This window comes from Copadichromis virginalis, linkage group LG2 (assembly GCF_057382275.1).
Source record: "Copadichromis virginalis isolate Kocher_CV1m ecotype Utaka linkage group LG2, C_Virginalis_male_GT1.1, whole genome shotgun sequence".
Classification (NCBI taxonomy): domain Eukaryota; kingdom Metazoa; phylum Chordata; class Actinopteri; order Cichliformes; family Cichlidae; genus Copadichromis; species Copadichromis virginalis.
The window spans coordinates 29824139-29895837 of NC_140619.1; the positions used below are offsets into that span (position 1 = coordinate 29824139).

General features: G+C 37.4%; 5 protein-coding genes and 2 long non-coding RNA genes across 7 annotated transcripts; 1 reads left to right on the forward strand and 6 right to left on the reverse strand.

Annotated features, from left to right (window-relative positions):
- Positions 1-3345: 3345 nt before the first annotated feature.
- LOC146717584 (uncharacterized) lies at positions 3346-6203 on the reverse strand. Its single transcript, XM_085467208.1, has 5 exons — positions 5933-6203; positions 5322-5636; positions 4912-5169; positions 4363-4485; positions 3346-4078 (listed from the first exon to the last, which is right to left on the reverse strand). Exons 1-5 carry the CDS (start codon positions 6201-6203, stop codon positions 3999-4001), a joined length of 1047 nt encoding a protein of 348 aa, XP_085323334.1. The 3' UTR covers positions 3346-3998.
- An 8469-nt stretch (positions 6204-14672) lies between these two features.
- Positions 14673-18401, reverse strand: LOC146717585 (pregnancy-specific glycoprotein 22-like). Its single transcript, XM_085478164.1, has 6 exons — positions 18241-18401; positions 17528-17848; positions 17171-17221; positions 16441-16710; positions 15591-15911; positions 14673-15407 (listed from the first exon to the last, which is right to left on the reverse strand). Exons 1-6 carry the CDS (start codon positions 18287-18289, stop codon positions 15142-15144), a joined length of 1278 nt encoding a protein of 425 aa, XP_085334290.1. The 5' UTR covers positions 18290-18401; the 3' UTR covers positions 14673-15141.
- A 2837-nt stretch (positions 18402-21238) lies between these two features.
- LOC146717586 (uncharacterized) lies at positions 21239-24773 on the forward strand. The gene is made up of 3 exons (XR_014923658.1): positions 21239-21299; positions 21402-21496; positions 24502-24773. It is a non-coding gene; the product is annotated as an uncharacterized LOC146717586 (long non-coding RNA).
- On the reverse strand, positions 23328-24472 carry LOC146717587 (uncharacterized). Its single transcript, XR_014923660.1, has 3 exons — positions 24385-24472; positions 23790-23909; positions 23328-23371 (listed from the first exon to the last, which is right to left on the reverse strand). It is a non-coding gene; the product is annotated as an uncharacterized LOC146717587 (long non-coding RNA).
- A 6785-nt stretch (positions 24774-31558) lies between the features above and the next one.
- LOC146717588 (uncharacterized) lies at positions 31559-41072 on the reverse strand. The gene is made up of 7 exons (XM_085467215.1): positions 40980-41072; positions 40531-40893; positions 39039-39401; positions 38292-38578; positions 32336-32633; positions 32132-32257; positions 31559-31912 (listed from the first exon to the last, which is right to left on the reverse strand). Exons 1-7 carry the CDS (start codon positions 41032-41034, stop codon positions 31731-31733), a joined length of 1674 nt encoding a protein of 557 aa, XP_085323341.1. The 5' UTR covers positions 41035-41072; the 3' UTR covers positions 31559-31730.
- A 2574-nt stretch (positions 41073-43646) lies between these two features.
- LOC146717589 (uncharacterized) lies at positions 43647-46095 on the reverse strand. The gene is made up of 4 exons (XM_085478352.1): positions 45783-46095; positions 45411-45668; positions 45064-45186; positions 43647-44874 (listed from the first exon to the last, which is right to left on the reverse strand). The coding sequence occupies exons 1-4, from the start codon at positions 46021-46023 to the stop codon at positions 44636-44638; spliced, it is 861 nt and encodes a 286-aa protein (XP_085334478.1). The 5' UTR covers positions 46024-46095; the 3' UTR covers positions 43647-44635.
- Positions 46096-60287: 14192 nt separating this feature from the next.
- On the reverse strand, positions 60288-62888 carry LOC146717590 (uncharacterized). Its single transcript, XM_085478404.1, has 4 exons — positions 62647-62888; positions 62458-62562; positions 62179-62292; positions 60288-61860 (listed from the first exon to the last, which is right to left on the reverse strand). Exons 1-4 carry the CDS (start codon positions 62852-62854, stop codon positions 61682-61684), a joined length of 606 nt encoding a protein of 201 aa, XP_085334530.1. The 5' UTR covers positions 62855-62888; the 3' UTR covers positions 60288-61681.
- Positions 62889-71699: the final 8811 nt, after the last annotated feature.

The window sequence follows — 71699 nt, forward strand, 5'->3', positions numbered from 1 at the left end:
TCTGACTTTATGTCTTCACTGAGGCGACACGGTTACGCAACTTATTTATAACTGACTGCATTCATGTTATATTTTCGCTTTCTGTTCATGATGTTGAAAATACTTGTTTAAAACCAAAAGTATTTTATGTTCAATATCAGAAGTACTGTACTGTATATTAGTGTGAAATGTGGGGCACATCTTAGGGGCTCATGTAAGGCAGCCCACACTTAGGCCATGTCCACACTAATACGTTGTCATTTGAAAACACATCTTTTCTTTCTCCATTTTGGCGTTTCAGACAAAAGCACCATTTTCAAATTTATCGGGGCTAGTGTGGACGTAGCCTTAGAGCAGGGGTCACTAACAGGCGGACCGGTGTCCGAGTCCGGACCCAGACGCCATCCTATGTGGACCCGGACCTATAGTTAACAAAATATTAAATTATATTTAATTTTGATGGGGCGATTCAATTTTAAGCGGTAACATTACATTGTATTAGACCAGGGAACATACAAACCAAGCGAGTGCGAGTTAAGCCACCCACGTGACACTACTTAGCCAATCAAATCTGTGCATTCAAGGCGATCGCAACGCTGAATGCAGACACAGACAGACAGAGGAAAGAGACGGTGAGAGGCGAATGACAAGCGAGGCGATAAACGATACAGGGAGACAAGACGTGAGGTGGAGTCACAAGAGGTAAAACAACTATGGCGCTTTCAAAAAAGAGAAAATAGAACTTTCAAGACTGAATGGACCGACGCATATATGTTCATTCCTCCAGCCGCAAGCAGCAAACCAGTGTGTCTCATATGTTCAGAAACCATGGCACTGATTAAAAGTGGCAATGTCAAACGCCACTATGAGGCAAAGCACAAAGCCTTTGAACAATCATACCCACCCGTCTGAACTCAGGTCCCAGAAAATTAGCAGTCTCAGAGCCCAATATGATCAATCCACAAGGATCTTAACCAGTTCTTTCACCGCCCAACAACGTGCTCCTGACACGGAGGACGTGTCCCGGACCTCTGCTTGAGAAGATTTTCTCCAACTGGACCTCCTCAAATTTTAGTTTAATACCCCTGCCTTAGAGTGTGGAAATACTACTATATGTACAATTGGCCCCACTGTGGAACCCTCTCTGCTTATTATGGGCAGCCCACACTACGTGCTGCCCAACTGGGGCCCATATTTCTTCATAATTCAGGAAAAAAATGGAGGACCCGGCCCATGACTGCGAAGGCCGGGTCCTCTGGTGGACGCAGCTTCAGAATTTGGACACCCCCGGCCTGTTTCCGGCCGGACAATAATAACAGTGACATTTAACTTATTTTATTTGATAAATAAACACTGTAAGATTCAAGTTTTTTGTGTATATGTATACCACTCCCACCCCCCAACCCCCAACAGCCCTTTTGAATGTCTCCCTAATTCTGAGGTCTCAAAGTTGGTAAGTATGTGCTAGGCTTGGCCCACATCAGTCTAAAATTGTATGTAACCATGAATAACCTGTCCACCAGGAGAGACTGGACAGTATAGATGTAAAACAAATATGCCAGAAGTTTATCTCAGCTAACGAAAGGAGAAGGCATGTGTTTGGCTGCTTCACATAGTGGACATTGAGTTGTTGTGTGGGGCACCAGTAGTCCATGTCTGTTGCTGTAACAGTAGTTCATGTTTAGAATAAAAAATCCCAGCTCACAGATTTGATAGGGGCAGTAGTTTACCTAAAATGTTGCATAATTTTTCTGAGAGATCTTTTACTTTGTGGTAATCTTATATGAGTAGTTTTGTATAAGAGATGTTGGTGTACTATAATATGAAGTAATGTTGTTAAGTCCTTAAAGTCATATTCTTTTATTGTCATGATTGTATTTGAAACTATTTTTATTTTTGAATACCTGATTTATATGGAATATGGCCGAGGTAAACTAAAGTCTAAAATACTTAGTCATTTGTTTAATAGTAATTTAACATTATATAATTCACATATAAAACTATGAATTGTGATTTTAAATGGTTTAAAAGCATGTAGAATAGCATATGTAGGCAAGTATATTTCTCCTCTTTGTATTAAGAAGCAAAGACAAAAAAAAAAAAAAGAAACATGGCAGGGTTCGGTGGCTGAATCATCTGTCCCCACCAATGCCAAAACCAAATCTTCGACCTTGCGCTGATATATAACATGTAAATATATATTAATGATATGCCACATGTAAAAAGCTGAAAAAACTGCATGAATGAGGAAAGGAGAATGATAAAGAGCGCAGTGGACACTGATTAGCCCAAAGAAGGTGAGTAAGAAGATGATTGGACTAGAGTAAAGATGACGGTATTGAGACTGACAGCGTGGGAAAGTGGCAGTGAGGTAGAGAACAGAGAAGCAGGCAAATGAGTGACTACAGATCTTCCCTAGTGAACTCACACATAACGTTCATTACAATCTATTTAGTGACTGTCTTTAATATCACGGTTGCTACAGGTTTCAAATAATTAAACCCAGTTCACCACAAAGGACAACTAATAGTATCACCTACACAAACACAGTTTCTGTGTTTCTTCACTATTCAGCCTCTTGTGACTGAGCAGGCAGCTTTTAAGTAAACCTTGTACTTTACTAAGATACAAATAGGCAAAACCTCTGACCATGTTTCCTGTTTTAGTGATCAGCTTCTAAATAAGAATGTGTGAACTCAGACCAGGCAGGATGTGACTACAATACAACTGCAGAGACTGAGAAGACAGACTGCAGTCATTAATTTAGTAATACTAAAACTCTAAAACTCCTAAACCAATTTTGTAATTTTATTCAAGATTCAATTCAGGATTTTTCACGTACATAGTTATACAAGTATAACACGAAGTGAAATGTGACCTGATACGCTCCTCGACTGTGCAAAATATATAGAGAAAAACATTATATACAGTAAGTAAATAGATATATACAAAGATGACATTATGTGCAATATTGTCCAACTTATTATGCTTTTTCATCGACACTTGATATTTACAGCTAAATTAAATTAACAAGTTAAAGGGGGTTTTTAAGCACTTTGAAGTACACAAAAATTACCAAAAAAGTGTGTAATTAAGCCACAATTGTTTTTAATTTAAGAAATATAAATAACAGATTCCGTCAAACCTTGAAACACCTTCACAGACATTATTTCTTGTTGTTTTGCTCAGTTTTGAAGTGTTGTCTGAAGTTCTGTTCGTTGATGTTATATGTCAGGTAAAACCGTCATTGTGCACAGAAGGAAACACAGTGAAGCAATAGTAAGTGCTACTACACAAACCACAAGCACACATGCAGGTTTTAAAATGAAAAGCCTCATTTTTATTCTTTTATTTATTTTTGTTATATTCTACTGTGTCACTACATTTAAATCTGGACTGATGAACACAGACTGCAGCACATATTTTAATGAATTCATTTTTTAATAAAAGCAGTTTGTACAATGTTTATAACCTGTGTTCATGATTACATTTATATACAATGCAGTATATGGAGAAAATGAGATATTAAAATAAGAGGACAGAAACAGAAGATGAGGTTTACCCTTTTATTATAAACTGTCTGGACAGGTCAGGAATACCTCTTCTTCTTCCATCTGATACTTTTAGGGGCCATCCCAGCAGTCCGTCTTCCTATCCCTAGTATCCTCTCCTATCATATCAGCTCTCTGCATGTCCAACATGACAACCATGTTGTCTCCAAACTGCTCAACCTGAGCTGTGCCTCTAATATACTAATTTCTACTCTTGTCCATCCTGGTTACTCCCAATGAAAATGAACTAAAAATATAGATCTATAGATGACACTCAAAGGTAAACAGAAGGTAGAATGTGAACAGAAGATTAATGAGCTTGAACACCAAACTCACCATTACCCACAATGAACCTAAAGCCCCATTGAACAAAATTAATTTGAAAAATGAGTAAAACCCCAAAACATCATAAAACTCACAACCCTGGGTAAATCACATGGGTGACTTGGGATTACTCTGTCTCCACCTCTATCTCCCCTCTTTGACAACTTGCTTTCCTTGCTGTTGTGTGAGACTGACATCAGTAAACATTATTACCTGGTCATCTTCTTCCTCGGCAGAGAAGCAAGAAGAATAAAGTAACATAAGTGAGTCATTAAAATAATCGTTTGAGGTCTAAACAGAAGTTTACCATCATTTCTTCAGCAGACTGAAAATTGTGAAAACTGATTCTGACCAAAATGCACACAAAACATGACTTTTAATTTTGCTCAGTTCTGGCTTTTTTGATGTATCAACAAACTTTTGGCAAAGAATAAAAATTGTTTATTTAAAAAACAGCAAACAGAAAAATTGTTATATGTAATTATTAAAAGAACAAAGTTTTTTTTACCTTCCTGTTTTGTAGGTTTGTTTTTTTGTTTCTTTCTCCGAGAACAGATGACTGCTACACCCACAACTAAGAAAATTATCAGTGCTAAGAGAACACCACCCATCAGTGTTAAAATTCCTGCTCCTAAAATAAATGAAATTTAAAAAAAAAAACAAGTCAACATGTGTTTTTATGGCAAAACACAAGGAGAAAATAAAGACAATTACATCAATAAATTCATTGCATTAAAGTTTTAATTTATTAATGTGCCATCAGTGATTATTATTGTCCAACTGATTAATATGCAATCAATGAAAATGAAGCTTATAGCCCATAAATAAATGATTTATGAAAGGTGTACAAATTGACCATTTTGGTCACTAACTTCCCAAGGGCAAGTCAGAGCAGAGACATATTCACACTACAGTAGCAGTACAAATATCTAAAAAAGACCAGTTTCTGTCTTTTCTCAAGCTCTCGAGACTACTACCATGAGCTGGATGACTGGGAACCTACACTGACTGAATTGCTGATTCAGTATTAGATATTATTTACAAAGACCTCACTCACCACAGGTAGATATCCTCTCTTCTTTGGAGACATTACTGACGTTGTTCTTGACTGAGCAGACCAGATGTCCTGAGACGTGCTGTTTCAAAGTGATGATGTTATTCTCATTATTTCCAGAAAGGAGCTCAGCATCTGTCAGTGTGCGTCCATTTAGAGTCCAGCTGTACTGAGGACTGTCCCCTCCCTCAGAGGAGCAGGACACCCTCATCTCTCCCTGGGACAGACACTGAGAGACCAGCAGGACAGAGGACACAGGAGCTGAGAGAAACACACACAGATGAGTTTAGATTTTAAATCAGAATCTCTGTCATTTTCTATAGTCTCTAAAAAGAAACAAGGAAAGAACAAAATACATGTATTTGATATTTTGTGATATATTATTTAGTTTGCCAACAGAACAGAAAAAATACCTTGAATAAACAACTGTAAAATACGCTCGTCTGATCTTCTTCCATCTGAATCAAAGGCTTGAAGAGTATAATTATCACTGTCACTCCTGCTCAAGTTATTGATCCTAAATGTCCCATTACTGAGGAAAAGATACCTATGTTCTGTGGTTTTAAAACTGATCATATTCTTTTTCACATTAAATATGTTTAATGAATCCTTCAACAATTGGTATTCAAGTATTTCCGAGATGCTTCCCAGATGGATGTCCACAGTTCCTCCCAAAGCTCCATAGCACTTAGTTTCATCCTGGCTGCCATCACAGTAAGTTCCCATACCTGCCAATGCAAAGTAAACGGAAGCAAAATTGACACAATTTTGAGTGTTTAGTACCTACAAGAACTACAGTTTTTCTTTTCATTTAGCATTTGCACATGTTTAACAAAAACAGAAATTGTGGTTTTCTGTTTACTGTTTGCTAAAGTGTACACTATGCAATCAAGCATTTACGAGAGGACCCAAGTGCAGAGGCTTGGCGATAGTAACAATAACAAACAAGAAATCATGAACAATTAACTTTAACTTTACAATAGCTTAAAAAATATACAATAAAGAATAAGTTACAATAACTTGCCTTCAACTTTTCCATTGTCTTTAACATCCAGGGTGAAATGAATGTTTTTCTCTTGAACTCCATCTGAATTAAAGACCTCAATGCTGTATTGACCTGAATCATTCCTCCTCAGGTTTGTGATCTTGAGTGTCCCGTTCTTGATTATAAATGTTAGTCTGTTGTTAAATTCCTTGTCTGTTGTTATTTTTTCTTTCTTTATATTGAACACAGTTATGTTCCCCTTGGGAAGCACCTTCAAACACTTCAGTTCACTGCCACTAGCATCAGTCATCACTTGGATATACACAGTTCCTTTAAGAAGAGGAGAGCATGGGCATGTGTTCGTCCTGAGGTCACATGTAGTCTCATCAATTGGAACGAGAGCTGGAAAAACACATTTAATAGAACATGAGCTGAAATTATTCAGACAACAAATGGAAATGATTGGCTTCATTACTGGCAAATTTTCTACTATAATACTTCTTCTTCACTGCCTAAAGTACTCATTTAGTGCAGCTAACACTAATCAGTGACAACGTTTAAAATTTCAGTGTCCCTTTAAACTTTAAAGTTAAAGATTAAATAATGAATATGGATCCCAGCCCATGTGTGGTGAAAAGAACTGGAAATGCCCATAGATAGACAAATTCTAAATCAAGAAATATCCCATTTGTTGTCTTCAAGAATTTGGAAAAATTAAGCAACATGAAACATTTATATCTATCTGTGTAGTTTTTTTTGTTGTTGTTTTGTTTTCATCTTCTACCCTTTGTTGCACAGGGGTTGTGTACTGTGTTTTTCTGTTTTACTCCAACAAGATGGCTATATTTCTGATTAACTTTATAATAATTTCAAAAATATACAATAAAGAATAAGTTATATAACTTGCCTTTAACATCCAGCGTGAAATGAATGTTTTTCTCTTGGACTCCATTTGAATTAAAGACCTCAATGCTGTATTGACCTGAATCATTCCTCCTCAGGTTTGTGATCTTGAGTGTCCCGTTCTTGATTATAAACTGTAGTCTGTTGTTCAATTCTTTGTCTGTTGTTATTTTTTCTTTCTTTATATTGAACACAGTTATGTTCACCATGGGAAGCACCTTCAAACACTTCATTTCACGGCCACTAGCATCAGTCATCACTTGGATATACACAGTTCCTTTAAGAAGAGGAGAGCATGGGCATGTGTTCGTCCTGAGGTCACATGTAGTCTCATCAACTGAAACGTGAGCTGGGAAAGATGCATTCACATGAACATGAGCTGAAATTATTCACACTACAAATACTAATACTTGGCTTCTTTATGAAGATGATCTTACCATGAATTCCCCCTGCCACAAGCACAATGATAAGAAACTGCTCCATACTCTTCATTAAGCCACGTTGTGATTTTAATCTTTAAAAATTACTGTAGACAATGATGAACAAAGCTGGGTATAAATCAGTATAACGTATATACTGTTGACAGTATTTTTTCAGCATACCTTAACATACATATCTTACTTTTCTATCGCTGCTCTAATTGCATCAGCAAAACTGAGTCTCTAGACAACACTGTAGGGTGACACTTTCACAGCATATCAATGCAAGTATAAAAAAGTATATGTCACGTATTCTTGACATATCCTTTTGAGAAAGAACAGGCAACATGTGCGGTGACAAGTTAATTCACAAATAGTTCAGAACTTCCTGTGGGGAGAGCTGTACTGCTGTACTGCACACCCTGTAAAGAGCACTCTTTACAAGGTGTGCAGGAGGGATGCCTTTTTATGTTTGTATGTTTGGATGAGTTTTCTTTCTGAAAGGAAAGGAGATAAACAGTATAGAACAAATAAAATGTAAATAACCAAGGAAAAACCAGCTTGTTAAAATGCTGCAAATCATTGCCACAAAATGGAACTATGAAGTAATGTTTTCCAGAAAATATTAAAACATTGAATCCTCATATCTATCAAAGCAGGCTGAATTCAATATAAAAATGTAGATGCACGACTCACAAGTATTCAAACTTGCCTACAGTATTTGTGTAAAGAAGACAAATTTAGGTATTCTAAATGTATGCATCTGTAATATGCCTTGAATCTTTATTGTAAATGTAATTAAATTAAAAATTGCAGACATGTTAAAGCAAACATTACAATTTTGTAATTACTTTTAATTTTTAATTGAAAAATAGGTTGAATATTTTGTACTTTATTAAAAAAATAAAAACATTTAATTTCTTACTTACATCAGTAAACAGCTGGAGTGATGGTTAAACATTAACAGAAGAAGAATTACCATCAAGGAAATAAGGATAAACATGATTCACTTCCAAATTAATGAATGCCTACATCAGCACAGGCTGAGGCAGTAACCCACTTACGAGCGCTCAACTGGAACCAGGCACAACTCATCTGTGAGAAAGACACCCACGCATGGGTACTTCCTGCATCACAGAGCAGAGATAGAAGCTAGCACTCTGAGAGAGGTGCAGTGAAACTGTTCGAGTGGTACAGGGCTACTTTGAACTAACAGACCAGTCACACACACACATATATATATATATATATATATATATATATATATATATATATATATATATATATATATATATATATATATATATATATAATTTTATCGACAACTTTAATATTTTTTGGGAACGCAGGCATCTGTTCAAAGCAAATGGATTTAATTTTAACAAGTCAGGGGTGAAACTGTTCACCTCCAACTTGTTTTATTCCATACGTCATCCATCCGTGCTTGGTGCCAAGGCTGAGATAAACGAGGAGTTATCTCATAAAGAGGAACAAACAGTACTCCAAGAACAGACAAAGCCCAGCAGAAACCTTGAGGAGGAGCTCCATTTGCCCCCACCCGGGAAGAGCCTCAGAAAGGAGAGACATCCATGGCATCTGAGGAAGAGCCTCAGAAAGGAGAGACATCTAAGGCAAGAAGAGGGGTCCCTATTTGCCTCCAACTCTCTCAACAACACCAACGACCAGGACAAGGGACCACGACCTTCCCCAGTCCCCCAAACCCCTGACAGGCCATCACCCTCCTCCCCCTCCCTTTCTCCCTCCTCCCCACACCTGAAATTCACTGAGGAGATGATGGAGCGGGTCAATGCTGGGCTCAGATCTACCCCCCGTCCCAATCCCTTTTTGTCCCCCATAAACCCCCCACCAGAGCGGCCAAAGGTTCGCCATCGAGCCCCCATCGATTGCTCTGTTAAGCCCCCACCCTTAACAGAGCAATCGAAGTCACATTGCCCAGCCTCGCCCCCCTTAGTTCCTCTTCATGCCCTGTCTCCGCAGTCTGATATGTGATATGTGAAGGGTCCGGGCTGTGAGGATTATGGCAGTGATGACTTTTCCCAGGAGAAGCTGGGACCCTGTTTACTAGAAGGTTTTAAAATTTCTGTACTTTTAGGTGACAGGAGACATGTGGCCTGGTCAAAACACAGAGAGCTGCACTCTAAAAGATCTTTAAACATAGTAAACATACCTTGTGTGCCACAGACTGCTCCCAAACACGAGGGGACAAGTAATACCTCTAAAACACTTAAGTTGGCTTTATTAAACATTAGATCTCTAGCTGGGAAAACATTTTTAATTAATGATTTAATCACTGAGCACAGCCTTGATTTTATGTTTTTAACTGAAACTTGGTTGGACCAAAGTAACAGTGGAGCTGTTCTCATCGAGACGACCCCTCCTAACTACAGTTTTATCAGTGAGGTCAGGGCGAGCAGGAGAGGAGGAGGGGTTGCTGTCTTATTTAATGAATCATTTCAATGTAAGCAGCTATCTCCTGGAAGTTTTCAGTCTTTTGAATATGTGGCTTTACAGCTGAAGGCCCCATCCAAAGTTGTGTTTCTTAATGTTTACAGGCCTCCCAAATACTGCACAGACTTTTTTAATGACCTCAGTGAACTGCTGTCTGTGATCTGTGTTGATTTTGACTGTGTAATTATTGCTGGGGATTTTAACATTCATGTGGACAACCCTCAGGACAAAGGGACCTGAGTAACACTCTGGGCAACTTTGGGCTGACTCAGCATGTAACAGAGGCCACACATAATAGAGGACACACTCTTGACCTACTGATCTCCAAAGGCCTGAGCATTTCAAAGGTTACTGTGTCTGATGTGGGCCTGTCTGATCATTACTGTGTTTTCTTTGAAAGTAAAATCTCAGCCCACACAAATATATCAACAACAGTGATCACAAAACGGTGTATAACTGAACACAGTAGTGCAATTTTTAACCAGGTCTTCCCATTAACACCTGACCTGCCCAGAGGGTCAGTCAATGAGCTCGTCAATAGCTTCAATGCTAACATGTTAAATGTAATGGACACTATTGCTCCCATTAAGGTGAAGGTTATCTCTGGAAGGAAAAAGTCTCCATGGAGAAACTCCACACTGGTGAAAAATGAAAAAAGAGAGTGTAGGAAAGCTGAGCGCAGATGGAGAAAAACAAACCTCCAGGTTCATTATGACATTTATAAAGAGAAACTTCACAATTATAATTTACAACTGAGGAATGCAAGGAGGTCCTACTTCTCTGACATCATCACTAAAAACAGCCATAATGCTCGGGTCTTATTTTCTACAGTTGACAGGCTAACAAACCCTCCTGTGTCAGTGGCAGCTGAACTTCATTCGACCATGGCCTGCAATGACTTTGCCAAATTCTTCACTGAAAAAATCCAAAAAATTAGACAAGCAATTGGTACATCAACAGCAGATCCAGGATATGTACTGTGTCCACCAAAAAACTGTTTAAACACCATGAAACAATTTCAACCTATTAACAGCAAAGACCTGGAGGACATCTTAGGTCAACTGAACTCCTCCTCCGGCTGTTTAGATGTCCTGCCAACAAGTTTTTTCAAAAAGGTCTCAAAGACTTTAGAGTCAGACCTGTTACAGATCGTCAACTTTTCTTTATTATCAGGTGTGTTTCCAGAATCACTAAAAACTGCTGTAATCAAACCTATACTGAAAAAGGACAATCTTGACAAGACACAAATGAACAACTACAGGCCGATCTCAAATCTCCCGTTTTTAAGTAAGATCATTGAAAAAGCAGTTTCCCAACAGCTCAGTTACTTCTTAAAACAGAATAATTGCTACGATGCCTTCCAGTCAGGTTTTAGACAGAACCACAGCACTGAAACCGCTCTGACCAAAGTGTTTAATGACATATGTCTGAATACAGACAGTGGAAAAATGTCAGTCCTAGTTTTACTGGATCTCAGTGCAGCATTTGATACAGTTGACCACAACATATTACTCAAACGACTGGAGAACTGGACAGGTCTTTCAGGAACTGTACTAAACTGGTTCAAAACATACGTAGAAAACAGGAAATACTTTGTATCAATAGGTAACTTCACATCTGAGCAGACAAGTATCACATGTGGAGTTCCCCAAGGTTCCATCTTGGGACCCCTTCTGTTTAACATCTACATGCTCCCACTGGCACAGATTATAAACAACAACAAAATAAACTATCACAGCTATGCAGATGACACACAAATATATATCACAATGTCACCAGGAGACCGAGGCCCTGTACAGGCTCTTGGTAAATGCATTGAGGAAATCAATGACTGGTTGTGCCACAATTTTCTCCAGCTAAACAAAAACAAAACTGAGGTAATAGTCTTTGGCGCCAAAGAAAAACGATTACAGGTCACCAGAGAACTTCAATCTATACATCTAAAAACCACAAACCAGGCGAGAAATTTGGGTGTAGTGATGGATGCAGACCTAAACTTAGAAAAACACATTAAGACAATAACAAAGTCACCTTACTATCACCTCAAGAATATATCAAGGATAAAAGATCTGATGTCTCAACAGGACCTGGAAAAACTAGTCCATGCATTCATCTTTAGTAGGCTTGATTACTGTAACAGCATCTTTACAGGTCTACCTAAAAAATCAGTCAGACAACTACAGCTCATTCAGAACTCTGCTGCTCGAGTCCTCACTAAGACCAAAAAAGTGGACCACATCAGTCCAGCTCTGAGGTCCTTACACTGGCTGCCTGTCCGTCAGAGGATAGACTTTAAAGTTCTGATGCTGGCCTATAAAGCTCTGAATGGTTTAGGACCAAAATACATCAATGACCTCCTGACCCAGTATGAACCATCCAGATCCCTCAGGTCATCTGGATCCGGTCTTTTATCAGTTCCCAGAGTCAGAACCAGACACGGAGAAGCTGCATTCAGCTTTTATGCTCCTTATATCTGGAACAAACTCCCAGAAAGCCTCAGATCAGCTGAAACACTCAGTTTATTTAAATCCAGGTTGAAGACTCACCTGTTCTCAGCTGCATTTGAATAAAGCACCAAATCCACACTTTAAGCTTAAATTTCAAAACTTACATTTAACTACTGATTTTATCTACTGTTCTGATTTTATCTGTTTTGATTTTATATACTGTTGTTTGTTTGTTTGTTAATTAGTTAGTTAGTTTATTTGCTTGTTTTATTCAATTTTAAATCATGCTTTTTATTTGTTCTTGTTTCTAATGTCTCTGTAAAGCACTTTGAATCACCTTGTTGTTGAATTGTGCTATACAAATAAACTTGCCTTGCCTTGCCTTGCCTTGCCTTGCCTTGCCTTGCCTACACTATGCCGGCCACTTGGTTATGGCGTTCCATGTATGCCTTGCCTGCTAGCATCTTGCACCCTGCTGTTATGTGCTGGATTGTCTCTGGGGCATCTTTACACAGCCTGCACCTGGGGTCTTGCCTGGTGTGATAGACCCCAGCCTCTATGGATCTTGTACTCAGAGCTTGTTCTTGTGCTGCCATGCCATGCCAAGCTGGACTGAAAGACAGCACAGAGGCACTAATGTGTATATATATATATATATATATATATATATATATATATATATATATATATATATATATATATGATTAAATTGCTGCTTATATTGCACCTTACAGCATATATAACTTTTATACAACTGTATATATCTCTGTAACTTTAAAATAAAAGATAAAAGTAATTTTAATGTAAAAATCTACATACTGCCAATGGAGAGATGCCAAACTGTCTTTCATTGTACTTGTAGTTGTCCATGCTAGCAATAACAGCTTCCTGTGACTGCGTAGGTTTGCTGACACAGCTGTTAATGGTGCAGCAGCTGCTGTAGCCACGATAGCTAGCATGTTGGTTAATTTGACACCTTTTGATGCATTTATTTCTATTTTTTTCTCTTTCTTTCTTAGCTTTTCAGCTCCACTTTTTCGCTTTTTTTTACCCATCTTTATTCTCTACTCCTACCACACTAAACTGTGTTCAGCATAGTGCATGAACGCACATGGAAGGGACTGGTTGCATTAGGATATTTGATTGGGTATTGCATTTGCTCATGAAAATAATGGACAGCAGCCCTTAATGACAGCTGTAGCCTGTATAATTACATCAACGCAGAGAAAAAATTATTGACCCATCAGCCCACAAGTGCATCAGCCCACCTGGAAAATGCCTGGTATGGTCCTGGATCTTTGACCCAGGGTTTAAGGTTTGTTTGACGTTATTCATTAATGGAACTATGAGATACGTATGTTTAGTTTCTAAGGGACTTCGAGTTTTGCATGCTTATGTTTCAGGTTTTCAGTTTGTTTCTTTTTATATCTGATCTCTTTCTCATGTCCAGTCTGTCTTTGTCTCATCTTCAGCGTCTTCTGTTTGTTTGATCTCCCTGTGTTTTGTCTACTTGTCTCCATGTTTGTTTATTCCCTTGACTAAAGGGTTGGGACATGGGAAAAAAAATCTTCTTTGCCTTATTTGGCAAATAACAAACTGATGTTACATTTTTATATCCAAATTTGAGCCAGTTTCCCCGAGAAGTCAGATACTGATCAAGCATAACATTCAATTTCTGTTCAGAAAAGTAAATAAGGGCAATTTGCATCTGAAAACAGCAAGCAAATATTTTTTTCTTTAACTCTGTTTATGTGTGAGTGTTTGTGCAAGTATGTCTAAGTAGTGAAAAGCACATCTTCAGTGGGTTCCCAGGTAGATTTTTGGGTATTTCCACTGAACAAAAATGGAATATAATGATTTGACACAAATGACACAGAAACATTCAGGATGATTTACCATCATCATCTCAGTTCAGTAATTCAGACTGACTGCAGTAAAACACAAATTCCTGTTTCATGTGGAAATGCTTTTTAAAAAAATTTCCATATGAAAAAGAATTGTTGCTATATGTTATCACATAACAACCTGTTAAACTTGCTATAGAAAATACAAAAAAAATGATTAAAACCTAATACAACACAATAAAATTATAAAATGAATATAGGTGTGGTATGAGATGGTAAAGAATTTTGGTGTCAATGTAGCTGAAACATTTATCGGAGAAAGCGTTTAGCTGCATGTGGTGCAGAGGATGTTGAGCATCCATGTATTATCCACAGCCACAATCTTCTGATGGAGGAATCAAAATAGTGTGTTGATTCAAACTGAAACCAAAATGTTTGAGTACACTCAAAAGTAGGTATTGCCCAAAGATTTCCTTCCAATGATGTGAGGTCTAGTAGGAATGTGCTCAGAAAATTTAGTTAAGAGGTATTTTGATCTTTAAAGAAGCAGCAGTGCTTCCAAATGTTTTATGTGGCTAATTGACTCATATAAAGTCCCAGGTGTGAGAAATGCTACATGTGAAAGATATGTTGAAATGCTGGTGGTATACAAGTCTGGCCTAAATCTACTGTCAGAAAGACTGAAGTAATCCAGGAGTTCAATTAACTGTCTTTAATAAATTCATACAGACAAAATGAACAGCATCGTGTCTCTGTTTCTTGCCAGCCTTAATTTGAATTTTTTGCAGATAGAAGTGAATGTATGTGATAATTTGTGTGTGATTTTCTGAGACACAAACAGATAATTCTATAATTAGTAAAGTTATAAATACTGGCATGAATAATGATAATATCACCTTCTGCTGAGGTAGGACACTCTGCACAAGGCACAAGCAATACCTCACAATGTCTACGAGTCGTCTCACACGTGAGGTCAAAATTAGCAACAGTTTTGGAGCAGAACAGTCCTTTTACTTATTGTTAATACAGGCTGTAGCACTTGGGCACCTTGTGTGGCAGAGTGAAGTACAAGTATCTCTAGCTCTCAAGACTACCATGACCTGGATTGCTGTGAAACTACAGTGACTGAATTGCTGATTCATTATTAGATACTGCTTACAATGTTCTCACTCAACACAGGTAGATATCTCCTGTTCTTTGGAGACACTATTAACATTGTTCTTGACTGAGCAGACCAGATGTCCCGAGATGTGATGTTTCAAAGTGATGATGTTAGTCTCATTGTTTCCAGGAAGGAGCTCAGTATCTGTCAGTGTGCGTCCATCCAGAGTCCAGCTGTACTGAGGACTATCCCCTCCCTCAGAGGAACAGGACACCCTCATCTGTCCCTGGGACAGACACTGAGAGACCAGCAGGACAGAGGACACAGGAGCTGAGAGAAACACACACAGATGAGTTTAGATTTAAAAACTAGAATTGTGAAAATTCTTTACAGTCTCAAATGAAGAACAGGGAAAGCATAAAATACATGCATCTGAACATTTTTTATATTTATTGTATAGATCAGCAAAACATTGTTAAATTTATATCTATTATTGAGAAGAAAAGGAATTACCTTGAATAAGCAACTGTAAAGTCTGCTGGCCTGATGATCTGCCATCTGAATCAAAGGTTATAAGGCTATAATTACCACTGTCTGTCCTGCTTAGATCACTGATTCTAAATGTTCCATTACTGGGTAAGATTAGAGATTTGTGTGCTATGGTATTATAAATAGCCTTATTCCCTCTCACATCTAGTATCTTTAATGAATCCTTTAACAAGTAGTATCTAGGTATTTCAGATGTGCTGTTCACTAGCTGGATGTCCACGGTTCCTCCCAAAGCTCCATAACACTGAGCTCCATCCTGTCTGCCATCACAGTAAGTTTCCACACCTGCAAATAAAAAATTAGACAAAAAGCAAAACTGTCAAACTTTTGAGTGTTAAGTTACTACCAGAAAGACTGCAGTAGCATATGCAAATGTTTACAATGAACAGAAATTTGTAAGCTTCATGATTATTTATGATTATTTTCATATGGTTCCCACAGGTGGGCACAAATTAATGACTGAATTCCATCAGCAGAAATAGTGGTTTTGTGGCTACTGTCATTTTGTTTTAGTAGTAGTTTGTTGTTTACTCAGGCCTGCTGGCAATCAAAAACAGAATATGTATCTAACTGTTATGCAAAACCTCAATTTTTTTGCTGTTCTTAGGGTCTAAAAAACTGACTTTCGGAAGCTGTTCTCATGTGGCAGTTATTCATTGAAAATGAATGCAGGAAGTGAAAATGGAGGAAATTTTAACCCACAAAGAAAAGGTTTGAGTACTCCTGAAACAGGGGATAGTTGTGCAAAAATGCTGCAAATCTTATCAAATGTATGTAAAGTAGCAGCATCACTTCCCAACAGGGAAAATGTTACCTTGAATAAACAAATGTAGAGTCCAAACATCTGATGTCCTGCCATCTGAATCAAAGGTTTCAAGGGTATATTTACCAATGTCAGTCCTGCTCAGGCCATTGATCCTAAATGTCCCATTGCTGGGAAAAATGAGATATCTATGTGCAATGGTATTAGAAATAACCTTATCCCCTCTCACATCTAGTATTTTTAATGAATCCTTTAACAACTGGTATCTAGGTATTTCTGAGGTGCTGTCCATCAGCTGGATGTTCACAGTTCCTCCCAAAGCTCCATGTAGCAGTCCCTCGGACCAAGGAAGAAATAGAGAGAGCCTCGACGGGTGCAGTAATTTTTACTTTGAGATTCATTCAGAATCTAACAGTGCTGAGGTGCACCAATGCACCGTGAAAACTAAACAGAAACACAAAATACATTTTCTTAGACGCTTATTACAAATATGAACTCAAATAATGCAGAAAATACAACAAAATATCAGTTAAGCAAACAAATACAACTTAAAACATGTACCTCGCTCCGCATTCCAAGGGCTGCAAATTGTTAATTTTGCTAGAGTCCGGTATCACGCTGCTTCACGCTTCATTGAGAGCTGCCTACTGGGACATGTGCGCCACAAAAACCGGTCTGAGCTGGAAGTGCAGCTTGCCGCTAACTAAACAACAGAGCCCTCTACTGGACACTACGCGTCGCTGTTCAGGCTTAGATCAATAAACAAAACTGGACATTTACACTCCATAACACTGAGCTCCATCCTGTCTGCCATCACAGTAAGTTTCCACACCTGTAAAGGAAAACAAAAAAGTAAACAATTTATTCTTTTACTTATTATTTAACAAGTTCACCTCTCATAGCTGTATTTTTCAGCTCCATATTAGTTAAATAGTTAAAAAAAAATTAAATATAAAGTAAGATAAAAATGTATTTGCTATTGTTTTGTTCAAATTCATTTTGATAGTCTCTAAAAAAGAACAGAGAAAGCAGAAAATGCTATATATATATATATATAGATATATATATAGATATAAAGATTACCAAAAAATCTTATATTTATATAAAGTAGCAGCTTTATTAACCAAAAAAAGATTACCTTGAGTAAACAAATATAGAGTCCGCTCGCCTGATTTTCTTCCATCTGAATCAAAGGTTAAAAGGGTATATTTACCAATGTCATTCCTACTCAGGTCATTGATCCTAAATGTTCCATTACTAGGAAAAATGAGAGACCTATGCTCTATGGCATTAGACATAACTGTATTATTTCTCCCTGCTAGTATTTTTAATGAATCCTTTAACAACTGGTATCTAGGTATTTCAGAGGTGCTATTGATCAACTGGATGTCCACAGTTCCTCCCAAAGTTACATAACACTGAGCTCCATCCTGTCTGCCATCACAATGAGTGATCACACCTGCAAAAAAAAGTGAACAAATGAACAAAGTCAAAATCAAACCCAGATGATAAAATCAGTGTCTGAATTTAATTTAGTCAAAATGTAAACCCCGAAGGACTCTGAAAATAAGGTTACATGTTATTTAATGAGTTTATATGTCATAGCTATATTTACGCATTTTCACATTAAAATGATCTCAGAATGTGTCGTTAATCTTTAAGGAAATATAAGTAAAGGAAGTAAAAATCATTTAAAGTGTTAAAATAAAACTCATAAACTGCAGTTCAACAAATCTTTTGGTGAATTCAGCTTAATTTTATTGATGGTGCCAGATCACGTGGCAGCAAAACCTCTTTTTTTATTATAAAATTAAGCATTAATGAAGAAGAACAAAAAGTTTAGTAGCTCACCATAAGAGACACCGAGTAACATAAACAACAGTCCAATGACAGCTTCCATGTCTGCTCACTGTACAGCCCCTTATGATCCAGTCAGCAACTTTTCCTTCAATAACAGAAGTGTGTGTGCTACACGCTGCTGTCAGCTGGTACTTCACTTTTCACACGCTGAGAGGATGAAAGGAAGTGACATCATATTTGATCCCCATTTTGCTATCAAGAAAAGAAAAAAAACTGTCAAAAAAAAAAGGGTCTTCAAAAGCAACATCTAGTGGTCGAATATAAATTGAATACATGTGTGAGCAGTGAAATGAACCCTTTCATGGTATTCAGGTCTGACCATTTTCAATTTTTTTAAGTATAATTTTTTTCTGCCTAAAAATGTTTGAGATAATGTTTATTTTCTGCAACATTGTGTATATTACCGAAAGTAGTCACTCACTCATCCACATCATTTATGTATTCCAAACAGGTCTTGTCAGATAGCATGTTGGACATTAACTATCCATGCACAGTATTGTACACAATATTCACTAATTGATAGGGGATCACTCAAGGTTTAAACACTGAACTCCTCCACTTGGGGCAGGAACTCATCCCTGACCTGGAGTGGGCACTCCACCCTTTTCCGGCTGAGAACCATGGCCTCAGATTTAGAGGTGCTGATCCTCATTCCCGCTGCTTCACACTCGGCTGCGAACTGTTCCACTGCGAGCTGGAGGCCCTCACCCGATGAAGCCAACAGAACCACATCATCTGCGAAAAGCAGAGATGAGATTCTGAGGCCACCGAAGTGAAAACCCTCCGCCACTTGGCTGCGCCTAGAAATCCTGTCGATAAAAATTATGAACAGAATCGGTGACAAAGGGCAGCCCTGGCAGAGCCCATCACCCACCGGGAACGAGTCCGACTTATTGCCGGCAACGTGAACCAAGCTCTTGCAACGGTTGTATAGGGATCGAATGGCCCGTAGCAACGGGCCAGACACCCCATACTCCCGCAGCACCTCCCACAGGACACCCCGAGGGACACGGTCGAATGCCTTCTCCAAGTCCACAAAACACATGTAGACTGGTTGGGCAAACTCCCATGCACCCTCAAGTATCCTTGAGAGGATAAAGAGCTGGTCCAGTGTTCCGCGACCAGGACGAAAACCGCGTTGTTCCTCCTGTATCCGAGGTTCGACTAGCGGACGAACTCTCCTTTCCTGCACCCTGGCATAGACTTTCCCAGGGAGGCTGAGGAGTATGATCCCCTTGTAGTTGGAACACACCCTCCGGTCCCCCTTCTTAAAGATGGGGACCACCACCCCGGTCTGCCAGTCCAGGGGTACTGCCCCTGATCTCCACGCAACATTGTAGAGGTATGTCAACCAGGACAGCCCTACAACGTCCAGAGCCTTCAGGAACTCGGGGCGGACCTCATCAACACCAGGGGCTCTGCCACCAAGGAGTTGTTTAACTGCCTCAGTGACCTCGCCTCCGGAAATTGGCGGGTCATTCCCCTCATCCCCAGACTCTGCTTCCTCCTCGGAAGACGTGTCAGTGGCATTAAGGAGGTCCTCGAAGTATTCCTTCCACCGCCTGACAATTTTCTCAGTTGAAGTCAGCAGCGCTCCGCCAGCACTATACACAGTGCAGGTAGAGCACCGCTTTCCACTCCTGAGACGCCTGACGGTTTGCCAGAATCTCTTCGAGGCAGTCCGAAAGTCTTTTTCCATGGTCTCGGGGTCTTGTTCGCGAGTGATGGGGGAAGGGAGCCGGAGATCAACAGACGGATTAGTGCAGCGGCTGCAGTGATGCGGACGTGTGTTTGAAGCACTGATTCACCAGCTAACCCTGTTCATGTTTTTACAGACGAATCACTGAGGTGATCACTTTAAAGTGTCTTTGAGTTGGTTTTCAACTTTGCTTTTGTTCTCAGCTTTGTGTTTATGTATAAAACACCAGGTTTCGAAATGTATTCAGTAACTGTACCTAATGCCACACCTGATTCAGGTTTTAAATAATTATACACCTTAAGAGTCTCCTATAGCATCACCTACAATCCAAACATAGCTTCTGTGCTTCTTTACTATTCAGCCTCTTTTGACTCAGCTGGCAACTTTCAGACAACGTCCTATACTTTACCAAGATACAAACAGGCCCAGCCTTCACTGACCATGTTTCCTGTGGTAAATACAGACCATCCAGGATGCGACTGCTTCACAGTTTTTTAATCTTAACTACTGAACACAGTTGTCATTGGTTTCCATTGATCACAATAGGCAGGATGTAGCTATAATAGAACTGCAGAGAGAGAAGAGAGAGAAGTTGTTTATCAATTTAGTGACACTAAAATTCCAAACCAAGTCATGTCATTTTATTGTCCAACTAATTAATGGACTTTAATTTTTACATTTGAATAAAATTAACCAAAAAAAAAAAAAGAAGTTAATGAAAAATTTGATTCCAATTTAACACAGACATGACAGTCATTATAATTTATAATTAAGCTATAAATATTTTATTTGAGACATTTAAATAACATATTACTTGCTCAAAACACATTTACAGACATTAATGATTGTTGTGTTGCTCAGTGAGTTTTAAAAGTCCAATTTGTTGAGGTTACATGTTTCAACATAAAAGAAACGTTTGTCACTGTAACCACAAGGAAATGAAGCAGCAGCAAGGGTCACTACACAAACCACAGGTGCAGATGCAGCTTTTAGCATGAAGAGCGTTGGTTATATTTTGACCCTTCCCTATAATTAGCGGTCCAACGGTATGTTGCATTCATGTCCATAACAGTCTTACTGCTTTAGAAATCATTACAGCAGTATTATAGGGGTATACTCTCTCACATGTACTCACCTGTTACTTTTCCTTTTCCATAACCAACACTGGTACCAAAAAAAACAAAACAACTTCATGATCTCCCTGCCATGCTTTCCAGGTCCCAGATATCATTGATCTCCATTTCGCAGTTTCTCCCTTGCTCTGTTGCATCTATCCTGCTGTGCTGAACCCCTTGAGTTGGCCTCCTGTATCCATTTTTTCATGATAGGATCGGATTGAAACACAAACATGGTCTGTAATTGCCAATACAACTAACCCTTTAAATACATGATGAGCTGGCGTGTTGAGTTTTACCTGACCTCTTATGTTGCTTCACTTCTCTGTACACAACAGACAGTGTTATCAGGAGCACAGACTGGGATGATGACTGTTTTCAGATTAAAGCTGTTTCTCTCTATTCAAGTGTGGAATTTGGTAACAGTTTAAAAGTAAGTATTATTAAAAAGCTGTAGATACATAGCTGCTTCGGCACACCTCCATTGTTTTTTTTTTTTTAAGGTAAAGGGTTATTAATAGGACAGATTTAATCTTGAGATTTTAGTGCTTAAATCTAACAAAAAGCTGATATAAGTAAAACTAAACTGTGTGAAACAGAAAATGCACACAAAAGTAGTAGCCTTCAAAGTCTGTGTAACTGTTTCCAACATAAAAGGTCCAGCTAGGTTTTTTATCACGTAATGTATGATCTTGGAATATCAGGCTGCAAATGCAAAAAACAATGTGCACTTTTCTGCGCATTTTTCACAGATACTGTAACACAATTAATTTTGTCAATAATGAGACTGTCTGCTTTACTATCAGTATCAATAGTAGGCTTGGAGAATATTTTCACCACTGACTATCATGCTTACTTTAATAATCCTAAATGCTCAACACAAAGTAGTTATTAGCCTTTGGAGCCAAAGATTATTGAAAGAGATGTGAGATCTGTAATTATAAGGATAGCTCACTGAAACCTTTGTTTTTTGTTTTTGTTTTTTTTATTTTAAAAATGATGCAAAAAGTCAACGAGATTAAAGTATTAAATATTTAATAACTTTAGAGCTTTGTTCATCAGTAATGCTGATAGGATGTGGATGTGAAACAGACTCCAAAGACATCAGTAACACAATAATTATCAACATCATTCAACCATCTCAAAGTTTATGTTAGACGTGCATTTCAGTATATCTAAATATTTCTGTAAATTACCAAATGCACAATGATACAATCTTAAACAAAAAAGAATAATGTCACTGTCTCCAAATTTATCTCTACATGTGCATTTTGTTGTTTATCTAATATTGACATTGAATAAAAAAGCAAGAACATAATTATAAAAGCATAGTTGAGCTGATTAAATGTTATCTTGACTCTGAAGATCTCTTTGATATTCGTGCTGAAGCTTATTGTCAATTTACTGTCCAGTATTCAAAGCATTTATAGGTTGTTGTAAGTGAAAAAAGGCTTCCACTGTGTTGCGCATGTGCCCATAGATCCAAAACTGATGCTTATTTTAATCACTATAAAAAGTAGTTTAGCAGTGCACAAATCTACAATACTCTAAGGTTTTACTGTGTGATGTTTCATGAGATGTTATGATTTGGTGGCATATAAAGAAATCTGATCTGATTTGTGTTTAAATGTATAAAGAATGTGTGTTTGTTTAACTGCCAGTACTGCTTAGTAGTGATGACACCAAATAACACAATGTGTTTGATTATTCTTTAAAAATAATAATTCTATAAGAGAAGCTGGAATTTGGATGTTTTATCACTGCCCAGAGTACTGGTTGCACTGCAGTCATGCAACAGTTTAATCTGATGATTAATTTCCACAATTACAAAGTCAAAAACTAGTCAATTTCAAATTAAAAGAAAGTCCCTCATTACAATCACAGTCTTTGTTCCATCAGACCTTCAACAAAATACAAATGCAGAAAACACATACAGTGCTTCTGTAATTAAATATAGAGAGAATCTAAGACTCTAAGACTGGATGCATTGATGCCCTGTCGTAATTTGGAACTCGAAGTACCGGTAATGAAAATCAATATTAATGAGCTTTGATGATTAGTCTGATGTGAAATCACATTAAATGAAAAACCTTTAGGTATCTTTCCATCACCTTCTCCTCCATGGACTTTCAGTGTTGCAGCCCACCTAAACTCAGCAATCACTTAAATTACCTTTATGGGCCTTGGCATACAAGCAATCACCTCCTGTCGGTTTTGTGTGCCTACATCGCTTTTTAGTCTTGACTTGGGCATATTGTGTCTGACACCTTCACTGCTGCTCTTTGCTCCACTTCGTCATCTTCTTCCTCTGCAGAGTAACAAGAAGATAAAATAAAGCTCAGTAAGTCATTAATACAATAGTGTGACTTGTGCAGATTGACAGGAGTTAAAAAGAAACAGGAAATGATAAACATTTTTTAATGTCATTTCAGATTCTGAGCAAAAATCACACACAAACTGATTTAAAATTGTCTTTTTTGTGAGTTCACATGACTTCTTTATCAACATGATCAGAATCAACCTTTTGGGATTTACTTAACTGAATAACTGAGCATGCATCAAGACATTCCTTATCAATATTTAAGAAAGTAAAACGGTTGTTTGTTTGTTTGTTTTTTTAAAAAAGCAAGAGCAAATTTTATTCTTTATATATTTAAATGTATTATCAATTTATAAAAAGAGCAATAAACAACCAGAGTGCAGTGAGCACAATGAAAGTTTTGTACCTTCTTGTCTTGCAGATATGTTGTTTTGTTTCTTCTTCTGAAAACAGATGACTGCTATACCCACAACTAAGAAAATCACGAGTGCTGAGAGGACACGAACCATCAATAGCAAAATTACTGCTGCAAAAATAAATGACATAAAAACAAATAAGTCAACAAATGAAGAAAACAACAAAGAAAATAAACATCAGTGAATCCACTTCATAAAACTCCATTTTTATTTGCTAAAGTACCAGTCATCATTGCTGACATTTTGATTTCATGAGATCAGTTGGGTTAAGTTAACTGGTTAATGTAAATATCCCATAGGTATGAGTGGAAATGGTTGTCTGTCTCTCTGTGTTAGCCCTAAATCAGTCTGGGGACCTGTCAAAGGTGTAGCCTGCCTCTTGCCCTAAGATAGCTGAGATTGACTCCAGCCCTCTCCACCACCCTGATAAGCAGAATGGAATGGATGGATATGATATTTGTGCCCTGTTGACTAATGTGCAAACAATAGAAATGAGCAAACAATCGAAAGATTTATGAAAACCTTACAGTGCCCATAATAAACACAAATTGCTATTTAGCTTTTATTAATAATGTGTTCACTCACCACAGATAGATATTTTCTCTTCTTTGAAGACATTACTGACGTTGTTCCTGACTGAGCAGACCAGATCTCCTGAGACGTGCTGTTTCAGAGTGATGATGTTTGTCTTATTATTTCCAGAAAGGAGCTCAGCATCTGTCAGTGTGCGTCCATCCAGAGTCCAGCTGTACTGAAGACTGTCCCCTCCCTCAGAGAAGCAGGACACCCTCCTCTCTCCCAGGGACAGACACTCAGAGACCAGCAGGACAGAGGACACAGGAGCTGAGACAAATAGACACAGATGACTATTGATTTTAAGATGCGCGTTATTATTTATATTGTCCAATGAAGAACAGGGAAAATACAAAATACATGAAATTTTGTGAAATATATAAATTACCAAAAAACTATTATGTGTGTGTTTTTATATATATATGTATATATATATATATATGTGTGTGTGTGTGTGTGTGTGTGTGTGTGTGTGTGTGTGTGTGTAATTGTTGTCAATTTCCCATAGAGGATAGTTATTATTGTTATTTTTTTATTATTATTAAAGTATTTTAACATTTAATATTTACTATTAATGTTTACCTTGAATACAAAAGGTTAAAAAAATATGTTTAGATTTTACATCAAAATCTAATTCGTTATAGTCTCAAATGAAAAATAAATTTCACAATGTTAAATTTCTATCTACAAATTGTCATCATTTCCCAATCGGAGAAAAATTTACTCTCATTATTTACCTTTAATAAACAACTGTAAAGTCTGCTCGCCTGTTGATCTTCCATCTGAATCAAAGGTTTGAAGGGTATAATTACCACTGTCATTCCTGCTCAGGTCACTGAGCCTAAATGTCCCATTAAAGGGGAGAATGACTGATCTATCTTGTACTATATTAGAAATAACCTTATTATTTCTGACATCTAGTATTTTTAATGAATTCTTTAACAGTTTGTATCTTGTTATTTTTGAGGTGCTGTCCATCAGCTGGATGTCCACAGTTCCTCCCAAAGCTCCATAACACAGAGCTCCATCCTGTCTGCCATCACAGTAAGTTTCCACACCTGCAAATAAACAGAAAAAATAAACAAAATAAACACAATCAAAACATTGACAATTTTCATTGTTCAATGCCCTCCAAGTAGTAGTTGCTGTCGGTCACTGTAGCTTTACAGTCACATCATCATCAAATAGAAAAAATGTTAAATGTTGTACATAACCTGTAGCCTTTCTACAAAAAAACAAAAACAAACAAACAAACAAAAAAACCTTTTAATGGATTAATATCAGTTATTCAGTGATTTTCCAAAATGGGAAAAACAGAGGATTAAGCAAAGGATAGTTTTAGATTTACTTTTCCATATAATTTGATAACTAAAATTCTCATTGCTATAATTAATTTAACCGCATACTCATGTTGAAGTTATCTCAGAATGAGGTATTATTGTTTTTTTAAACAATAATGCATCTGGCAGGAGTTTTTTTTAAACACAAATACCATTAACTGACCTCAGTACAGGTCTTCAGAACTTTTTTTGTTTCTTTCATCGTTTCTCATTCAAGCTTGTTCTTATTTTTGAATCTTTTTTATTCTTTCTGTGCAGAAGCTACTTAAGAATTGTGCTATGTAAAAAAAAGTACATTATATTGTTATACCTCACCAAACAACACCAGAGATGATAGCTGTTAGACACCCAAAAAAAGCTGCATGGAAAACTTGTGTGAAAGCAGCACAATCACAACCACATCTACTATTATACTTGTGCTTGACACTTTAATTTTCTCATTGGTGCAGCTAATAATGATTGGTGACCAAGTGGAAAGCTTCAGTATGACTTTAAAGCATAAAATTTAATATTAAATCAGTAATATTAATAGCAGCCCATGTGTAACTAAAATAACTGGTAATACTAATAGATACACAGATGTTATATCACACATTCTGTTCATTCACTTCAAGAATCTGGAAACCTTAAACATTAAAGTTGTGTCTGAGTGTGGATATATGTTTTTCCTTTGAAATTCTGTTATATGTTGCACAAGTGATGTACACTGTGCTTTGCAGTTCTACTCAGATGGCGTTTATATGATTTGTGATAAACTTTACAATAACTTTAAAACTATAAAATCATAAGTAACTTACATAACTTGCCTTCACCTTTGCCATTGTCTTTAACACCCAGGGTGAAATTAATGTTTTTCTCTAGGACTCCATTGGAATTAAAGACCTCAACAGTATATTGACCTGAATCATTCCTCCGCATGTTTGTGATCTTGAGTGTCCTGTTCTCGATTATAAACTGTAGTCTGTTGTTAAATTCCTTGTCTGTTGTTGTTATTTTTTCTTTCTTCAGACTGAACACAGTTATGTTCCCCATGGGAAGTACCTTCAAAAACTTCATTTCACAGCCACTAGCATTAGTCATCACTTGGATATACACAGTTCCTTCAGTCAGAGGAGTGCACGGGCATGTGTTCTTGGTGAGATTACATGTGGTCTCACCAACTGGAAAGAAAGCTGGAAAAAATGCATTCAAAAGATTGTGAGTTTAAATTATTCACACTCCAAATGTACATTTTTGGCATCATTTTGAGGACAATCTTACCATGAGTTCCTGATACTACTAGCAAAAGGGTGAGAAACTGCTCCATGATCCTTATTCATCCACGCTGTGGTTTGAATCTTGAAAAGTAAATTAAAAAAAATGCACTTTAAAAATGAAATGACATTAACAGGAGGTTTCTTCCTGTTAAAAGGGAGTTTTTCCTTCCCACTGTTGCCAAAGTGCTTGCTCATAGGGGGTCATATGATTGTTGGGTTTTTCTCTGTATCTATGAAGCGCCTTGAGGCGACTTATGTTGTGATTTGGCGCTATATAAATAAAATTGAATTGAATTGAATTGAATTATGAGCAAATCTGGTTATAAATCTGGTGGGACCTTTAGTTCACACTGAAACAGTAAATGGGTGATGATGTAGACACAGTATTTTTGTAAAAAGAATAAAATAAGCTAAACTGTCTTACTTCTTCTCATTTTCCTCTTCCTGTTTTAATTGTACTTGCAAAACTGAGTCTAGACAACACTGTGTCACTAAAGCGAAACTTTTAAAGGGTGATTATCATACAATATCTCTTGTTTACGGCCGTCTTGAGTTTTCTTCCTAGAAAGCACAGGCAACAATTCACAAATAGTGTAGAAGTGTCCTTCTACACCAACTCAAAGCTACTTTAAAGTAGCTTTGAGTTGGTTTTCAACTTTTGTTCTCAGCTTTGTGTTTATGTTTTTGGCACTGATCACCACCTGCACTCATGTATATATCTATCTATCTACTTAGCACTTTTAATTCTTATTCTCATTTTTATTTTCATGTCTATTTAAGCTTAATTTATAACAGTATTTATAACAGTATGTTTGCACTGAAGCACCGCAGCAATTTCCTAATGTTGTAAACCCGCTCAACATTTGGCAATAAAACCCTTTCTGATTCTGATTCTGATTCTGATGTATAAAACACAGGATATCGAAATGTATTCAGTAACTGTTCTGTCACACTGACTGCAGGTTATAAATAAGTAAACACAGCTCACCTTAAGAGTCTCCTATAGCATCACCTACACTCCAAACATAGCTTCTATGCTTCTTCTTTACTATTCAGCCTCTGTGGACTCAGCAGGCAACTTTCAGATAAGCTCCTTTATTTTACCAAGATGCAAATAGGCCCAGTTTAGAATGACCATGTTTCCTGTAAGTGATCGGCTTCAAATAAACTGTACTCAGTTTTCATTGGTTTCCATTGCTTGGTGTTACTGATCAGATTCAGATAAGAATGCATAAACTCACACGAGGCAGGATGTAACTACAATAGAACTGTAGAGAGAGAAGTTGTGTATCAATTTAGTGACACTTAAACTCCCAAAACCAGTCGTGTCATTTTATACTCCAACTAATAATCCAGTTTCACTGAGACTGTAATATTTTCTTTTAAATAGATATAACCCCAAAAAAGAAGTTTACAAACAAATTGATGCCAGTTTAACACAGACATGACAGGCATTATAATGTATAATTAAGCTATAAATACTTTATTTGATACATCTGAGCTTAATTGCTCAAAACACATTTACAGACATTAATGATTGTTGTACTGCTCAGTGTGCTGAGGTTAGATGTTAGGTTTTAACATAAAAGAAAAGATTGTCATTGTAACCACAACAGTAAGGGTCACTACACACACGACAAGCTCAGATGCAGCTTTTACCACGAAGAGCCTCTGTATGTTTCTTCTTGCTTATATTCTGACCCTTCACCATAGTATACTTTCACACTCTATCTGTAGTTTAGAACGATCTTCACATATACTTTTGAGAAAGAACATGCAACAACTTAAGTAGTACGACAGTAAACACACTGATTTGCGCAATCTCACAGCTGTATATCAAAATGTCAGAGGATCCAGTCAGTTCCCCCCCTGAGAGAATGAACATCTTCAGCTACAACTACAACTCGATCTTGTAGCACTTTGGCTTAATAGTAAAAATACGTTTTCATGTGTCCTGACAACAAAAAGAACAACTCTTGATTTTGTAGTCATGTCATAAATTCTATTGATAGTGATTAATGTTGAGTTTCCTGAAAAATTTAAAAAATTTAAAATAATGTTTTTGAGATTTTTAGTTTGTGAAATTGCTGATTTAATGTTTATAATTCACAACCTTATGAAATGGCAAAGGAAACTCTTCACACCTTCTTAGCAGAAAGGAGAAATATACATGCAAAGTGATCAAATACATACATTCACACTGTGGTGTTATTTCACACTTGTCTAACACCCATGCCTTTGCTTTGTAACTTTTCTGTTGCAGAGCTCAACTCACTCGCTCTCTTCTGGCTCAATTCCTTCACCCAACACTGGTTGTCTATGGTTTGAAGACATATTATGCTTTGAATTTCAGTCTTACATAGCTTTTCTTCTATAGGTATCATTTATTTCAACTACTGGCACGTTATTAACAAAGAGTTTTACTGAGTACAGACATTATGTATAAACAACAGTAACCCCTTGGTAAACCAGTAGAGGGAGACCTCACACCTCTGCATACTGATGATAGGTTTTTGTTCAATGAAACAGCCCACAGTTGAAATGTCAGCAAAGCTTAACAGGATAAGCTGATGACACAGTACAAAGACAGTTAACTGAACAGGAAATAAAATGCTGTCAAAGATTTCACATCATTACTGCTTGAAATATTGATAGAAACAGGCCAAAAATAACCACAAACAATATTTTTGTTAGCAGATAATTAATAAATTCATATTTTATCAGTAGTATTCTGTCACGAAAAGCAAAGCAATTTAAAGCTACTTTGATATCAGAAAGCACTGCTCCTCGCCCGTCAGTTAATAAGTGCATCTATCCTTGACATTACTGCCACCTTGTGGCTACAGTCATCTGTCAAAGCTGTGCTTATTTCATCTCATAGCAAAGTGTAGCGCAATCTGGTTACTGTGAATGATAACTGGAGCTGGGCAAACTGAGAGGTCAGTAACGTGTTCCTGGTCATTTGCGCATGTACTTTGTAGATAAACTTTTGGTCTGTAAACTGATGGTAGATCTGGTAGAAACTTGCCACACAAGCTTCCAGTGGCTCTGCTTTCCCTGTTCTGAGATCAGTTCTGACCTGCACTTCATATGGAAATACAGGTAGCATCAGGAAGTAAACAGGCTTCTTTTTTTTTTTTTTTTTTTTTTTGAAAAATCAAGATGTAGGCCTGTGTTTCTGAGCTAATAAACAACTGCCACTACAAACACAAAATATGAAGCTTCACATTAAACACATAATAAAGTATTTAAAATTAGCTCAGCCTGTATGCACCAAAAATATTAATCAATTTAACACTGATGGGAAACACTTTTATGTAGAATAATAATTATTGTTGTTGTTGTTATTATTATTATTATTATTATTATTATTATTATTATTATTATTATTATTGATTTAAATTAAGCAATTATCCATCAATTATTTAATTTAATTTAAAAAACAACAAAAACTGTAATGGTCCTTGTGTCTCTTACCCAGTGTTTAAAGTTGGTTTTGGACTAATGATTCTTTCTGTTAATTTATGACTTAAGTGTTACTTCTTTATAGTTTAGTATTTTTCTAGTGTGTACTTTTAATATTCATTCTGTTTATCCCCACAAATGTGTGTGTGTCTGTTAGTCCCTGTTTAATTTTCCTTCTTCTTCTTCTTCTTCTTCTTCTTCTGTCGGTTTTAACGGCAGCTTGCATCCAAAGATGTTGCACTACTGCCATCTCCTGGCTTTTACTCTCACTTCACTTAAAAATCATTGGAGCCTCTTCTTAAAAAAAACAAAAAACACAAAAAACAAAAAATGTTCCATTCCACCATTCATCTCAAACCTCAGCACTCTCCTTTGACTTACATACTTCCTGCAATTAATAAACACATGTTCAACCATCTCCATAGCATTACACCAATCCCATAACCCAGTCGGATGTTTCCCAATCCTAAAAAGAATACCATTTAGAAAGCAAAGGCTCTTCACTTTCCTCTGACACTGTAGCCACGTTCGCCTTTTCCCTCGTTCAGCCATTTCTTTGGCAATGCACTCGAACACAGCCCGGAAAAGAATTGTCTCCCTATGGTAATCAAGTCCAAAACCTCAGTTTCTGTCCATTGACTCCCTCCGTCTCCAGTTTCCGCCGCCATGCTTTCTCGTTTGTCTTTGCTGATAATTGGTGTCTGTCTTGTGTAAGTGACGTAAAAGATGGATTGAATGATCATGACCATGAACATGACCATCCAAACAGCAGTCGCTTTCTAAAACATCAGATATGTATCGGACTCAGTACCACATACGAAAGTGACATAGGTGGGATTTGAAAATATCGGATTTGTGCTGTCCACACTGTCATACCATGATCGTATATGGGTCGCATAGGGTCAAGAAAGTCGGATTTAATGCGCTTTCGCCTGCAGTGTGAACGTAGCCTAAGTCTTGTGTCCAACCTCTGGCACCCACACAGCCACCATGATAAAAAAATACTAACATATGTGCTTAATGTCTTTTTGGAATATATTTCAAGTAGACAGATGAAATGCAATTGCAAAATAAATAATACATGAAAGAAGGAGACAAAGATCTTTCTCTGATTTTCCACTTCGATTATATTTTGCTGGATTGCTGTTCTTGAATAATAAAAACACAAAAAACATATTGACATATACTAAAAATATACTAAGCTGTCAATAAAATGTGGAATGAAAAAACCCCCACTAATGCTTATTTACAAGCCTATGAGGACACATGAGAAATGTACAACAGGTGAAAAGTGACACTATGTGTTGGAGTGAGAACTCAATGCAATCATCAAAACAGAGTTATCTGGATATTCCATCCTTTGTGGGACAGCAGGGCCCTCCAATATTGTTTTTTTCTTCCAAGCGAAATAGAGCGAAATTCCACTTAATGATATAATTACCACAGCGGCTTTCAAACCAAACACGAACCAGGAAGCACCTGTGCAGAAAAACAAAATATTTATGACAAGTTAGAGCGGTGAAAGAAGAGTCATTGTAGAATTTTGCTTATATACCATACTTTATAAGACAAAGGGAAAAAAACCATGAATTAATCCCCTTCATCAGAGTTAATCTTCCCTCTTTAATAATACCTTGGGTCATTATTGATGGCAGTTTAATCAAAGCGGATTATTTGACACTATGTTATTCTCCTTACCCACTGCAGTTTGTGTGGCCGTGGAAGGGTCTCCTGTTGGTTCGGGACAAAGGGTATTACTGGACTTATGCACCCACCCTGACATCTGTGTCCCATTAAATAATGAGCAGCTGATGAAAACAAAGCCTATGAGCAGATAAAGAGATAACTTTTAAAAAAAAATTACACTAAGAATCAGCTTTTATCAGTATTGTTCTCACTCACCACAGGTAGATATCCTCTCTTCTTTGAAGGCATTACTGACATTGTTCCTGACTGAGCAGACCAGATGTCCTGAGACGTGCTGTTTCAGAGTGATGATGTTTGTCTTATTATTTCCAGAAAGGAGCTCAGCATCTGTCAGTGTGCGTCCATCCAGAGTCCAGCTGTACTGAGGACTGTCCCCTCCCTCAGAGGAGCAGGACACCCTCCTCTCTCCCTGGGACAGACACTCAGAAACCAGCAGGACAGAGGACACAGGAGCTGAGAGAAACACACAGATGAGTTTAGATTTTAAATCAGAATCTCTGTCTTTTTCTATAGTCTCTAAAAAGAAACAAGGAAAGAACAAAATACATGTATTTGATATTTTGTGATATATTATTTAGTTTGCCAACAGAACAGAAAAAATACCTTGAATAAACAACTGTAAAATACGCTCGTCTGATTTTCTTCCATCTGAATCAAAGGCTTGAAGAGTATAATTATCACTGTCACTCCTGTTTGATACTAGGGCTGCTCGATTATGGCAAAAATGATAATCACGATTATTTTCACTGAAATTGAGATCACGATTATTTGACGATATTTATTTAACCCTTTAAGACCTACTATAGAACCAAGTCCACCAGAGCTTATATTATTTTTTTTACATGCTGTAGTGCCATTTGTGGGAGCATTTCAAGTTGCTATACATCAATACAACTGTTATAGCCCATATTTTAATAATATGTATGCATTAAGTCCATAGTAATTACATAAATTGCAAAAAAGTGCAATAAACTACAAAAAAAATTGAAAATCGCTTTTGTTTTGTTTACATATATTTCTACTTGGAGAAATTTAAGAGGCTTATCCCTCAAAACTTTAAATACAATAAAGTTGCAAAAAATAGTTTACAACAACAGGAAATTTATTTTGAGTGTCTTCATAGTTTTATTTTGGAGATACAGTTTTTATATACTGCAGGAAAAACAAAAAACAATCCTATGATGCAAATTTGCAAAGAAAACAGCATGTGCATCAACCTTTATTAGTCCCACACGTGGGAAATTTGTTTTGTCACAGCAGGAAGTGGACAGTGCAAAAGTTATGAGGCAAAAATTAGAATACAATAAGAATAAATACAGTACACAACTGTACAGAATAGAATAAAATAAAATACTATATACAGTAGAATAAAATAAAATAAATATACAATAAGATAAAAATAGAATACAAATACAAATACTATATACAACTGAGTAAAAATACAACGATGACAGAAAGGATTATTGCACTTAGTATTATTGCATATGTATGGATGTGTGTGCTTGATCAGTTAAAGTCTTTATTATGGAGTCTGACAGCAGTGGGGAGGAAAGACCTGCGAAATCTCTCCGTCCCACACCGTGGGTGCCGCAGTCTCCCACTGAAGGAGCTGCTCAGTGCTGTCACAGTCTGCTGCATGGGGTGGGAGATGTTGTCCATCAGGGATGACAGCTTAGCCGCCGTTCTCCTGTCACTCACCACCTCCACTGGGTCCAGAGGGCATCCTAGAACAGAGCTGGCCCTTCGGATCACCCTGTTCAGTCTCTTCCTGTCCCCAGCAGAGATGCTGCCGCCCCAGCAGACCACACCATAAAAGATAGCAGAAGCCACAACAGAGTCATAGAATTTCTTCAGGAGTGGGCCCTCCACTCCAAACGACCTGAGTCTCCGCAGCAGGTACAGCCTGCTCTGCCCTTTCCTGTAGAGGGCGTCTGAGTTATGAGTCCAGTCCAGTCTATTGTTCAGATGAACACCAAGGTACCTGTAGCTGTCCACAGCCTCAATGTCCATACCTTGGATGTTCAGTGGTTGCAGTGGAGAATGCTTGTGCCTGCGGAAGTCTACCACCAGTTCCTTGGTTTTACTGGCGTTGATCTGGAGGTAGTTCAGCTGGCACCAGTCCACAAAGTCTTGGGAAGTGTTACGAACAGCTGATGGATCGGCAAAGCGTGTTTCTGGAATATTATGTTTTTGTTCCTGCAAGCGCTTTTTATGCAATTTTTGCAAAGCTATATGTGGAAGGAAACCGTGACCGAGGACAAGCTGATGGCATCAGATGTAAGTACAACTCCTCCGGTTTCATATGCAAAACAAATTATTGCGCTAGCTTACACGGTTCAGGTTCTACAGGGATTTAAAAATAGTTATGCAAAACGGAGCGTGCTGCTCTGACCGGATCTAAAGGGTTAACAATGACTTTAAAAAATAATATAAAATAGTGTGCAACACCACTGAAGTTTTTTTTACCTATCTTTTCAACCAACGGCAGTCACTCTCCTCTCCAAATAACTTCTGCTTAGCTTTCCGAGCTTCCCTCGGGTCCTCTTAATCAGCGGTCTCCAACCTTTTTTGCGCCACGGACGGTTTATGCCCGACAATATTTTCACGGACCGGCCTTTAAGGTGTCGCGAATAAATGAGGGAGGGGCCAATAATCGGCTCAGTCATTTTTAATGATCGTTGAAATTCCAGATCGTAATCGTGATTAAAATTCGATTAATTGAGCAGCCCTATTTGATACTATACAGAGTTGGAAAGTATTTGTACTTTGTTATTGTACTAAAGTAGAATTCTCAGGTATCTGTGCTTTACTTGAATAGTTTTTAAAAAATTTTGTTCTACTCCTTACATTTTCAACACAGGCTTTTTATTATTGGTTTAACATATTTGAGAGGAGTTATTATTTCTCATCAGTACATGCGTTCAAACATCAAACCGATTTGTGCCTAAGCAGTAACGCATGGAATACAATCCTGTTTGTGTGTTAATCACCAGGGGATGTCGCATAAAAAGAGATCAAAGAGGAAAAACTGTGTGCCACAGTCAAGGGTTCAAGTGGCAGAGGAAGAAGAGATGTTAGATATAAAGTCAAGGACTGCTCAGTGGTATTTACCCAATTTCGCTGTGCAAGAAACTGCACAATGACAATAAAAAGCTCTAAGTCTAAAAAATCTCTAAGTGTATTTGATCAACTGGAAATTAGAAGTTTACATGCAAGTCCTCATGTTTTTAAATCAGATTTATTAGGTCTTTGTATTATAATGATGATTTAAGTTCAAGTTTATACAGCTTTAGTCTTGTGTTCTTGTTTAGTGAGGCTCCTCTTGTGTCTTTGTCACACTCCTGTGTCGCTTGTGTGAGCCTGTGGTCTTATCTGTCTCCTTGTTTCTTCCCCCGCTCTTCTCCAGGTTTCTGTGTCACGTGTTTGTGTACTTCCTGTTTCATTTTGACAGTTGTTCGTCCCGAGATCAGTGCATTTGGTTTTGCTTCCCATGTGTTTCTTCTTCCCTAATCACCCTCATGTATATATTACATCCGTTTTCAGTGCGTTTGCTTATCCTTCCTTGTGTCTTTGTGTTTCCTTGGTTATTCCAAGCTGTTTTGATGTATTCCCTGTGTTTTAGGTTTTTTGTTTGTTTAGTTCTAGCTTCACAAGTTAAAGTTTTGAATGTTCTTCAAGGAGTTGGTGTTACTTTCTTACTTTGAGTACATTTCAAAGCTAGTACTTTTTTAAGCCATTTTAAATGTAGCAGGTTCCCAGTGTTTTTCTACAAGTCAGAACAAGTTTTTACATTTCATCTGTGAACTACATTTTAATGGTTTAATAGAGGTTGTTCAGTTGTTTTCCCAAAGGAAGGTGACTGTGCAAATGCAAGCTCTTTTAATATATTACTTATCTATGAATTTACTATTTATTAACCGATTTACTATAAAGCATTACCTACATTTTTTGGAATTACAAAGGTGCCCATCAAAAATGATGTCACTGAGTTTGTAACACAATATGAAACAGACACTTTTTTATAAGGCTGAAGCATCAGGTTACAAGTGCAAAAAATAATGCATCTGGCACTTTTTCAGCTACCATTGCACAGTTAACATTGTGGCTCAATACTTGATTAACCATTTCAGCTGTCAGGAAATCCAGATTGATACACTCCAAGTTGGTTTCTTCACTGAGCTTTGCTTTTTTATGGTTTCTGATTTATTATTGTGCTTATCTGTTATTCTTTCCAACCCTTTCTGTGAATAACCTTAATAAATGTTAATAAATGTGCCATGTAAATAAAGTTTATTGTTCTTATATACACGGTGTGCCATTTATATGGATACACTGTAATAACATGGGAATGGTTGGTGATATTAAAGTCCTATCTGTGGCACATTAGTATATGTGAGGGGGCAAACTCCTCAAGATGGGTGGTGACCATGGGGGCCATTTAGAAGTCGGCCATCTTGGATACAACTTTTGTTTTTTCAATAGGAATAGGGCCATGTGACACATCAAACTTATTGGTAATGTCACAAGAAAAACAATGGTGTGCTTGGTTTCAACGTAACTTTATTCTTTCATGTTTCTCTTTGTTCACAGCCATTGACATGTCAAAGAGGTTAACACGTGAGGAGCGGATCGAAATTGTGTTGATATCTGGTGAACGCAGTAACCGGGTCATTGCAGCAGATTTCAATGCAAGACACCCTACGAGACCACCCATCTCCCATACTACAGTCAGCAAACTGCTTGCTAAGTTTCGTGAAACTTGTTCAGTGTTGGATTTGCCAAAATGTGGACGCAAGAAAACTGTCACTAATGAAGAAACATCAGTGGCTGTCCTAGCTTCATTCAGCAAGAGCCCACAGCGTAGCACTCGCTGCATGTCACTGGAGAGTGGCATTAGTCGAACATCCCTTCGGCAGATTTTAGCTACTCACAAATGGCACCCTTACAAACTCCAGCTACTGCAGCGCGTCAACGAGGATGACCCAGATCGGCGCACAGAATTTGCAGAATGGGCAAAACAAAAATTGGAACAGGACCCTCAGTTCACGCAGAAAATTTTGTTCAGTGATGAGGCAAACTTTTATGTGAATGGTGAAGTTAACAAACAAAACCACCGCTATTGGTCTGACACTAACCCACATTGGACGGATCCCTCCAAGACTGTTGGAACAACAAAAGTGATGGTTTGTCCATAGTGGGTCCATTCTTCATCAATGAAAACCTCAAGGCCACTGGATATTTGAAATTGCTACATGATGATGTGTTTCCCTCTTTATGCACTGAAGCTGGCACGTTCCCTGAGTTTTTCCAGCAAGATGGTGCACCACCACATTATGGGTGCCAGGTCCGAGCATTCCTAGATGAACAGTTTCCTGGAAAGTGGATTGGTCATCGTGGGCCAGTTGAATGGGCCCCGAGGTCTCCTGATCTGACCCCCTTAGACTTTTATCTTTGGGGTCATCTGAAGGCAATTGTCTATGGTGTGAAGATACGAGATGTGCAGCACCTGAAACTACGGATACTGGATGCCTGTGCTGGCATTTCTCCTGCAGTGTTGCTATCAGTGTGTGAAGACTGAGAGAAGAGGGTTGCATTGACAATCCAACACAATGGGCAGCACATTGAACACATTTTAGGAGTGGTCAGAAACTTGTAAATAACTCATGAAAGAATAAAGTTACGTTGAAACCAAGCACACCATTGTTTTTCTTGTGACATTACCAATAAGTTTGATGTGTCACATGGCCCTCTTCCTATTGAAAAAACAAAAGTTGTATCCAAGATGGCCGACTTCTAAATGGCCCCCATGGTCACTACCCATCTTGAGGAGTTTGCCCCCTCACATATACTAATGTGCCACAACAGGACTTTAATATCACCAACCATTCCCATTTTATTACAGTGTATCCATATAAATGGCCCACCCTGTAGATTAAACCTCAGCACACCACCATAGCTGGTAGTGTCAGACACCAATCAAAAAGACACACTGAAAACGTATGATACTTATATAGTTCTGTTTAACTTTATAACAATTTCATAAATATACAATAAAGAGTAAGTTGCATAACTTGCCTTCAACTTTTCCATTGTCTTTAACATCCAGCGTGAAATGAATGTTTTTCTCTTGGACTCCATTTGAATTAAAGACCTCAATGCTGTATCGACCTGAATCATTCCTCTTCACGTTTGTGATCTTGAGTGTCCCGTTCTTGATTATAAACGTGAGTCTGTTGCTAAATTCCTTGTCTGTCGTTATTTTTTCTTTCTTCAGATTGAACACAGTTATGTTCCCCCTCGGAAGCACCTTCAAACACTTCATTTCACGGCCACTAGCATCAGTCATCACTTGGATATACACAGTTCCTTCAAGAATAGGAGAGCATGGACATGTGTTCGTCCTGAGGTCACATGTAGTCTCATCGCCTGGAATGAGAGCTGGAGAAGACGCATTCAAATGAACGTGAGCTTAAGTTATTCACACTTCAAATGGAAATGATTGGCTCCGTTCCTGGCAAATTTTCTACTATAATACTTCTTCTTCACTGCTTAAAGTACTAATTTAGTGCAGCTAACACTAATCAATGACCACGTTTAACAGTCCAATGTCCCTTTAAAGTTAAAGATTAAATTATGAGTATGGATACCATGTGTGGTGAAAATAACTGGAAATACCAATAGAAAGACAAATACTATATCACAAAATTTTTCATTCATTCTCTTCAAGAATTTGAAAACATTGAGCAGCATGAAACATTTGCATCTGTCTTTGTAGTTTTTTTCCTCAGATCTTCTATCATTTGTTGGACAAGTGATTTGTACGGTTTTGCAGTTTTAGTGCAACATGATGCTTATATTTCTGATTAACTTTATAATAACTTCAAAATATATAACTTGCCTTCAACGTTGCCATTGTCCTCAACATCCAGGGTGAAATGAATATTTTTCTCTTGAACTCCATTTGAATTAAAGACCTCAATGCTGTATTGACCTGAATCATTCCTCTTCAGGTTTGTGATCTTGAGTGTCCCGTTCTTGATTATAAACTGTAGTCTGTTGTTAAATTCCTTGTCTGTTGTTATTTTTTCTTTCTTTATATTGAACACAGTTATGTTTCCCTTGGGAAGCACCTTCAAACACTTCATTTCACTGCCACTAGCATCAGTCATCACTTGGATATACACAGTTCCTTCAAGAATAGGAGAGCATGGGCATGTGTTCGTCCTGAGGTCACAAGTAGTCTCATCAACTGAAACGTGAGCTGGAAAAAAGGCATTCAAAAGAACATGAGCTTAAATTATTCACACTTCAAATGGAAATGATTGGCTTCATTCCTGGCAAATTTTCTACTATAATACTTCTTCTTCACTGCCTAAAGTACTAATTTAGTGCAGCTAACACTAATCAGTGACCATGTTTAAAAATTCAGTGTCCCTTTACAGTTTAAAGTTAAAGATTACATTATGAAAATGGATACCAGCCCATGTGTGGTGAAAATAACTGGAAATACCAATAGATAGACAAATACTATATTGCAAAATTTTCCATTCATTCTCTTCAAGAATTTGGAAACATCAAGCAGCATGAAACATTTGCATCTGTCTTTGTAGTTTTTTCAGTAGATCTTCTATCATTTGTTGCACAAGTGGGTACTGTTTTGCAGTTTTACTGCAGCATGATGCTGTCAGGGTCCCTGTTTCTAACCGGTCGGTTCAGTGTGACTACACATGTTTTTGTTTAGATTTTTTGCTCCTGCTCTCTCTCTCCCTCCCTCACTGTCCCTCCTTCCTCCTACTGCCTGGGGAGAGCTCACCTGTGGGCTCCCTCCCTTGGCCCACGCACCTGTTCGTAATCTCACACCTGTGGCTCATCACTCGACAATGTTCCAGTAACTATATAAGATGTCAGCTCTGTGTTTCTCGTCACTGGACCGTTGCCAACTCTTGTCAGTGTTAACCCCGGCCTTGTTTATTCTCGTATCTCTAGCGATCTTCCCGTAGTAATCTTCTCGTATCTTTGTGAATAGATTTCCCTGGACCTGTCCACGTGTTACCTGCGTGACTGAGTGTGTGAGAATTGGAGCCAGCTTTGTGTTTCTTGTGGATTGGTGGAGAGTGAAGAGGAGCATGTGGCGTGGAGCGTGAATGGAGTGTGGACCTAGGAGCGTGGACCTAGGAGCGTGTGTTGGTGCAAGTGTCTTTCCCTGTTCGTGTGGATTCCCGGAATCTGTCTTTTCCCTCACTTTGTAAATAGCTCAACTGGTGTTTCTGTAAATAAACACTCTTTATTTTTCACGACCCAGAGCCTGCGCTTGAGTCCCTTCAGTCCCGTTGTGACAGATGCTTATATTTCTGATTAACTTTATAATAACTTCAAAATATATAACTTGCCTTCAACTTTTCCATTGTCTTTAACATCCAGGGTGAAATGAATATTTTTCTCTTGAACGCCATCTGAATTAAAGACCTCAATGCTGTATTGACCTGAATCATTCCTCCTCATGTTTGTGATCTTGAGTGTCCCGTTCTTGATTATAAACTGTAGTCTGTTGTTAAATTCCTTGTCTATCATTATTTTTTCTTTCTTCAGATTGAACATAGTTATGTTCACACTGGGAAGCACTTTCAAACACTTCATTTCACGGCCACTAGCATTAGTCATCACTTGGATATACACAGTTCCTTCAAGAATAGGAGAGCATGGACCTGTGTTCATCCTGAGGTCACAAGTAGTCTCATCAACTGCAACGAGAGCTGGAAAAAAAGCATGAAAAAACACAAGTTTAAATTATTAATCCTAAAAATGTATATGTTTGTCATCTTTATGAGGAAAACCTTACCGAGTGTTCCTCCTGCTAATAGAACAATGATAAGAAACTGCTCCATGCTCTTCATTTATTGACTGGAAAATTATGAACAAATCCAGATATAAATCTGCAACAAACCTAAACCCAAACTGACAGGAAAAAGTAAATCGGTGACAACACATGATGTTTTCACTAAAACAGAAAAGAAACTATCACTTCTACTTGCCAGCACACAGAATAATGATACAGGCTGCTGTAGCAAACCGAAAGAAATATGTACCACATGTGAACAAATCATTTTCCTCCACTATTTCAATAACTAAGTTTAAACAACACTGAATTGGTCTTCACATAATGTATACTTTTGAAAACGACACACAAAAGCTAAAATCACAAGTTCATTCATAAGTATTACAAAAGTTCTTGTGAGGAGAGCTATACTGCTTAGTAAGCTTCATGGGTGTGCTGAAGAGACATTTTTATTCAGAAAGGATGGGACAATAATATTTCACTCAATACCTAGCCTGTATTAATTCATTAGCGCTTCATCAGTGTTACATAAACAATATATAAAGAATAAAATGTAGACAACCAGGTAAAAAGCAGCTTGTTAAAAGGATGCAAATCTTTGCCCCAACATGAATCTGTGAAGCAATGCTGTCCAGATAATATTAAAACACAGATATCCATCAAAGCACACTGTAAAAATATTATTTTGATAAAAGGAAATTAAAATGTATATTTTAAGCTTTACATCACTTGAAATGTGCTAATAGAATAGAATAGGCATGTAATAACACAAAACATTGAGTTAAATGTCAGACAGTCTGTATGAATGTAGTGTAATTAAATACTCCAGACTCTGTACAGTTACACACAGTAAACATAAAACGTGATGGTGAACGTCAACAAAAGAAGGATGCATATAACTTACTTACATTTGAATGGATGACCAAGCTAAGGCAGTAATACACATGCAACCACTTAACTGGAACTGAGAAAAACTCATTCGTGAGAAAAAAAACAACCTACATGGGTACTTCCCGTATTACAGAGCAAGGATGGGATCTTCTATTCTGAAAGCGGTAATAAAAGTTACAATTATACAACTATGTCTATGCACATGTCAGGCAACATACTTGTGTACAGCTGGGTATCTCATCAGTTTTTACCCTGGGACAATCTGGCAAAAATACCAGTTTTTTACAAATAATCAGGCCAAAATATATTAAGCATAGAAATTAGGGTTTACGTTTTGGAGGAGATGTAAACAGAACATACAAACGCACACACACACACACACACACACACACATATATATATATATATATATATATATATATATATATATATGCATTAATGAATGATGAAGTTTGTAATGTGACATTATAATCACAGATGAATCAAAACTGCATATTCCCTTCTGCGATTTCAACTTGTTATCCTTGTCAAGTAAACATATTTTGATTTTGTGGGCGATTGTGGCTCAAGAGTTGGGAGTTCGCCTTGTAATCGGAAGGTTGCCGGTTCGAGCCCCGGCTTGGACAGTCTCGGTCGTTGTGTCCTTGGGCAAGACACTTCACCCGTTGCCTACTGGTGGTGGTCAGAGGGCCCGGTGGCGCCAGTGTCCGGCAGCCTCGCCTCTGTCAGTGCGCCCCAGGGTGGCTGTGGCTACAATGTAGCTTGCCATCACCAGTGTGTGAATGTGTGTGTGAATGGGTGGATGACTGGATATGTAAAGCGCTTTGGGGTCCTTAGGGACTAGTAAAGCGCTATATAAATACAGGCCATTTACCATTTACCATTTGTGAAATAATCCTTACCAGTTGATAATAAACACACTAGTTTCCACATACTCACAGCTATAGCTTATAAAATGGAACCAGCCAATATTTTTGAACTTATAATGTTCATTTTGGTAACACATTATAAGCAGTATTTTATTCAAGCAGATCCAAAATAATAATAATGAAAACATCACTAGAGCCGGTCAGATTTTCTCTTTGGGAGACCAAACATTTACCTGCAGCTAGGAGATCAATCTTTTACAAACTTGACTCCTTGAGTGAAAACACATCTTCATAAGTTCCCACAACAATTTATTTACATGAATTTATTTATAGTGGATTAAAGCTTAAGATCAACACTTGCAACGTCCTGGTCTCACAGTACACAGGAGTATGCTGTGACCAGGGTGTGTGTGGCAGAGAAGATAAGCTAACAGTAAGGAGCTGGTGCCCTACATCAGTTGAGTTGAGTGGACAACATCAGAAGCATTGTTCATAGTTTGTAATAAAGAGTTACTCTGAGCTGGAAACGCTGCATCCTTTGCAGGTATGTTCAGGGACCAGATCAAGAAGTACATCACACATCACAGATAACATTTTTGTTAGCACTTTATTCTTAAAACAAATTCACAGTTTACTTTTTTACATTCTAAATCTACTTTTCTTGCCCCACTGATATAATTACTTATAATCTTGTGCATGCTGGACACTCAACTGTAAATCTTGATATTGTCAACTCTGCCACCTCCAGCTTTGTCTCTTGTTTCTGTCTCCAAATCAGCACTCCATCCATCATAGGAGGTCTTACTACCATCTTGGAAACTGTCCCTTTCATTCTAGCTCCAATATCCTTCTTTCAGAAATCACCCTGACACTCATCTTCACCCTCTCCACCCTGCCTGAACTTTCACCTACAGCTCTGTTGTGCATCGTCCATTGTTTTGAATGGCTGATTCAAAGATTTAAATGAGTCAAAGATCCTTTGTTGTTTCCTTTATTACGCAGTCACATAACGGAATTGCATGTGGTCAGCTTAATACCAACTAGTATACAAAGCACAGAAAGATACATAATATATAAATATACAGAACAGGAAAATACGGTAGCATTGTAGTTACATGTTCCAAAGTGCAGTTGTCCTGTGTGTGTGTGTGTGTGTGTGTGTGTGTGTGTGTGTGTGTGTGTGTGTGTGTGTGTGTGTGTGCACAGGGGGTGATAGAGTTCATTGTTCTAGGGGAAAAAGTGTGCTTCAGTCTAATGCTTCTTGCTTAGTCCTAAACCACCTTCAAGAAGGCAGACGGACAAACAGTCATTTACTCAAGTGTGTGGGATTTGCACCAAAGCAGCTGGTTTTCTTCTGGACACAGCAAGCATACACAGAGTCCCGATCTGGGAGAAGATTTCCCACAGTGCCCTGTGCTGTTCTCACTACCCTGGCCATGTCATTTCTGTCCTGTGCCGTGCAGCTGCCATGCCATACTGTCATACTACAATAGATGATGCTTTCTGTTGCATATCTATAGAAGTTTGCCAGCAGTCTAAAGAGCCTTTGCTGGGCCTTATTTACATTGATGCTTTATCACTGTTTCAAGTTTTTGCTGCACAGAAATTCATAGAAATGTTCACCACACTTTTTACTTTAATCATTTTCATTTAAAGGATGACTACAATCATGACCTTAATTCTATCAGAGCTTTAACACAATGCAAATGCAGACAACGCACATATTGCTTGTAATTAAACACGGAAGGAACCTAAAACTGGATGCATTGATGCTCTGTTTTAATCAGCTGAGCTTTGTGTATTTGCCTGATAATTAAAAGTGTCTTTAGGTGTCTTGATGTCACCTCCTCATGTGGACCTTCAGTGGTGCAGTCTGTATAAAGACACCGACCATTTAAATCACCTCATTTTACGGACTGTTGCATATAAATAATTATCTCCTGTTGGTTGAGTGTGTCGAGGTTGCTTTGGAAACTTGACCTGGGCATACTCCACTTCCACCTTTTTCTCTGCCTCTGCCTCACCCTCGCCCTCACCCTCATCTTCATCTTCACTCTCAATCTCGACATCGAACTCCAGCTCAATCTCGGCCTGCAAATTCACTGCTGCTCTGAGCTCCACTTGGTCATCCTCTTCGTCTGCAGAGTAGTAAGATCAAATTAAAACATTAGTTTGACTTCTGATTTTCACTGTCATTTCTGATTCTGACTAAAAATCACAAACACAATGCCTTTATTATCCATTTCTGAATTTACATGACAGCGGCATCAACATAGTCTTAGCAAAAATATGATACTTCTGAGTGAAGTAAAAATGAGGTTTTGTACCTTTTTCCTTTGTAGGTTTGTAGTTTTGTTTTTTCCTCTGATCAAAGATGATTGCTATACCAATAACTAATAAAATTAGCAGTGCTAAGAGAACACCACCGATCACTTGCAAAATACCTGCTTCTGAAATAAAGTGACATAAAAAACAAACAAGTAAACAAATGCATGTTTTTACTAATTTACTAATATACCATTACCGCTGACCACTTGATTTACTGATGTGATATCATTGTTTTACTGATTGCTCATTTTAATTGAATGTACCACAAACAGTCTGAGGATTTATGAAAGTACAAATAATCAACAAAAACTAATTATCAACCTTTTTTCATCACGTTCTCACTCACCACAGGTAGATATCCTCTCCTCTTTGGAGACATTACTGACGTTGTTCCTGACTGAGCAGACCAGATGTCCTGCGACGTGCTGTTTCAGGGTAATAATGTTAGTCTCATTATTTACAGAAAGGAGCTCAGCATCTGTCAGTGTGCATCCATTCAGAGTCCAGCTGTACTGAAGACTGTCCCCTCCCTCAGAGGAGCAGGACGCCCTCCTCTCTCCCTGGGACAGACACTGAGAGACCAGCAGGACAGAGGACACAGGAGCTGAGAGAAACACATGCAGATGAGTCTTTAAGTTGGCCTTTAATGAAAAACAGCAAAAGCAGAAAATTCTAAAGCTTACTAAAGCAATATTACATTTCTATTAAAAGGAATTACCTTGAATAAACAACTGTAAAGTCCACTCGCCTGATGCTCTTCCATCTGAATCAAAGGTTTGAAGGGTATAATTACCACTGTCATTCCTGCTCATGTTAGGAATCCTATATGTTCCATTACTGGGAGAAAAGACAAATCTTTGTCCTTCAGCATTAGGAAGAACTTTATTATTTCTGACATTTAGTATTTTTAATGAATTTTTTATCAATTGGTATTTTGATGTCTTTGAGGTATTGTCCATCAGTTGGATGTCCACATTTCCACCTAAAGATCCATAACACTGAGCTCCATGCTGTTTAATGTCACAGCAAGTTTCCAAACCTGCAAATAAAAAAAGTAAACAAAAGCAAAACTGTAAACTTTTGGAGTATTCAGTCCCTACCAGAAGGATTGCAGCAGCTTTTGCAAATGTTTACCTAAAACAATCGTCGATGTTTTGTGCCTACTGTCTGTCTCACTTCACACTATGTGAAGAAATATTTAGTGCTCATGCCGATGAGCACTACACAGGTTTATGACTTAAACACAGCAAGGGTTCTATTTTACTTGTGCTGATCTTTTTCAAAATGAAAATTTGGAAATTCTAACTGGAAAATCGAAACTCACAAATGAAAATGAAAAAAAAAAAGACTAAATTTAATTTAGCTGCTGTAGCTTCAGAGTTCTGCTGATATGCATGTTGAGTTACTGTCACACCATGATGATAATGAGGATGTGACACCAAGCCCATGCTTTTCTACAAGCATTTAAAATACCTGGTGTAAAATAAGGCTATTTTAATCCGTTATTAAGTGATTTTTCCAAAATGGAAACTGAGAAAAGCAAAGCTCTTGTAATCTTTTGTATTTTGACCTTTTACAGATTATTTAATGATTTAATTTCTCAAAGCTGTTTTTTACTGCATATTCATTTTGAAAGGATCTCAGAAAGAGGCATCAATATTTAAAGAAAAGCAAGCAAGTAAGTGGAAAGGTGCAACACACATCACATTAGCTGACACAGCACTTGGGCACTGAGCATGCAGTGATGGGAAGGTTACTTTTAAAATGTATTCCAGTAGCCCAAACCAGGATCTTTTCCTAAAATGAATCAAGTGGTTTTAGTGCTTGAAGCAAACAAAGAGCTGGTGAATACAGAGCTAAATGAACCGCCCTACTCAAAGTTTACTAAAACCGTCATTGTCTTTTACAGCTACTGTATGTGCAGCTTAATAGTAACAGTTTGGTTCAGTTAAAAAAATATTAGCCTGTATGTGAAGATGATTAGACTTTTATTCAAACACAAACTAAGTCTATGTGTTTGCAACATAGAAGTTTCAAATGTGAAACGAGCCACTTGGTTTTGAGGCTGCAGAATTAGGTTAAAAATACAACAATCATAATGCCTGTGTGGTTTTCTGAGGTACCGTTACGCAGTTTACATTGGGGTAGAAAACTTTATTAACTGACCCCAATTTCGGTGTCAGGAAATCCACGTTGATACACTCCAAGTACATCTTTTTCAGTGAGCTTTGCTTTTTTTAAGGTTTCCAATTTATTATTGTTCTCATCTGTTATTCTTTCCAACCCTATTTTGTGAACCCAGTTATTGAGAACTTCAGCTTTGTTTCTTCTTTGCTTTTTAATGGTTTCTGATTTACTTGTGTTCTTATCATCTGCTACAGTGCTTCTTTTTCCAACCTTAATGTTTAAATTTAATGCAACTAATAATAATCAATGACCAAGTGGAAAGTTTCAGTGTGCCTTTTAAGTTTACGTGGTAGTTACTGAGAAATAAAAGATGATTAATTTATGAATATGAGTAGTGGTCCACATGTTGCAAAAATAACTGGAAACATCAATAGATAGACAAATAATATATCAGGAAATGTTCTGTTCTATTCTGTTCACTGTACATTTGCTCTGTGCATATGCTTATTTTTTGTCATTTCATCTTCTATCATTTTGTTGCCCAAGTGATGGATACTGATTAACAGTTCTACTGCCACATAATGTTTACATGTCTGATTATCTTTATAATAACATCAAAACTATGCAATAAAGAATAAGTTATATAACTTGCCTTCAACTTTGCCATTTTCTTTAACATCCAGGGTGAAAACAATGTTTTTCTCTTGGACTCCATTTGAATTAAAGACCTCAATGCTGTATTGACCTGAATCATTCCTCTTCACGTTTGTGATCTTGAGTGTCCCGTTCATAAACTGTAGTCTGTTGTTAAATTCCTTGTCTATCATTATTTTTTCTTTCTTGAGATTAAACACAGTTATGTTCACCCTGGGAAGCACCTTCAAACACTTCACATCACGGCCACTAGCATTAGCCATCACATCACATTGGATATACACAGTTCCTTTAAGAAGAGGAGAGCATGGACATCTGTTTGCATTGAGATCACATGTAGTTTCATCAACTGGAAAGAAAGCTGAAAAAGATGCATTCAAAAGAACATGAGCTTATAAGAATCACACTACAAATGTGAATGTTTGGTGTTTTTTATGAAGACAATCTTACCATGAGTTCCTCCTGCTAATAACACAACAATAAGAAACGGTTCCATCCTCTTCATATATCAACACTGTGGATTTAATCTTAAAAGAATAAAGATAATAGAAAAATATTAACAAATGCTGAACCTCCTGTGAACCTCAGGCAAACTGACAACAAACAGTAGATGATACAGACAGGGTGTTTTCACAAGAGCAGGAAATAAAGTGACTCACTTCTACTTGCCCACACAAATAGAAGTGACATAGAGAGAAGTGAGGCAGGCTTTTGCTTGTGTGCTGTAATGAACTGATCGCAAGAAATATCCTCAAATGTTAATGAATCTTTTTCCCTCAACTGGTGTAGTTTGGGGGAATTACCTATGCAATCTATAGACAATCTAGGCAATACTCTTTACTGGGGGAAAACTTTCAAGTGTCAATAAAGCCTTCACATATGGTCTAAGAAAAAAAACAGGAAGCAATTCAAAATAGACCAGAGGTTTCTGTGGGGAGAGCTTTGTTGTTTCATGGTCTTTACAATGTGTGCAGGAGAGACATCATTTTATGTTTGCAGGTTTGCGTAAGTTTGCTTTTTGAAAGAAAGAGAAATAAACAATAAAGAAAGAGTGTAAACTGTAAATACTAAATGGATGCAAATCACTGCCACAACATGAAACTGTGAAACAATGTCCTCTAGACAAAAACAAAAAACATTTTTTTTTTTTACCCATCAAAGCAGACAGACTCAAAAGTAATAGAACTCGCTTACAGTATTTGAATAAAGAAAACAAATGAAAACAATGCAAATTTAAATCTCTCTCCGTAAACGGCTCGTAATGTGTTTAGAATGAATGTGTAATAACACAGGTTTTCAGTGGTAAATAGCAGAATGTCACTGAATGTATTTAAATTAAACACTGCAGACTCTGCACACTGGAGGCTTTGCAATTTTTCACTTACTTTTGATTACTCTCAGTAAGCACGAGGAGTGATGGCGAACATGGATAGAAGAAGAATCATGATCAAGAAACATAGGATGTAAATGATATACTTATGTTGCAATGGATGCACACATCAGCAAAGCCTAAGTAAGCAACATATTCAATTCAATTCAATTTTATTTATATAGCGCCAAATCACAACAAAAGTCGCCTCAAGGCGCTTCACAGATACAGAGAAAAACCCAACAATTACATGACCCCCCTATGAGCAAGTACTTTGGCGACAGTGGGAAGGAAAAACTCCCTTTTAACAGGAAGAAACCTCCGGCAGAAACAGGCTCAGGGAGGGGCGGCCATCTGCTTCGACCGGTTGGGGTGAGAGAAGGAAGACAGGATAAAAGACATGCTGTGGAAGAGAGACAGAGGTTAATAACAGATGTGATTCAATGCAGAGAGGTCATATATAAGCACTCTACTGGAAATGTGAAAAATCATCTAAGGAAATCATGGTTCACATACCCTAACTCCATCAATGCACTGAATACATCTATGAGAAAAGCAAACCCTGCATAAGTACTCTCTGCATTATAAAACAAAGCTGGAACCTTCAACTCTGAGGGGGTTGCAATGAAACTGTCCGAGTGTTATGGCAGGACTATTGTTTTACATACTTCCTCTTACTCTGCCTTAAAAATGGAAGTAAGAACTATGTTTATGCACACGTGTCGACAAAACGTCCTGTTTTCTCAAATAAGAAGTTGAAAATATATTGAGCATAGAAGATATAGAATTGAGATATGAGATATACAATTTATTCATTTCATACTCTTCAGTTTGAAAAAATGTAAACAGAGTAGTTAAGAGGACAATCCCAATAAAGGAAATTAAGTTTGGTATATGTCATTACAATTGATGTCATGCTGACAAAACCACAGAGAAAAGACTGGAGGAACAGAAAGGAATCACAAAAGGGAACTACTGAACCCAAAATAATCCAAAACTCAGCACGAAACTAAAGAAACAAAAAACAAAGAAACCCAAAAAGTATCGGTGAATATGAATGAACAGAAGACCATAACCAACACAGAGTTAGAACAAATCCCTCGTCAAAACCACAAGAAATCATAAACTCGCAAAAACTCAAAGCATGGCGTTCTGAACTCAAATGTTTAGTTTCTTGACAGTATCCCAAATCCCATATCATTTCTGCAGGAAGCCAGTGCGTGCATAGTTATACAAAGGTTTGATATTGTACAAGATCTCCAGCCTGGGCGATTCTTTTCCTTCACTGATGGCTTCCAACACATTATCCCCATCAAGCCTCTCAGTGAGGGACTCATCACAACCTGATAATCCCATTAGTGTGGGGTACCAGTCAGTAATGTGTACTGCTTTGCTCACCCTCCTTTTTGAGCGTAACGTGATCAGGCAGTTGGGCTGGAAAGGTCAGATCATGGATGGATTGTCAGATGAGTGTTGGAGTCCACTGTGCATTTTGTCATGTCTGTTTGGATTAAAGGGAGTGTATGGGGGAACTCTGCAGCACTGCAGACTGACACACGCGAGCTTTGTTAGAGGGGAATAAAGTGATTAAATGGCGTCCGAAAGGTCGATGTAATTAATTTTAAAAAGCCAGTGGGTGGTTAACAGTCTTACTTGAGTTGGGACTGAATGGAGCAGTGGAGGTAGTCTAAGGTCACCTAGATTAGCAAGGTTTCTGTGGAAGTACAAAGGAAGTAACTAAGAGAACTGAAAAGAGAACTGGTTAGCCCAAAACAGGCATTTGCAGGCAAGGTAACAGAAATGACTTAATGTTCCCTATTATGGCAACTATTGAGAGAAATATGTCTCAAACCTGAATGAATACTAATCACTACCCAGAATGTATTAAGTTCAAGTACTTTAAGCAGATCTGCCCCTGGTATTTATTCAGGTTTGGATGTATGCATTTGTAAAATATTTTTACATGTGGCCAAATTGCTTCAGATTTGTATGTGGATTGAAGCGCGCACATGTGAGTCCTCAAAAGTTACACATGAATCATTGTACACATTTGTAAAGCCTAGTTTACGCTTGTGGGTCATATCGTACACATTTACAATGCTAATGAGACATATTTCTCTTAATAGACAATGATCCATGATCTATGATGAGAACTGCTGCAAGCTTCAATCTGAAATACTCCACAGTTGATTACAATATGCAAGGCAGGTGTGGAAAGCGCTGCTTGTGTGAGACAACACAGGAAGTCTGCACTTGTTACCAGACATGTTTAATTTCCTCGCTGATGTCAGCTTTAACTGACACCTTATAGTTTCTATTTGTTGTTGCGCCATCATCATTACTGGAACAACAGTTTATACCCCCGCACAAGGCCAAGGCATCCTCTCCCTTTCTGTTGTGTAAGCGTGTAGCAATTTCACCTAAAAACACTCAACTTTCTTACCTGTTAACCCTTCACACCATGGGATGCTTGTATCCTTCTAATGAGGAGTGTATTAACTCTATTATCAGTATAAATTGCAATTAATTTAAAAATGAAACATAATTAAACTTATTTCTAACAATTCCTTCCTTTCACAATGTCAGTTGTGAATCCCAATCATGCTTATCGTTTAACTCCTCCCTCCAGGATTCCCAGCCAGGTGTGATACTGAGCCTGAGGCCTTTCTCTCCTTAACTTGTACTGTGTCTCCCTTTCAGACAGGAGAGTTACCCTAAGAAGTTCAAAAATGTTGTTTAAGCATACTCAATAATTAAATCACGCACTGCCACCTTGTCCCTAAATGATGTCTCTACTGTTCTGTGGATCCTACCCACTCATCTTCATCTGAATCGCCACCCTTTTTATTATTACTGAGTCTTTTTCTTTCTTAAGCCTGTACTGCCTCTCCCTTTCAGACAGGAGAAATCTGTCTGATATAACAGCATCAATAACATTGTGATATTTAAAACATCCTAAAGGTATTTACAGTGCACTTTTGAAAGAAGGTTTAATCTGGTGGTTCAAAGCAAAATCATTTGTGAAATGACCACAAAATTCTTTTTAAGAGTTTCAAAGTGTCAGAAATCAGTAGATATAACAAAGGAACTTACAGCTAGTTGTTATATTTACAAGGGAAATGAGGATGATGCTCAAGTTTCTCAGGTGTTAGGAACTGGCATCACTGTATGAAGCAGTCTAGCTGCTATACAGAAGTGCAGGAGTCCAAAAGAATTTGTCAGTCAAGTAGCTGTGAAATTTGTATACTGAACCACTGCTGATAGTGGAGCCTGTCGCACAACATATTTGGGCATCCACTGTCAGCAATATGATCTTATGTCCAAAACTGTCTTTGTGATTTTGGAATGGACTGAATCGCTGCAGTCCTTTTTATACAGAGGGACTTACCATCTAATGTGATTACATGTCCCAAATAGGTTAATTACTCCGAAGCCCACTGTAATTTGGAGAGGCGCACTTTGTGACTGTTCTCAGTGAGGTGTTTTACAGCACTTTAGCAGGCCTGCTTATAAGGAGAACAGATTAATAAATGATGACATATGCAAAAATGTCTACCCCTCTGGAAGGATGAAACCTGACAGGTTTTCTTTAGGCGCCCTGGTTTAGGACATTTCATGTACATCCTGTTGAAGGACAGGACACCTGCCAATAAAAGTTGGATTTTTTTCCACCTGCTTAGGGATCATCAGATCACAGGTCAGGTACAGGCTAAGCAGGCTCATGATTGAGAAACTGATCAGAGCTGTAATGCCATGGTTCCTGTGACGCTTTAAACCATTTAAACTTGCTTGTATTCAGCATACTGTCTCTAAATCAGTGTGCAGTGAGACTCAGAGTGGTAAAAACCCTCATAAGATGTTGCAAATGGCCCCTTATGCACTTATTTGGCAGGTTAAGGAACCTAAAAAACTAAAAAAAAAGCTACACCTCCATCCTCGCTGAGGCTCCAAACTGCCTGCGTCATTTGTGCTGTTGTAGTGTAGATCAGATTTGTTTTAGCTTTAAACCTTGAATCTTTTGAATAATTCAAGGCCATTAAGGTCAAACATGGCTAGATGACAAAAAGCAAACAACAAAATGTCACAGTTTTGAGTGTTCAGTTCTTACCAGAATGACTGTGGTAACAGATGCAAATGTTGACCTAAAACAGAAATAGTGGTTTTGTGGCTCCCATCTGTCTCAGTTTAGACCATACAAACAAGTATTTATTGCCATACAGACACACACAGGTCTTAAAAACTTTCTCTCTCCTTCTCGCCACCCATTTTGGTAATAAAGGCTTATAATCATCTAAAACACTCTTAGTTCAATCTAAGAAATGCAGTGAAGCTTGATTGAAATGTGTTACCATCACTTCCACACTCATCGCAATGTGAAGCCATGTCCTTATTTAAACATTGTTTTTGAGATGTTTTATTTTTTGGAGTTGTGGATTCCCTGGATCCCTCCCTGGAGCACTGTTTCACATGCTACTTTGTTAATGTTAAATATATATTACTCCAGTGTAAATAAAATGCACTGAAGTGTGATCTCCTGAGTCCCTCTTCCCATTAGCCTTGACAGATTCAGATCATGTGAGCAAAGTACATATACAAAATAAAAGTAAATACTCTGATGGCCCACCAGAGGGCTCCACTCACACCCAGGTCGGGAGGAGGGGTTTCGCTGTGTTCAGTTCATGTTTTGTGGTGAATAAAGTCAGAGGAAAAAACTAGAGCACCCGTGTCGTCTGTGCCTTCATCCCACAATACAGCCACACTGTGCTGCCATTTCACACTTGTCTAAATGTCATGCTTTGTCTCTGTAATGTTCCTGTTGTGAAGCTCCCCTCAGTTGCTCTCCTCTGGTTAAATCATCCGATACTATTTATATGATTTAGAGAAACATGATGCTTTGCATGTAGGTTTTGTGAAGCTTTGCCCTGCAAGCACTGTTTTCATAATAATAAGTACACGTTTTTTTTAATAAGAAAGAAAGTAAGAAAGAAAGAATAAAAGAAAGAAAAATAAGAGTTTCTCTGACTCACTCACTGAACTTATTTGTAAGCAAATGCAATACCTCTGTAAACCAGTAGAGGGAAACCTGACACCAAAAAGTCTTACTGGGCAAACAGTTCAAATGACACATTAAATGACAATTTTCTGAACGGTTTCTAAATACAAAAATAACAGGAAACAACTATATTAAAGCTCCTGTTTTTAATACATCTCTTCTCACTGGTCAGTGTGTGCTGATGCAGTCAGCAGTGTCAGAGTGCTTCCTCACTAGTGACAGTTTAAGGAGAAAGAGTGATTATTCATAAACAGTTAAAATTACACCAAAAAAACATCCTCTTCCTTTGTACGTCAAAGTAAAAATTATAATGAATTGTTAATGCAGGGAGTAATCAAGTAATGCAGCATTATTTTTAAGGAAAATAGCGAGTAAAGTGTAATATATTATTTTTTTGACTTATGACTCTAACAGTCTACATCAAAATCTATACAGGGGCTGTTTCTAATACCACCGGGGTAATTAAAGGACTCCTAATAGCATCAACTACAGTCCAAACACAGGTTCCTTCAGACAAACTCTCCTTTACACAGATGCAAACAGGCGCACCCTACACTGACCACGTTTCCTGTTCGTGACCAGTTTCACATCACAACATGCAAATTTAGATCTGGTAGGATGTGACTACTTTCACAGTATTTCAGTACTAACTGAAAGCATTTGTCATTATTGCCATTTCTTGTTATTACTGATCATCTTCAGATAAGAATGTGTGAACTCAGACCAGGCAGGATGTGACTAGAATAGAAATGCAGAGAAAGAAGCAATAAATGTTTAATTATTTTAAAACCTTTTTTTTTATCAATTATGTTGATGAACAATTGAAGTGAAAAAGACTCCAAAGAGATGAGAAACAACTAATTAATGGCATCATTCAACCATAGCAAAGTCATCAGTATTTATAAATATATGTCTGTGCAAAAGCAAACTGTATTAATATATATTACATATTAATATATAGTAAATTAAAATTCAGCAAATATAAAACAGAAGCTTTATTTTTAATGTCATAAAGAGATTTTAACACCAAGAATAATGTCACTGTCACTACATTTATGCTTAAATGTGTCTTTGGTTGTTTATCTAACATATGAACTGAACAAAGAAAAATCTGCAACATGATTACAGACACGGGACTGGGCTCCATAAATGTTGTTCTGCCTTTGAACATTTCCTTGATATTTGTACTGATGCTGATTTAAAAAACACTAGCACCTCTGAACAACAACAAAACTGTGTTAAACTTGCCCCAGGGGTATTGTAAGTCCAAATAAACTACAACAGTGTTGAACCTGTGCTGCCCCAGTGATCCCAGCCTGATGACCAAGTATCATAAATGCTGTTGGAATTATTATCTCTATAACAGGTAGTTTGACAGTGCTCAAATTTAATATACTCTAATGTTTTACTGTGTGATATTACTTGAGATGCTATGATTTGGCGCTACATAGTGACATCTGATCTGAACTGTATTTAAATTATGAAGCAAAAAGTGTTATGCAGCAATGAAACTAAATAACATGAAACAAAATGTACTTTGTTACGTCAAGTTCAAATTAAAAGAGAATTACAATCATAAACTTTGTTCTAGCAGAGGTTCATAGCAGGAACATAAGACTGGATGCATTAAAGCAGAATTCAAAATGTGGAAGAACAGTGAAATGTATGAAATTCAATATTTATGAGCTTTGATAATTTGTCTGATAGGAAATCTCATTATTTAATAGACCTTTCAGTATCTCGACATCACCTCTGTGGACCTTCAGCGGTGTAGTCTGTGTAAAAATGCTGATCACTTTAATCACCTGATTTTATGCATGCTGACATACAAACAATCGTCTCCTGTTAGTTCCTACCACAGGTAGATATCCTCTGCTCTATGTAGACATTACTGACATTGTTCCTGACTGAGCAGACCAGATGAGATGAGACATGTTGTTTCAGAGTGATGTTGTTAGTCTCATTATTTCCAGAAAGGAGCTGAGCCTCTGTCAGTGTGCAAAGTTCACCACAAAGAACTTCACACTATATGGCCCCACAATATAAGAAAAGACCCACCAGTAACAGCTCTCCTTACTAAATAGTGACTGAGAAAGAAGAGCATTTTTTATTACTTTAAATGAACACAGCGCAAATCATGATGTATGTACAAAGGAAAGTATAGCATTAAAACAAAATTATATATACACTTTAAAAAGACAGGAAAAAAAATACCTTTTTTCAGATTGAGCAACAAAAGAAACTAAACAGAGGGAAATCCTTTTGACAGAGTTACTAGCATCCTGGTAACTCATATAGTGGTTAAGAGGTGGAAAGTAACAGAGTAAAAATACTTTGTTACTGTACTTAAATTTTTTTTCTGAGAACTTTTACTTTTACTCTCTACATATTTTAACATATATCTGTACCTTCTACTCACACAGACACACTAGGGTAGCTGTCCATAGCACTAAAACCCATGGTGTAGCTGTCTATGGTGCTGAAGTACATGGATGCATTGGTGTAGCTATCCATCGTGCCAAATCACGCAGATCTACATCAGATCTAGAACAATCTACATGGCTATCCGTGGTGAAAACACTCACTGTTGCTTTAAATAGCTAACTCTATGCACTACAAACCACCTACCTTGGGATAGCCAACCAGTCTGTAAGGGTCACCTCTAAAGCATCAAATCCACAGCAACAGTGGGTAGCTCTTCCCAACAGTCTGCGGTGCCGAATGATTTTAATGTACAGAAAGGGGGGTTTTTTTGTTGTTGATGTTTTTTTTTAATATATGGCTGTTTTGAAATCACAGGGGTACAGAGATGAGCGATTGGAGTGGAAAACAAAGCTCATTCTTGGGTGGAAGGCATCATGTTTAGTTTTATGAAGTTCATGAAGTTTTTCACTCTTGTTAGACTCAAAGAACACACTGAACTCATAATTATAAGAAGAAATGTGGGGGTGAAATGTATGTTTTATATTTAACTAATAACAATGAACTTCACTCAATACAGACATTATCATAAGCAACAGTAACGCATCTGTAAACCAGTAGAGGGAAACGTCACACCTTTTCATACTTATCTGTTCACTTCTTACCTTTTCTTGAACAACTGTTTATCAAAATGGCAGCAAAGGCTTAAAAAAATTAATTTGTGGAGGACATCAGAAGGACAGTTAACTGAAATGTTTTAAATACAGAACAAGAAAAAACTCAATTAAACTTCCTACTTTAATTCTGTCAAATGTTTCATGTCATTACTGATTAAAATAATGATACTGAAAGGCCTACATCTGTAATTAGAATCATATGAGACAAATACATGAGTATATAATTGTGTAAAATTGTGAGGTTTCAACTAGTTTAAAATGGATAGTTACATATTTTCTATGGCTATGCTTATATTCAAGTATTAAAAATAACCGCAAATAATATTCTTGTTAGGACTTTGAGTAAAGTAAAGTAAAATTGTATTTATATAGCACCTTTCAAGACAAAAGATCACAAAATGCTTCACACAGAAATACCAAGGCATAAAACAAAGACAGATAGAAAGTTAACCAAAAGCAATTCTAAAAAGATGAGTTTTTAGTTATTTTTTAAAAAAAGACTACTGAGTCCACAGATCTTAAGCTCAGAGGGAGAGCGTTCCACAGTCTGGGGGCCACAGTGGCAAAGGGTTTCTCAGGGTGAAGTTTTCCCCTGTCTCCCTTAGTTCTCCGTCTTGTATGCTGTGTGTGCGGTGTTTTGAACAACCTGCAGACACTCAAGGGAGTTTTTGCATAGACATATAAACAGTGAATTACTATGGTCTAAACGTGATGAAATGAATGCATGTGTAACAATCTCCAGCTTGGTGTGAGATACAATAGGGCTTAATTTAACAATGTTTCTTAGATGATAAAAGCAAAACCGAAGCAGAAATTTGACATGAACATCCAAAGTGAGAGCCAAGTTAAAAGTTTACCTCTAGGTTGCTGATAGACAATTTCACAAATGTCAAAAGGGGACCAAGAGCTTTCATTGTCTTAGGTGCAAATCTGTCAGGAGCACATTCAAGGACTTTAGTTTTTCCTTCATTAAGTTGAAGGAAGTTGTCAGCCATCCAACCTTTAATGGAGTCTAAGCACTGATTTAGAATCTACAGCTTAGAAACATCTTGGGGCTTAAAAGAAATGTATAACTGTATGTCATTTGCATAGCAGTGATAGCAAATGTCCTTAAAGGGGTCAAAGTATGCTGAAGAGGAAGTAGATATATTAGAAACAATAAAGGTCCCAATACAGAACCACGTGGCACACCATAGGTAATGGAAGTGGAAGATGACCTGTACTTAGAAACCACCAAAGAAAAATAATTAAATAATAATATGGTCCATCTTATTTATTTCATACTATAATGGACTAAAACACAGTTCAGACTGTTTATTGAATGCATATGGGCAAAATCTTGGAGAAGCTAATGGCTCTGCAATGGGAATTGAGAGACCTGGTGACTAGTAATGGAGATTAGACCAACTGTAAAATTGGATGCAGTTTGTTCGCACTAACCAAAACAACTACCATCCTCAACTCATGCGGCCCCCCTGGCGCCAGCTGGTTGCTCAAGGCAAAAACTGGCAGAAATAACAAAATTCTCCCTTAGATAACAAGATTGTTGTTCTGACTCTCTTTCCCCCTCCCTTAAGGCCACCCCACGTCGACCAAAGATTGTTGACTTTTGCCTAACTGGGTGAAGGGACACTTTCTCTCAGCTGAACACGGAACACACACACACACACCCAATTTCCTTCAGGGCCAACCTTGGACCTGGAACCAGGATTAATACAATTTTATTGCATTGAATTGAGTTCAGCCAGAATTTAAAAACGGAACTCTGAAATAAAAGTAGGATTACTGCCTGTGACCATTTTATCCTTTCTATGCAGTAAATCATAACCAGCACTTCCTGTGACCTTCTATTGTTGGTGCACTGTTTCTGTTGCTTTACCGGGGAAACAAACACACACACACCCAAGGTAAACACAAATTTTAGCTTTGTCAAAAAGAAGAAGCATGAATTTTCCCTTCCTGTTTATGGGAAGTTTCCTTTCCTATTTCACAGGGTGATGATTGTAGATTGAAGTTATTGACATATCTAGTGTGGTCCTTACTAAAAATGTGCAAGTACACCACTTTAAGGAAAATAATGGGATAAAAATGGTTGCAGGAATAAACCAATGCAAAACAAGTAAAGCAAAATAAACCGTTAAGGTATAAGTGCAGGGCAACATGAGAGGAGCACAAACAAGAGGAGTGTAGTGTGAAAAATTGAGCTTGGTGTCATAACAGGAACAGAGAAAAAAAAAACACGAGTTTGTGAACAACCTTCTTTTTCTAAGACGTACGTAAACCCAGGTAATTGTGATAATGATGACTAATAATGAATAATAATGAGGGTTTTTTTCTTTAAATGGCCAGCCATCTCATGGTAGACTGAAGTGATATAGCTCAATCACCACTAATGTTACAACTTTCAAGATGAGCTAAACAAATTTCTGATGTATTTTGTGATAACAACCATCTTATAAAAAGTGCACAACAGCGGACCAGCAGGTTAACAATCCCCCTGTTCTGAGGCTGAAAAAGCCTGGAAGTGTCCCTCTGTTTACTAATATCAGTGGCCAAATCCAAGTAAAATCCAACTTGCAGCAATTTGAAACATGTTTAGATGAAAAAGTGACTCACACACCTGTCCTTTATGTAATTTGAACATCAGTGTTTTTAATGAGGACACTTGCCAACTAAAGGTGAATTGTTGATATCTGGATGTCTTATAAACATCCAAATGTTCAGCCTTTTTACTTTATTTGTGTTTTAAGGATTCTTCGTATTATTGTAGGGTCTTTACCAAATGATATAAAGCTCCTTGAGGCAACATGTTGTAATTTGGTGCTATATAAATAAAACTGAATTGAGTTGGATGATCTGGTCCAACTTCTACCAAGTCAAAAACAAGTCAAATTCAAATGGAAAGAGAAAAATACAATACAATACAATACAATACAATTTTATTTATATAGCAAGTTTAAATTCAGGGGGTACACCAAAGTGCTTCACAGTAAGGAATAAACAGTAAAATGATTACACTAAACAGTAAGTCATTAAAACAAGGTAAAATAGAGAAACAAACAAAGGCATTAGTAAGTAGGGGTAGGGAGAATTCATGATAATCCCGAGAAATGAGTAACGATACAGCAGTTAGTGAGCGGTGAGAATTAGCAAGTTGGAAAAGCCAGGTTGAATAGGTAAGTTTTCAAGTGTGCTTTAAAGAATTGAATGGACTCAGAAACATGAATGGTAGCAGGAAGACTATTCCAGAGGTTTGGCGCTACAGAGGCAATGGCACAATCACCCGTAGTCACTGACCAGATGATAACAAAGAACAGCTGGGAGTATAAAGACTGAGGAGGTTGGTGAGATAGTCGGGCGCAAGGTTGTTTAGGCATTTGAAAGTAAGCAGCAGAACTTTATAATCAATACAAAATTTAATAGGCAGCCAATGTAAGTCAGAGAGCACAGGAGTAATGGAGGCAAACTTTCTAGTTCCGGTTAGAAGACGAGCTGCAGCATTCTGAACAAGCTGTAACCATTGGAGGTGAGCGAGTTGGAGTGCAGAGTAGAGAGAGTTACAATAATCTAATCTGGAGGTCACAAAGGCATGTATAAGTTTTTCAAGATCTTTGTACGGTATTAGAAGTTTGACCTTGGAAATTTGGCGCAATTGGAAGAAGCCAGATTTAACCACAAAGGAAACCTGTTTATCCAGTTTAAATGAACTATCCAGGAAAACACCTAGATTACTTACAGTATCGTTAAGAAGCAAGCAAAGGGACCAAATCAGGCAGCTAGCTGATCTTGTGGAGTGTGACTATCAAACACCATAATCTCAGTTTTCTTCTCATTTAAAATGAGAGAATTGGCTGACAGCCACTGGGAACTCTCTCAAGCTGTCAGACAAACGATTCAATGAAGCTGGCAGGTCATCAGACAATTGGAAATGGATTTGAATGTTGTCAGCATAACAGTGGTAGGAGATCTGATACTCCAAACAGTAGAGGGCCCAGCCTGCCGAGCACACTGGCGCCATCTTGGATTAACGATTAGATCCTCCCCTCAATAACCTAAATAACAATGTTCTATGAGAGCTTCCACAGAATATATGCAGAAAGCACTCACAGTATTTGTGCAACATACTAAATCAAGAGATTGGAAGTGCAATGAAAGTAAATATCAGTAAGTATTTATATCAGTAAGTATCACCTTTGATAGTCTATTTTTCTGATGGGAAATCACATTTAACGAAAAATAGTTAGACATCTTGACAGCAGCTCCTCACTGATCAGCTTTCAGCTGTGCAGTCTGTGTATAAGCACTGACCACTTAAATTACATGGCTTTATGGACGTTGCCATACAAACAAGCATTTCCTGTTGGTTCCGTCTGCCGAGGACGCTTTGAATACTTGACTTTGCCAAACTCTAGTTCAGCTCTTCTCTCCAGTTGTTTCGCCTGCCGTTTCACAACCCTGATATCAGCAAAGATTTCTTCCTGGTCATCTTCTTCCTCTGAGGAATAGCAAGTGGGTGGGCCGGCAGAAAAAGTTGGTTAGTTTTATCACAAAGACTGGAAATAATGTAAAATGATTCACACAAAATATGACTTTTGAAATGGGTTCATTAGCAAGCTTTAGACTTTATGGTAGGGCAGATCTGTCTTCTGTGATAAAGGTAGCTGGTTAAACACTATCCACGTATCTAACTGGCATATCTTGCTAAGTCATCAAAAAAGTTTCATTTAAAAATTTCCAATAATTATTTATTTTTATAAAAAGAGTAAAAAGCAATCTGAGCATTGTGAGTGAGGAAAAAGATGAAGTTTTGTACCTTTTTGTTTTTTATGTTTGCTGTTTTTCTTTTTCCGCTGAGCACAGATGACTGCTATACCCACAAGTAAGAAAATGATGAGCGTCGTGAGAACACCAATTAGTGGCAAATTTCCTGTTTCATAAATTTTTAAAAAAGAGCTGTTATTTGAGTCAGAAAACACGATTTTATGAAAAAATTAAATGGGGATAAATAAGAAAATGACACCAGTGGATGTAGTTAGTTTTCAATTTCTAATACACCATATGTCATCACTTATGGCAGCTCCGTTCTCCTTACCCTTAAAAATCTGTGCTGGTTCAACACACAGGGTGTTACTGGCTTTATGCACCCACCCCGATATCATTGTCCCATTGACTGTGGTGCAGTTAATAAAAATGAACCCTATGAGCAAAAGAGATAATTCATGACCATTATAAAAAGTGACATTAATTGTCAAAGTTGTGATTATCGCCTACTATCACTCACCGCAAGTAGATATCTTCTTTTCTTTGGAGACATTACTGACGTTGTTCCTGACTGAGCAGACCAGAGTTCCTGAGACGTGCTGTTTCAGAGTCATGATGTTAGTCTCATTATCTCCAGAAAGGAGCTCAGCATCTGTCAGTGTGCGTCCATCCAAAGTCCAGCTGTACTGAGGACTGTCCCCTCCCTCAGAGAAGCAGGACACCCTCATCTCTCCCTGGGACAGACACTTAGAGACCAGCAGGACAGAGGACACAGGAGCTGAGGAAAAACACACAGATGATCTTTATTTTTAAAAAAAATCAGGATCTTTGTCATTCGTTGTAGTCTCTAATGAAAACCAAGTATAAAGCATGAAACACAAATATCTAAAATGTGAGATTTGTGAGATATTTAGATGACCAAAACAAGGTTAAATTCAGACCTTTTAATGGCTTAATTTCCCAACAGGGAAGCATTTACCTTGAATAAACAATTGTAAAGTCCGCTCGCCTGATGATCTTCCATCTGAATCAAAGGTTTGAAGGGTATAATTACCACTGTCTGACCTACTCAGGTTATTGATCCTAAATGTTCCATTACTGGGGAAAAGATATCTATGTTCTATGGTTTTAGAAATAATCTTATTCTTTCTCACATCTAGTATTTTTAATGAATTATTTAACACTTTGTATCTAGATATTTCTGAGGTGTTGTCCATCAGCTGGATGTCCACGGTTCCTCCCAAAGCTCCGTAACACTGAGCTCCATCCTGTCTGCCATCACAGTAAGTTTCCACACCTGGAACTTTTGAAACATTAATAAAGAAAAACATTTGTAATTCGTTAGTTTCTGTAAAATAGTTGTACGTGTTACAAATATTTCTGAACTACCACATTGAAACATAATACCAAACTGCATATTTGAATAATCCATTATTTTGATTGAGTGTGTATAAAATGATGAGCATTGTACTACTGCCATAAATATATAATCTTAGACTACTTTGCAGAAGTAGTTTTCCAAGGTGCAAGTAATCACCACAGTAATGTTTCCAAGAGTGCAATCATGTTAATAACCAAGATAAACAGTTAAACAGATCCTCCACAGTTTTGGCCAAAGCGAACACCATAAAATTTGTTGGGCAATTAAAACTAAAACATGGATACCATGTCTATAGAAGAACTTTTCAGACTCTTTTCACCTACAGATAGTTATAGAGAGTTCAGTAGGTCAGTTGAAATGCTAATATTTTCATGAAAAAATACAAATAGATACAAAAATGGCACAATAACATAAAGTGCTTATATGAACAAAGTAACATTTAACAGAAACAACAAAAAGAAGAAAGAAGCAGAAACAAAGAACAGTCTTAAATTTTTAAAATCTCATTATTATGTTTATCTTACCACTGCTACTATCCATCCATCCATTTCCTTCCACCTATGCAATTATTGCTCAAATTTACACTGCAGATAAAGTAGTGTCACCAATTAACCTAATGCCTGTTCATCCATTTTCTTCAATTTATCCAATTCAGGGCCACTGCTACTAAAATTAGAGACATGTCCATAAAGAAACTAAAGCTCTTCTCAAAGGGTTACAAACTGTAGATTTTGCCAAAAAGAATATAACCTGATTTTTTAAAACAAATAAAAGCACAAATCTCTTTTTTCAAGTATTAGTAGAGCTGCTTTAACATCCCTTATTTTAAAAAATGGTATTGGTTCAAAACACATTGCTTATATGTAACATATTATTAATAATTATTTATATTTAAAAAAAAACCTTGATCAGCTCACCATGAAAAAAAAACCTTGATCAGCTCACCATGAGGCACTCCCAGTAGAATCACCATCAAGCCAAGCACAGCTTCCATGTCTCCTCACTGTTCAATGTGTGTTGACATAGTTGGAAGTTGTCAGAGTGCTTTATTAAATGGCATGCACATATCTCCAATACTTATTGGTCATAAATGGCTCCTTGGAAATCGTGTTCTCACTGCATATGTGTAAATCTAAAAAAGGAAGTGAAAGCAACATATACCTTATTTGGCATAAATAAAAGGAAGCTCATAGAGCTTCCACAGGCTTTTTCAGTCATTATTTACATTGTCACTGGACTATTTTTAGATCTGCAACCAACTACCACTATCCCATCACATAGTGTCTATTACATTCAGCCACTGGCTTAATCCAATTCAACAAAAGTCTCATTTAAAGTTCATATTTTAGTGACTTACATGTAGTTTATGTTCCTCATGCAGGTAAATGCATTTACATCCACAGTGGAAGCAGAAACACCTTAAACCATTTTTAAAAATTAACATCACCATTTTAAGGATTGTAGTTTATAGGGTGAATAGTGGTTTTCATGACTGTTGTTGCCAATATTCATTCATACCAGAATCTGAATACAGCCCTGCATTCAGTGGGAGAAATGTTTCATTGCTCATTCTCAGCTGTAAACACTACAGCTACATGATGACTGAAACTAGCACCATTGCCTGCCACAAGATCAGTTTCATGATCATTAAAATGTAAAATGTAACAACCCTGTCATAGTCCCTCAGTCCTCCCTAGCTGACTTCACCAGGTTGGCCTTCTGTCTGTCTCTTGTTGTTGTTGGCTGTGCTCAGGTGGGACTTATCCTGGATGCAACGAAGGCAAATATGTCTCAAAAGGATTCCAAATCTGTATGACATAATCCTCAAGCGTAAACTAAGCTTTACAAATGTATTGGAGGTAGTGTGTAGGCACCTGGCAATTATCAGAGAGTTGGGGGAGAAGTCCTTCTTGTGACAGTTTACAGAGAATTGGTGTCAGAACAGAAAATAGAGATAAATGTTTTTGCAAGCAGCAGTTGTCCAGATTGGCAAGGTTTCTGTAGAAGTACGGGGAAGTAACTAGGAGAACTGAGAAGAAACTGGGTTAGAACAAACAGGCATTTGAAGGCAACAGTTAACAGAAATGACTTAATGTTCCCCATAATGCTGGAAACTATGGAGAGAAATGTGTCTTTAAAGGGTTACACATGTGTATGATATGATCCACCTGCATAAAATAAGCTTCATAAATGTGTGCTATGATTTGTGTGTAACTTTTGAGGAGTCACGTACATGTGTTTGAATCCACACTCAAATATGAAGCAATTTGACCACAAGTGAAACTATTTTACAAATGCGTACATTAAAACCTGGATAACTACTCATTATTTTATTAAGTTCAGCTCACCTATCAAAAACCTTTCTGTGTGTACAAATAATTAACATTGCTCTTGGTTAAAAAAACGTTAAATTTGTGTGGACAAATAGCTTGAGATGCACATCACATTGCATGCCCAGTGGGGGTTTTGAGTAACATTTAATGCTGCCAGCTTCCCACAGATCCACAAATGTAAGCTGCTTTCAAGTTGCAGTGTAAACCTGGGACAACCAGGCTTCCACTATATACCTGCTGTCTTTTTCTCTTTTTTCCAGAGTGTAGTGTCTGCAGTTGATTAATCCATGTTTTTGAAGTAAAGGGCTATGAGCTGTTGTGTTCGTTTAGAAAGAAACGTCCATTTTATTTAAAAACAAACAAACACACAAACAAACAAACAAACATGTATTTGGATTATTGGATGCTTGTATTCCTTTCCCTTCCTCCCTGGAGCAGGATTTCCCCTTTTTGCACTGTGTTTAACATTATCGACTTCATTGTGAATAAACACACTGAACTTTTACTTTGAGACGTATGTTTGAGTTGAGCCTGCCTCATTGGCCATGAAACTTTGTTTAATTTTGGCTGTTTAATTATGAAAAATGTAACAATTAAATTAAATATTTTGGTGATTAAGTTTTAAAGCCTGACTATATCTACATCTGTAATTGTTGAAAATAAATTAAATGAGAGAAATAAATACAAGTACATGTTGGATTTTGGGTTCATCATTTAGTTTTTTCCTTTGGAGCACAGGTGACTGCACAACTAGAGAGTACACCCGTCATCACTTTTTCTTTATGCAATACCAAATCTGATAAGCATGTGTCGGTAACCAAGCTCACTGGTCATGCTCGCCCTAACTTAAATGCATTCTTATTAAAAATATATCTTTGCCTTCTCACTGTTCAGTGTGTGTTGTCAGCAACAGCCTCCAACAGCATCCTGTTAGTGAGCAGCCTCACAGGAGGATGTGTGAAAACTCTGACCAAAAAGAGCATTGTTATATTCGGTGTATTGTTTGAAACGGGGTAAAAGCAGTTGACACATTACTTCTTCTTTAAACTTACAAGAATTGGAGATTTCTGAGACACCCATTTGGACTGACATGAAGAGAGGGAAATGATCTTCATGGTTGAGAAAACAAGAGCTGGCATTTTTAAAAAAGATCACACTACAATCACATCTGCATGTCTTTAAGTGTGCAGTTACATTTCTTTAGCATATTGGCAGGAAGTCAGATGCGACTCTTGTTACTGTTGTCTAGGGCACCAGTTTAGCTCACAGGGGTGAGGAGGTAACTATAAAACAAACCCTCACCCTTTGCTGAGTGTCCTCTGCACACTCCCTGCTTGCCTTTCTACTCTCCAATAAAGGCAAAAACACCTGATTTTGTTTGTTTGTTTTGTTGTTGTTTTATTTAAGGCTTATGTCAGTTATGAGACTGTTCACTTTGAATGAGTGTGACTGCAGAACCTCAATGAACCAACAGAGGGAAACATTACACCTACTACTGTTACAGGAATTTTACTCCAATCTAAAAAAAAATGCTCAACATACAATTAAGCTACAATTTGTGATTGTAAAAGTAGCTCATGAAAGCTAAAAACACCTGACAGGTCTCTACTCCTTTTTTTATGTTTGCTTTGAGAAAAGGAAAATAGAATTACACACTAGTAAGGGAACAACCTTTAAATATATAGATTTTTTTACGTTAAAAATGACAACTCTTATTTATATCAGTGAACAGTGGGCTATCATTGTTCACTGTTGTAAATTAGACCTAAACTCAAAAGGCTAATGTTTTAGTCGATTTTACACAAGTCTGTTGTTATTTTTTTTTAATGAAAGAAAAGCCCCTGACATCTCAAGCATGACCTAACTTCATACTGCTGACCCTTTTCATTTAGCTTTTTTATTTTTATTTTTTTAACTTTGCACTGTCCTGGTTGAATTAATGTATAAAGCTCCTTAGCCATTCCTAATGTCTTCATATATTGCTAGGATAATGAGAAACAGGTGCAGTGACTTGTTGAAATATGTGCAAACATGCGCTGAGAAAGCAAAGACAGTTTGCACAATTCTAAAGCACTTAAAAGTCAATTTTTTGGTATAACCACCTAAAGAAATGAGGGATAGTTCAAGACCTTTATATCGTACTGTATTTCAGCTCATCAACAAAGATCGGACTGCAGAAAAACAAATTACTAATGCATAATATGACATTATCAGACCTAATTTATGAGAGTTATTATAGGAGTTAAATAGTCACCAAAGTTTGCTACTGGATGCAGCAATAGATGCATGTCAATAAACAATCTAGTGCTTTTTAATGGATCCTGTGTCCCTGAATCACATGTTCACAGCCAGATCACCAGGCTTCAGCGCTGATGTACTTAAATTCTTGATTTTGTATCAACTGAATAACCTAAGATTGTTGGGAATCATGAACTGAATTGCAGAGCAACAAAGAGCGTCCCCCTGTAACAATATTTATTTATCCTTGCATGGTAATGTGTGTAGACATTCTGAGAACACAAAAGGATAGCGACCATGCTATTGTTTAACCAAGACAAGCATGGTGTTTTCATAGTGACAGATATCTGGTTGTTTCTTGCCATTTCTTTCTTGCTAATATAGAAAAATATTTTTAAAAAAGTTTGTGTTTCAGTTACATGAAAAATAGACATGTGAAACAACATGAGAAGTGTGTGAATCCTTAGCTCAATGTGTGACTTCTATCAAGAAACATTCTAGAAGCACCGAGAGCCTCAGTGTCATGAAATGATCTGCCAGACCTAACGACACGCCTGGTTTCACCATACAAGGAGAAATCTTTATTGTACCCAGAGACTATATAAAGGAAGTGAAACACACTCACAAAAGGTCAACATAAAAACTGCAGTCGCACATGCAGTTTTTTCTGTTATGTCTTGAAATTTTAGTTAAAAAAAAATCAGTCAGTTAAAACCAGACTCATTAACATGCAGTCGTGATAGTTATAATTAAAACAGGTGTACTATCTGCATAAACTATTTTACAGTGTTATGCAAAAGTTTGGGCACCCCTGATAATTTTCATGATTTTCCTTCATAAAACACTGTTTGGATGAGCAATTTCATTTAAATATATCATATAGCAGACGAACGCAGTGATATTTGAGAAGTGAAATGATGTTTTTAGGATTTACAGAAAGTGTGCAATAGTTACTTAAACTAAATTAGGCTGGTGCATAAATTTGGGAACTAAATCTGAATCACATGATTAGTTCATTACCAGGCCTCTGGAGAACTGCAGGAGCTAATTTAGCCATTTAAATCAGTTGTGTTGGTTCAAGGACACATCTAAAACCTGCAGGGACACTGGCCCTCGAGGCCTGGAGTTGCCCACCCTGCCCTAAACTATGATGTTGAACAATCTTTGTTTTCAGGTCATTCGAGAGTTGTTTTAAGGCTGCTACTCAGAGAAGATGCAAAGAGGAGAAAAACTTGCAATTGGCCACCTTAAATACCCTTTCTAATAAGTGGATTCACCTGTGTATGTAGGTCAAGGGTCAATGAGTTTACCAAACAAATTTTGTGTTCCAATAATTAGTACTAAAGGTATTCAAATCAATAAAACGTCATGGGTGCCCAAATATACGCACCAGCCTAATTTGGTTTAAGTAACTATTGCACACTTTCTATAAATCCTATAAACGTTTGACTTCCCAAATATCATTATGCATGTATGCTATATGATATATTTAAATGATCCAAAAAAACAATGATTTATGAAGAAAAATCCTGAAAATTATCAGGGGTGCCCAAACATTTGTATACCACTGGATTTGGTTTCCTCACTGAGTTTATTGTTACTTAGAAAATGAAATAGAGGGGAAAGTTTCCTGACTGAAAGGGAAAACACTGAGTGAAATACATTTTGATTAATTTATCAAAAGAATGTTTCACTTAAAAAGATCTCTTCATAATGTCTATTTTGTTAATGTTTTTTTTATTCTTTTTATTCTTTCTTTGAACCATCCTGTTAAGTAAAAAAGTGCTCAGTGAATTAAGTTCATGCCTTCTTTGTTGTAACTTGCTAAACCTCACCATACTGCACCCCAGCTGGTTAGACACCCATGAAACGAGCGCAAATTTCCTGTGACAGAACCACACCAGCTATAATACATCATTTTCACAGCTTGTTGCACACATTCAGTGCTGCTAATAATAATCAGTGAGTGGAAAGTTTCAGTAATGTCAACAGTCATTTTGAATGTAGTAAAATTAAAAACTGCAGAGTCTGCACTGATAGAAGCAAACTTACTCCTAATGAGGCTCACTGAGCATTATGAGTGATACATTAACAGAAGAAGACTCCTCATAAAATATAGAAGGATGTACCCGACTTACATACATTTTCATGGACACACAAAAACAGACTAAGACAGTATTACACAAATAACAGCTGGAACAGACAAAAACTCATCTGTTAGACAAAACAACTCCTGCATCACAGAACAGAGATGGAACTTAACACCTCTAAGAGGCATGCAGTGAAACTGTCTGAATAATACAAGGCTGTAAAATACTTGACTTTATTTTGAGTACTTTTTCTTCCCCAGCTCTAAAAATGGAGGCAAAAACTGGTTATGTGTCCCCAAGTGGCCTCTCCCTACTTCCTTTTTGTTAAAGTTAAGTTGAGCTGCTGGTTTTGGCATTGGAGGTTTCGGATTTTGGCCTTTTAAAAATTTGTGACATTAATGAATTAATATTCCATACCATCAATGATATTACTAATTTCTTTGTTTGTTTTGTTTTTGTTGGTTTTCTTTTGTTTGTTTTTTTAAATCTGTTTTCCTTTGTCTCATCATTTGATTTACTTCAAGAATAAATAAACTATTGGAATTTTTATTTCACACCTACTGTCTGCTTTGCTATAAATATAATATAAATAAGGCTTGGGCTTGATAGGCTTGAAACAAATAGTCATCACTGTCTGCCCTGCTTAGTTTATTGATATGTTCCACACCCAGTAACATTTCTTTTAAGTAATGACCCAACAAGTCAACTAAAATATTTAATGTTTAATTATTATAAAGATGTATACATTAATAATGATAATAAAACATGGAAGTGAAACAAATGATGAACAAAGTTAAATTGAAAAGAGAAACTGCTCCATTGCAACCATATAACATTTGTTTAGAGCTTCAACAGAATAAAAATGCAGAAAACCCTGACACTGGTAGTATTTAAACATAGAGGAAACTTAAGACTTGATGCATTTTCTCAAAATATTCATCAGTTTTAATATTTTGTATTCCTCTGATAGGAAATCACCTTTAGCTATATTGACACGGACCTTTTGTGCTCGTGGAATAGATACAATCAACTCCTGTTGGTTCAGTGTGTCGAAGTCGCTTTGAAAACTTGACTTGGCCGTACTCCACCTCTGGCTTTGCCTCCACCCTTTGCTCTACTTGCTTCCCCTGCTGCTGCAGCATAACCCTGACATCAGCATACGTGACTTCCTGGTCATCATCTTTCTCTGCCTCTGCAGAGAAAATAAATTGAGCAAATAAAGTCAGTGAGTCATCAAAACAATAGTTTGACGTTTCATGAAACTTGATTTCTTAACAAGAGTTAAATAAATTAGACACACATATATATTACTGGTCACTTTGAGAATGAAGTCGAAATGTGCAAATTACATTTCTTGTTTCAAAACAATTGCCACGGCTGCTATACCCTCGACAAAATACCTCGTTTAGATGAGTCTTGTGATACAACAAACATGCGCTTTATTGCACAAGGGTGGAACCATCGCTATCCCTGCATCTGGCCATTGCCAACCATTTAAACCCAGTTAAAGACAGCGGGTATCAAAAAGATC

Bases quoted from the DNA above. Each gene is read 5' to 3' on its own strand.
- LOC146717584 (XM_085467208.1), bottom strand. From the start codon at position 6,203: ATGACTGATGCTAGTGGCAGTGAACTGAAGTGTTTGAAGGTGCTTCCC. The intron at 5,637-5,932 runs GCAAGTTATTGT...TTGCATTGGCAG, and splicing joins AGACAATGGAAAAGTTGAAG to GTATGGGAACTTACTGTGAT. The intron at 5,170-5,321 runs GTATTTTTTCTG...TGTTTCTCTCAG, and splicing joins TTTACAGTTGTTTATTCAAG to CTCCTGTGTCCTCTGTCCTG.
- LOC146717585 (XM_085478164.1), bottom strand. From the start codon at position 18,289: ATGGAAGCTGTCATTGGACTGTTGTTTATGTTACTCGGTGTCTCTTAT. The intron at 17,849-18,240 runs GTGAGCTACTAA...TTTTTTTTGCAG, and splicing joins GTTACTCGGTGTCTCTTATG to GTGTGATCACTCATTGTGAT. The intron at 16,711-17,170 runs TGTAAATGTCCA...TGCTACATGGAG, and splicing joins TGGAGCTCAGTGTTATGGAG to CTTTGGGAGGAACTGTGAAC.
- LOC146717588 (XM_085467215.1), bottom strand. From the start codon at position 41,034: ATGAAGAGCATGGAGCAGTTTCTTATCATTGTTCTATTAGCAGGAGGA. The intron at 40,894-40,979 runs GTAAGGTTTTCC...CTTTTTTTCCAG, and splicing joins ATTAGCAGGAGGAACACTCG to CTCTCGTTGCAGTTGATGAG. The intron at 38,579-39,038 runs GCAAGTTATATA...CGTCTTCTCCAG, and splicing joins GGACAATGGCAACGTTGAAG to CTCTCATTCCAGGCGATGAG.
- LOC146717589 (XM_085478352.1), bottom strand. From the start codon at position 46,023: ATGGACAATACCTCAAAGACATCAAAATACCAATTGATAAAAAATTCA. The intron at 45,669-45,782 runs GTAATTCCTTTT...TGTTTCTCTCAG, and splicing joins TTTACAGTTGTTTATTCAAG to CTCCTGTGTCCTCTGTCCTG. The intron at 45,187-45,410 runs GTGAGTGAGAAC...ACTTTATTTCAG, and splicing joins GGAGAGGATATCTACCTGTG to AAGCAGGTATTTTGCAAGTG.
- LOC146717590 (XM_085478404.1), bottom strand. From the start codon at position 62,854: ATGAGGGTGTCCTGCTTCTCTGAGGGAGGGGACAGTCCTCAGTACAGC. The intron at 62,563-62,646 runs GTGAGTGATAGT...TTTTGCTCATAG, and splicing joins AAAGAAGATATCTACTTGCG to GGTTCATTTTTATTAACTGC. The intron at 62,293-62,457 runs GTAAGGAGAACG...TTTATGAAACAG, and splicing joins ACCAGCACAGATTTTTAAGG to GAAATTTGCCACTAATTGGT.